The sequence below is a fragment of the Fundulus heteroclitus genome, unplaced genomic scaffold, assembly GCF_011125445.2.
Source record: "Fundulus heteroclitus isolate FHET01 unplaced genomic scaffold, MU-UCD_Fhet_4.1 scaffold_329, whole genome shotgun sequence".
Classification (NCBI taxonomy): domain Eukaryota; kingdom Metazoa; phylum Chordata; class Actinopteri; order Cyprinodontiformes; family Fundulidae; genus Fundulus; species Fundulus heteroclitus.
In genome coordinates, this window is record NW_023396739.1 from 1 (window position 1) to 69320 (window position 69320).

Genomic DNA, 69320 nt, shown 5'->3' on the forward strand with positions numbered 1-69320 from the left:
CAACTAAGATAAAAGTTGAAAATATCGCAAATGGGTTGCGATTAAATCTGGAAAACAGTCATTTTCATCACCGGTCAGTCTTATCACTGCTTCAATTTTAGGTATAATTCCTCATTGACAGCGTTATCAATATTGTTTATTGGATCTTTGAAAGAGGTCAAATACAGACACGTGGCAGCTGATTTTTCTAACAATTTGGCAAGTATTGCTCAAACATGGTTGTGTAGAGGTTTGGTGCTTTAACTCAATCTGTGTTTTAAAGCAAACAAACGTCCCTGGGTGGGCTCGAACCACCATTCCTTCGGTTAACAGCCAAAAGCGCTAACCAATTGCGCCACAGAGACTTGGCCGGCACAGTGGTATGGGAGGTCGTCGCACTCATGTACTGACCCTTAACATCTTTTCCTGACGGCACAAACGGAATTCCCTAGACCTGAACTAGTCAAATCTAAAGGTTTTGTGGATGGAGAATTTGTCAGTGTCAAATACTACTCATCCAAGTCAAACTTCTTTGACCAAACATAGAAAAGAAACAAAAATAACTTCTTGTTCCACAACGCCAAATTCCGACGTGACAAGTGCAAAAACGCAACAGGATACGCCCACAATTACACAGTAGATTTAGCAATATGAAATAAAAAGGCTCCATTGAAAGTTACATTATAAAGCAGAAGAGAAACATCCATGTGGCAAGCTGATTTTTTCTAACAATTTGGCAAGTATTGCTCAAACATGGTTGTGTAGAGGTTTGGTGCTTTAACTCAATCTGTGTTTTAAAGCAAACAAACGTCCCTGGGTGGGCTCGAACCACCATCCTTTCAGTTAACAGCCGAAGCGCTACCAATTGCGCCACAGAGACTTGGCCGGCACAGTGGTATGGGAGGTCGTCGCACTCATGTACTGAACCCTTAACATCTTTTCCTGACGGCACAAAACGGAATTCCATAGACCTTGAACTAGTCAAATCTAAAGGTTTTGTGTGATGGAGAATTTGTCAGTGTCAAATACTACTCATCCAAGTCAAACTTCTTTGACCAAACATAGAAAAGAAACAAAAAATAACTTCTTGTTCCACAACGGCCAAATTCCGACGTGACAAGTGCAAAAACGCAGACAGGATACGCCACAATTACACACTAGATTTAGCAATATGAATAAAAAGGCTCATTGAAAGTTACATATAAAGCAGAAGAGAAAACATCCATACCCAACCATCCTACTTTGTGTGTGACAATATTGGTCAATTACTACACAGTGGTGACTCTCCTGAACACATCCCTTGGAAAGTATGGCAACCTTGCTCACACAGCACTAAACTTTCAGCAGAAATGAAGTTCAAAGCTATGCAACAGCAGAAAGAAAAAATGTTAGAAATGCTGCGGAAACTTGAGTTTCCAAACGTAATGAAATCCAGGACCACTTCTTAGCCATCAACTAAGATAAAAGTTGAAAATATCGCAAATGGGTTGCGCTTAAATCTGGAAAACAGTCATTTTCATCACCGGTCAGTCTTATAACTGCCTTCAATTTAGGTATAATTCCTCATTGACAGCTGTTATCAATATTGTTATTTGTGATCTTTGAAAAGGTCCAATACAGGACACGTGGCAAGCTGATTTTTCTAACAATTGGCAAGTATGCTCAAACATGGTTGTGGTAGAGGTTTGGTGCTTTAACTCAATCTGTGTTTTAAAGCAAACAAACGTCCCTGGGTGGGCTCGAACCACCATCCTTTCGGTTTAACAGCCGAATGCGCTAACCAATTGCGCCACAGAGACTTGGCCGGCAAGCGGTATGGGAGGTCGTCGGCAGTCATGTACTGAACCCTTAACATCTTTTTCCTGACGGCACAAACGGAATTCCATAGACCTTGAACTAGTCAAATCTAAAGGTTTTGTGTGATGGAGAATTGTCAGTGTCAAATACTACTCATCCCAAGTCAAACTTCTTTGACCAAACATAGAAGAAAAGAAACAAAAATAACTTCTGTTCCCCAATGGCAATGGCCAAATTCCGACGTGACAAGTGCAAAACACCAGACAGGATTACGCCACAATACACAGTAGATTTAGCACTATGAATAAAAAGGCTCATTGAAAGTTACATTATAAAGCAGAAGAGAAAACATCCTGGCAAGCTGATTTTTTTCTAACAATTTTGGCAAGTATTGCTCAAACCATGGTGTGTAGAGGTTTGGTGCTTTAACTCAATCTGTGTTTTTAAAGCAAACAAACGTCCCCTGGGTGGGCTCGAACCACCATCCTATTCGGTTAACAGCCGAACGCGCTAACCAATTGCGCCACAGAGACTTGGCCGGCACAGTGGTATGGGAGGTCGTCGCACTCATGTACTGAACCCTTAACATCTTTTCCTGACGGCACAAACGGGAATTCCATAGACCTTGAACTTAGTTCAAATCTAAAGGTTTTGTGTGATGGAGAATTTGTCAGTGTCAAATACTACTCATCCAAGTCAAACTTCTTTGACCAAACATAGAAAAGAAACAAAAATAACTTCTTGTTCCCACAACGGCCAAATTCAGACGTGACAAGTGCAAAAACGCAGACAGGATACGCCACAATTTACACACTAGATTTAGCAATATGAATAAAAAGGCTCATTGAAAGTTACATTATAAAGCAGAAGAGAAACATCCATACCAACCATCCTACTTTGTGTGTGACAATATTGGTCAATTACTACACAGTGGTGACTCTCCTGAACACATCCCTTGGAAAGTATTGGCAACCTTGCTCACACAGCACTAAACTTTCAGCAGAAATGAAGTTCAAAGCTATGCAAACAGCAGAAAAATGTTAGAATGCTGCGGAAACTTTGAGTTTCCAAACGTAATGAAATCCAGGACCACTTCTTAGCCATCAACTAAGATAAAAGTTGAAAATATCGCAAATGGGTTGCGCTTAAATCTGGAAAACAGTCATTTTCATCACCGGTCAGTCTTATAACTGCCTTCAATTTTAGGTATAATTCCTCATTGACAGCTGTTATCAATATTGTTTATTTGGATCTTTGAAAGAGGTCAAATACAGGACACGTGGCAAGCTGATTTTTTCTAACAATTTGGCAAGTATTGCTCAAACATGGTTGTGTAGAGGTTTGGTGCTTTAACTCAATCTGTGTTTTAAAGCAAACAAACGTCCCTGGGTGGGCTCGAACCACCATCCTTTCGGTTAACAGCCGAACGCGCTAACCAATTGCGCCACAGAGACTTGGCCGGCACAGCGGTATGGGAGGTCGTCGCAGTCATGTACTGAACCCTTAACATCTTTTCCTGACGGCACAAACGGAATTCCATAGACCTTGAACTAGTCAAATCTAAAGGTTTTGTGTGATGGAGAATTTGTCAGTGTCAAATACTACTCATCCAAGTCAAACTTCTTTGACCAAACATAGAAAAGAAACAAAAATAACTTCTTGTTCCACAACGGCCAAATTCCGACGTGACAAGTGCAAAAACGCAGACAGGATACGCCACAATTACACAGTAGATTTAGCAATATGAATAAAAAGGCTCATTGAAAGTTACATTATAAAGCAGAAGAGAAACATCCATGTGGCAAGCTGATTTTTTCTAACAATTTGGCAAGTATTGCTCAAACATGGTTGTGTAGAGGTTTGGTGCTTTAACTCAATCTGTGTTTTAAAGCAAACAAACGTCCCTGGGTGGGCTCGAACCACCATCCTTTCGGTTAACAGCCGAACGCGCTAACCAATTGCGCCACAGAGACTTGGCCGGCACAGTGGTATGGGAGGTCGTCGCACTCATGTACTGAACCCTTAACATCTTTTCCTGACGGCACAAACGGAATTCCATAGACCTTGAACTAGTCAAATCTAAAGGTTTTTGTGTGATGGAGAATTTGTCAGTGTCAAATACTACTCATCCAAGTCAAACTTCTTTGACCAAACATAGAAAAGAAACAAAAATAACTTCTTGTTCCACAACGGCCAAATTCCGACGTGACAAGTGCAAAAACGCAGACAGGATACGCCACAATTACACACTAGATTTAGCAATATGAATAAAAAGGCTCATTGAAAGTTACATTATAAAGCAGAAGAGAAACATCCATACCAACCATCCTACTTTGTGTGTGACAATATTGGTCAATTACTACACAGTGGTGACTCTCCTGAACACATCCCTTGGAAAGTATTGGCAACCTTGCTCACACAGCACTAAACTTTCAGCAGAAATGAAGTTCAAAGCTATGCAAACAGCAGAAAAATGTTAGAATGCTGCGGAAACTTTGAGTTTCCAAACGTAATGAAATCCAGGACCACTTCTTAGCCATCAACTAAGATAAAAGTTGAAAATATCGCAAATGGGTTGCGCTTAAATCTGGAAAACAGTCATTTTCATCACCGGTCAGTCTTATAACTGCCTTCAATTTTAGGTATAATTCCTCATTGACAGCTGTTATCAATATTGTTTATTTGGATCTTTGAAAGAGGTCAAATACAGGACACGTGGCAAGCTGATTTTTTCTAACAATTTGGCAAGTATTGCTCAAACATGGTTGTGTAGAGGTTTGGTGCTTTAACTCAATCTGTGTTTTAAAGCAAACAAACGTCCCTGGGTGGGCTCGAACCACCATCCTTTCGGTTAACAGCCAAACGCGCTAACCAATTGCGCCACAGAGACTTGGCCGGCACAGTGGTATGGGAGGTCGTCGCACTCATGTACTGAACCCTTAACATCTTTTCCTGACGGCACAAACGGAATTCCATAGACCTTGAACTAGTCAAATCTAAAGGTTTGTGTGATGGAGAATTTGTCAGTGTCAAATACTACTCATCCAAGTCAAACTTCTTTGACCAAACATAGAAAAGAAACAAAAATAACTTCTTGTTCCACAACGGCCAAATTCCGACGTGACAAGTGCAAAAACGCAGACAGGATACGCCACAATTACACAGTAGATTTAGCAATATGAATAAAAAGGCTCATTGAAAGTTACATTATAAAGCAGAAGAGAAACATCCATGTGGCAAGCTGATTTTTTCTAACAATTTGGCAAGTATTGCTCAAACATGGTTGTGTAGAGGTTTGGTGCTTTAACTCAATCTGTGTTTTAAAGCAAACAAACGTCCCTGGGTGGGCTCGAACCACCATCCTTTCGGTTAACAGCCGAACGCGCTAACCAATTGCGCCACAGAGACTTGGCCGGCACAGTGGTATGGGAGGTCGTCGCACTCATGTACTGAACCCTTAACATCTTTTCCTGACGGCACAAACGGAATTCCATAGACCTTGAACTAGTCAAATCTAAAGGTTTTGTGTGATGGAGAATTTGTCAGTGTCAAATACTACTCATCCAAGTCAAACTTCTTTGACCAAACATAGAAAAGAAACAAAAATAACTTCTTGTTCCACAACGGCCAAATTCCGACGTGACAAGTGCAAAAACGCAGACAGGATACGCCACAATTACACACTAGATTTAGCAATATGAATAAAAAGGCTCATTGAAAGTTACATTATAAAGCAGAAGAGAAACATCCATACCAACCATCCTACTTTGTGTGTGACAATATTGGTCAATTACTACACAGTGGTGACTCTCCTGAACACATCCCTTGGAAAGTATGGCAACCTTGCTCACACAGCACTAAACTTTCAGCAGAAATGAAGTTCAAAGCTATGCAAACAGCAGAAAAATGTTAGAATGCTGCGGAAACTTTGAGTTTCCAAACGTAATGAAATCCAGGACCAATTCTTAGCCATCAACTAAGATAAAAGTTGAAAATATCGCAAATGGGTTGCGCTTAAATCTGGAAAACAGTCATTTTCATCACCGGTCAGTCTTATAACTGCCTTCAATTTTAGGTATAATTCCTCATTGACAGCTGTTATCAATATTGTTTATTTGGATCTTTGAAAGAGGTCAAATACAGGACACGTGGCAAGCTGATTTTTTCTAACAATTTGGCAAGTATTGCTCAAACATGGTTGTGTAGAGGTTTGGTGCTTTAACTCAATCTGTGTTTTAAAGCAAACAAACGTCCCTGGGTGGGCTCGAACCACCATCCTTTCGGTTAACAGCCGAACGCGCTAACCAATTGCGCCACAGAGACTTGGCCGGCACAGCGGTATGGGAGGTCGTCGCAGTCATGTACTGAACCCTTAACATCTTTTCCTGACGGCACAAACGGAATTCCATAGACCTTGAACTAGTCAAATCTAAAGGTTTTGTGTGATGGAGAATTTGTCAGTGTCAAATACTACTCATCCAAGTCAAACTTCTTTGACCAAACATAGAAAAGAAACAAAAATAACTTCTTGTTCCACAACGGCCAAATTCCGACGTGACAAGTGCAAAAACGCAGACAGGATACGCCACAATTACACACTAGATTTAGCAATATGAATAAAAAGGCTCATTGAAAGTTACATTATAAAGCAGAAGAGAAACATCCATACCAACCATCCTACTTTGTGTGTGACAATATTGGTCAATTACTACACAGTGGTGACTCTCCTGAACACATCCCTTGGAAAGTATTGGCAACCTTGCTCACACAGCACTAAACTTTCAGCAGAAATGAAGTTCAAAGCTATGCAAACAGCAGAAAAATGTTAGAATGCTGCGGAAACTTTGAGTTTCCAAACGTAATGAAATCCAGGACCACTTCTTAGCCATCAACTAAGATAAAAGTTGAAAATATCGCAAATGGGTTGCGCTTAAATCTGGAAAACAGTCATTTTCATCACCGGTCAGTCTTATAACTGCCTTCAATTTTAGGTATAATTCCTCATTGACAGCTGTTATCAATATTGTTTATTTGGATCTTTGAAAGAGGTCAAATACAGGACACGTGGCAAGCTGATTTTTTCTAACAATTTGGCAAGTATTGCTCAAACATGGTTGTGTAGAGGTTTGGTGCTTTAACTCAATCTGTGTTTTAAAGCAAACAAACGTCCCTGGGTGGGCTCGAACCACCATCCTTTCGGTTAACAGCCGAACGCGCTAACCAATTGCGCCACAGAGACTTGGCCAGCACAGTGGTATGGGAGGTCGTCGCACTCATGTACTGAACCCTTAACATCTTTTCCTGACGGCACAAACGGAATTCCATAGACCTTGAACTAGTCAAATCTAAAGGTTTTGTGTGATGGAGAATTTGTCAGTGTCAAATACTACTCATCCAAGTCAAACTTCTTTGACCAAACATAGAAAAGAAACAAAAATAACTTCTTGTTCCACAACGGCCAAATTCCGACGTGACAAGTGCAAAAACGCAGACAGGATACGCCACAATTACACACTAGATTTAGCAATATGAATAAAAAGGCTCATTGAAAGTTACATTATAAAGCAGAAGAGAAACATCCATACCAACCATCCTACTTTGTGTGTGACAATATTTGGTCAATTACTACACAGTGGTGACTCTCCTGAACACATCCCTTGGAAAGTATTGGCAACCTTGCTCACACAGCACTAAACTTTCAGCAGAAATGAAGTTCAAAGCCTATGCAAACAGCAGAAAAATGTTAGAATGCTGCGGAAACTTTGAGTTTCCAAACGTAATGAAATCCAGGACCACTTCTTAGCCATCAACTAAGATAAAAGTTGAAAATATCGCAAATGGGTTGCGCTTAAATCTGGAAAACAGTCATTTTCATCACCGGTCAGTCTTATAACTGCCTTCAATTTTAGGTATAATTCCTCATTGACAGCTGTTATCAATATTGTTTATTTGGATCTTTGAAAGAGGTCAAATACAGGACACGTGGCAAGCTGATTTTTTCTAACAATTTGGCAAGTATTGCTCAAACATGGTTGTGTAGAGGTTTGGTGCTTTAACTCAATCTGTGTTTTAAAGCAAACAAACGTCCCTGGGTGGGCTCGAACCACCATCCTTTCGGTTAACAGCCGAACGCGCTAACCAATTGCGCCACAGAGACTTGGCCGGCACAGTGGTATGGGAGGTCGTCGCACTCATGTACTGAACCCTTAACATCTTTTCCTGACGGCACAAACAGAATTCCATAGACCTTGAACTAGTCAAATCTAAAGGTTTTGTGTGATGGAGAATTTGTCAGTGTCAAATACTACTCATCCAAGTCAAACTTCTTTGACCAAACATAGAAAAGAAACAAAAATAACTTCTTGTTCCACAACGGCCAAATTCCGACGTGACAAGTGCAAAAACGCAGACAGGATACGCCACAATTACACACTAGATTTAGCAATATGAATAAAAAGGCTCATTGAAAGTTACATTATAAAGCAGAAGAGAAACATCCATACCAACCATCCTACTTTGTGTGTGACAATATTGGTCAATTACTACACAGTGGTGACTCTCCTGAACACATCCCTTGGAAAGTATACGCAACCTTGCTCACACAGCACTAAACTTTCAGCAGAAATGAAGTTCAAAGCTATGCAAACAGCAGAAAAATGTTAGAATGCTGCGGAAACTTTGAGTTTCCAAACGTAATGAAATCCAGGACCAATTCTTAGCCATCAACTAAGATGAAAGTTGAAAATATCGCAAATGGGTTGCGCTTAAATCTGGAAAACAGTCATTTTCATCACCGGTCAGTCTTATAACTGCCTTCAATTTTAGGTATAACTCCTCATTGACAGCTGTTATCAATATTGTTTATTTGGATCTTTGAAAGAGGTCAAATACAGGACACGTGGCAAGCTGATTTTTTTCTACCAATTTGGCAAGTATTGCTCAAACTTGGTTGTGTAGAGGTTTGGTGCTTTAACTCAATCTGTGTTTTAAAGCAAACAAACGTCCCTGGGTGGGCTCAAACCACCATCCTTTCGGTTAACATCCGAACGCGGTAACCAATTGCGCCACAGAGACTTGGCCGGCACAGCGGTATGGGAGGTCGTCGCAGTCATGTACTGAACCCTTAACATCTTTTCCTGACGGCACAAACGGAATTCCATAGACCTTGAACTAGTCAAATCTAAAGGTTTTGTGTGATGGAGAATTTGTCAGTGTCAAATACTACTCATCCAAGTCAAACTTCTTTGACCAAACATAGAAAAGAAACAAAAATAACTTCTTGTTCCACAACGGCCAAATTCCGACGTGACAAGTGCAAAAACGCAGACAGGATACGCCACAATTACACAGTAGATTTAGCAATATGAATAAAAAGGCTCATTGAAAGTTACATTATAAAGCAGAAGAGAAACATCCATACCAACCATCCTACTTTGTGTGTGACAATATTGGTCAATTACTACACAGTGGTGACTCTCCTGAACACATCCCTTGGAAAGTATACGCAACCTTGCTCACACAGCACTAAACTTTCAGCAGAAATGAAGTTCAAAGCTATGCAAACAGCAGAAAAAATGTTAGAATGCTGCGGAAACTTTGAGTTTCCAAACGTAATGAAATCCAGGACCAATTCTTAGCCATCAACTAAGATAAAAGTTGAAAATATCGCAAATGGGTTGCGCTTAAATCTGGAAAACAGTCATTTTCATCACCGGTCAGTCTTATAACTGCCTTCAATTTTAGGTATAATTCCTCATTGACAGCTGTTATCAATATTGTTTATTTGGATCTTTGAAAGAGGTCAAATACAGGACACGTGGCAAGCTGATTTTTTCTAACAATTTGGCAAGTATTGCTCAAACATGGTTGTGTAGAGGTTTGGTGCTTTAACTCAATCTGTGTTTTAAAGCAAACAAACGTCCCTGGGTGGGCTCGAACCACCATCCTTTCGGTTAACAGCCGAACGCGCTAACCAATTGCGCCACAGAGACTTGGCCGGCACAGCGGTATGGGAGGTCGTCGCAGTCATGTACTGAACCCTTAACATCTTTTCCTGACGGCACAAACGGAATTCCATAGACCTTGAACTAGTCAAATCTAAAGGTTTTGTGTGATGGAGAATTTGTCAGTGTCAAATACTACTCATCCAAGTCAAACTTCTTTGACCAAACATAGAAAAGAAACAAAAATAACTTCTTGTTCCACAATGGCCAAATTCCGACGTGACAAGTGCAAAAACGCAGACAGGATACGCCACAATTACACAGTAGATTTAGCAATATGAATAAAAAGGCTCATTGAAAGTTACATTATAAAGCAGAAGAGAAACATCCACGTGGCAAGCTGATTTTTTCTAACAATTTGGCAAGTATTGCTCAAACATGGTTGTGTAGAGGTTTGGTGCTTTAACTCAATCTGTGTTTTAAAGCAAACAAACGTCCCTGGGTGGGCTCGAACCACCATCCTTTCGGTTAACAGCCGAACGCGCTAACCAATTGCGCCACAGAGACTTGGCCAGCACAGTGGTATGGGAGGTCGTCGCACTCATGTACTGAACCCTTAACATCTTTTCCTGACGGCACAAACGGAATTCCATAGACCTTGAACTAGTCAAATCTAAAGGTTTTGTGTGATGGAGAATTTGTCAGTGTCAAATACTACTCATCCAAGTCAAACTTCTTTGACCAAACATAGAAAAGAAACAAAAATAACTTCTTGTTCCACAACGGCCAAATTCCGACGTGACAAGTGCAAAAACGCAGACAGGATACGCCACAATTACACACTAGATTTAGCAATATGAATAAAAAGGCTCATTGAAAGTTACATTATAAAGCAGAAGAGAAACATCCATACCAACCATCCTACTTTGTGTGTGACAATTTTGGTCAATTACTACACAGTGGTGACTCTCCTGAACACATCCCTTGGAAAGTATTGGCAACCTTGCTCACACAGCACTAAACTTTCAGCAGAAATGAAGTTCAAAGCCATGCAAACAGCAGAAAAATGTTAGAATGCTGCGGAAACTTTGAGTTTCCAAACGTAATGAAATCCAGGACCACTTCTTAGCCATCAACTAAGATAAAAGTTGAAAATATCGCAAATGGGTTGCGCTTAAATCTGGAAAACAGTCATTTTCATCACCGGTCAGTCTTATAACTGCCTTCAATTTTAGGTATAATTCCTCATTGACAGCTGTTATCAATATTGTTTATTTGGATCTTTGAAAGAGGTCAAATACAGGACACGTGGCAAGCTGATTTTTTCTAACAATTTGGCAAGTATTGCTCAAACATGGTTGTGTAGAGGTTTGGTGCTTTAACTCAATCTGTGTTTTAAAGCAAACAAACGTCCCTGGGTGGGCTCGAACCACCATCCTTTCGGTTAACAGCCGAACGCGCTAACCAATTGCGCCACAGAGACTTGGCCGGCACAGTGGTATGGGAGGTCGTCGCACTCATGTACTGAACCCTTAACATCTTTTCCTGACGGCACAAACGGAATTCCATAGACCTTGAACTAGTCAAATCTAAAGGTTTTGTGTGATGGAGAATTTGTCAGTGTCAAATACTACTCATCCAAGTCAAACTTCTTTGACCAAACATAGAAAAGAAACAAAAATAACTTCTTGTTCCACAACGGCCAAATTCCGACGTGACAAGTGCAAAAACGCAGACAGGATACGCACAATTACACACTAGATTTAGCAATATGAATAAAAAGGCTCATTGAAAGTTACATTATAAAGCAGAAGAGAAACATCCATACCAACCATCCTACTTTGTGTGTGACAATATTGGTCAATTACTACACAGTGGTGACTCTCCTGAACACATCCCTTGGAAAGTATTGGCAACCTTGCTCACACAGCACTAAACTTTCAGCAGAAATGAAGTTCAAAGCTATGCAAACAGCAGAAAAATGTTAGAATGCTGCGGAAACTTTGAGTTTCCAAACGTAATGAAATCCAGGACCACTTCTTAGCCATCAACTAAGATAAAAGTTGAAAATATCGCAAATGGGTTGCGCTTAAATCTGGAAAACAGTCATTTTCATCACCGGTCAGTCTTATAACTGCCTTCAATTTTAGGTATAATTCCTCATTGACAGCTGTTATCAATATTGTTTATTTGGATCTTTGAAAGAGGTCAAATACAGGACACGTGGCAAGCTGATTTTTTCTAACAATTTGGCAAGTATTGCTCAAACATGGTTGTGTAGAGGTTTGGTGCTTTAACTCAATCTGTGTTTTAAAGCAAACAAACGTCCCTGGGTGGGCTCGAACCACCATCCTTTCGGTTAACAGCCGAACGCGCTAACCAATTGCGCCACAGAGACTTGGCCGGCACAGTGGTATGGGAGGTCGTCGCACTCATGTACTGAACCCTTAACATCTTTTCCTGACGGCACAAACGGAATTCCATAGACCTTGAATTAGTCAAATCTAAAGGTTTTGTGTGATGGAGAATTTGTCAGTGTCAAATACTACTCATCCAAGTCAAACTTCTTTGACCAAACATAGAAAAGAAACAAAAATAACTTCTTGTTCCACAACGGCCAAATTCCGACGTGACAAGTGCAAAAACGCAGACAGGATACGCCACAATTACACACTAGATTTAGCAATATGAATAAAAAGGCTCATTGAAAGTTACATTATAAAGCAGAAGAGAAACATCCATACCAACCATCCTACTTTGTGTGTGACAATATTGGTCAATTACTACACAGTGGTGACTCTCCTGAACACATCCCTTGGAAAGTATTGGCAACCTTGCTCACACAGCACTAAACTTTCAGCAGAAATGAAGTTCAAAGCTATGCAAACAGCAGAAAAATGTTAGAATGCTGCGGAAACTTTGAGTTTCCAAACGTAATGAAATCCAGGACCACTTCTTAGCCATCAACTAAGATAAAAGTTGAAAATATCGCAAATGGGTTGCGCTTAAATCTGGAAAACAGTCATTTTCATCACCGGTCAGTCTTATAACTGCCTTCAATTTTAGGTATAATTCCTCATTGACAGCTGTTACCAATATTGTTTATTTGGATCTTTGAAAGAGGTCAAATACAGGACACGTGGCAAGCTGATTTTTTCTAACAATTTGGCAAGTATTGCTCAAACATGGTTGTGTAGAGGTTTGGTGCTTTAACTCAATCTGTGTTTTAAAGCAAACAAACGTCCCTGGGTGGGCTCGAACCACCATCCTTTCGGTTAACAGCCGAACGCGCTAACCAATTGCGCCACAGAGACTTGGCCGGCACAGCGGTATGGGAGGTCGTCGCAGTCATGTACTGAACCCTTAACATCTTTTCCTGACGGCACAAACGGAATTCCATAGACCTTGAACTAGTCAAATCTAAAGGTTTTGTGTGATGGAGAATTTGTCAGTGTCAAATACTACTCATCCAAGTCAAACTTCTTTGACCAAACATAGAAAAGAAACAAAAATAACTTCTTGTTCCACAACGGCCAAATACCGACGTGACAAGTGCAAAAACGCAGACAGGATACGCCACAATTACACAGTAGATTTAGCAATATGAATAAAAAGGCTCATTGAAAGTTACATTATAAAGCAGAAGAGAAACATCCATGTGGCAAGCTGATTTTTTCTAACAATTTGGCAAGTATTGCTCAAACATGGTTGTGTAGAGGTTTGGTGCTTTAACTCAATCTGTGTTTTAAAGCAAACAAACGTCCCTGGGTGGGCTCGAACCACCATCCTTTCGGTTAACAGCCGAACGCGCTAACCAATTGCGCCACAGAGACTTGGCCGGCACAGTGGTATGGGAGGTCGTCGCACTCATGTACTGAACCCTTAACATCTTTTCCTGACGGCACAAACGGAATTCCATAGACCTTGAATTAGTCAAATCTAAAGGTTTTGTGTGATGGAGAATTTGTCAGTGTCAAATACTACTCATCCAAGTCAAACTTCTTTGACCAAACATAGAAAAGAAACAAAAATAACTTCTTGTTCCACAACGGCCAAATTCCGACGTGACAAGTGCAAAAACGCAGACAGGATACGCCACAATTACACAGTAGATTTAGCAATATGAATAAAAAGGCTCATTGAAAGTTACATTATAAAGCAGAAGAGAAACATCCATACCAACCATCCTACTTTGTGTGTGACAATATTGGTCAATTACTACACAGTGGTGACTCTCCTGAACACATCCCTTGGAAAGTATACGCAACCTTGCTCACACAGCACTAAACTTTCAGCAGAAATGAAGTTCAAAGCTATGCAAACAGCAGAAAAATGTTAGAATGCTGCGGAAACTTTGAGTTTCCAAACGTAATGAAATCCAGGACCAATTCTTAGCCATCAACTAAGATAAAAGTTGAAAATATCGCAAATGGGTTGCGCTTAAATCTGGAAAACAGTCATTTTCATCACCGGTCAGTCTTATAACTGCCTTCAATTTTAGGTATAATTCCTCATTGACAGCTGTTATCAATATTGTTTATTTGGATCTTTGAAAGAGGTCAAATACAGGACACGTGGCAAGCTGATTTTTTCTAACAATTTGGCAAGTATTGCTCAAACATGGTTGTGTAGAGGTTTGGTGCTTTAACTCAATCTGTGTTTTAAAGCAAACAAACGTCCCTGGGTGGGCTCGAACCACCATCCTTTCGGTTAACAGCCGAACGCGCTAACCAATTGCGCCACAGAGACTTGGCCGGCACAGCGGTATGGGAGGTCGTCGCAGTCATGTACTGAACCCTTAACATCTTTTCCTGACGGCACAAACGGAATTCCATAGACCTTGAACTAGTCAAATCTAAAGGTTTTGTGTGATGGAGAATTTGTCAGTGTCAAATACTACTCATCCAAGTCAAACTTCTTTGACCAAACATAGAAAAGAAACAAAAATAACTTCTTGTTCCACAACGGCCAAATTCCGACGTGACAAGTGCAAAAACGCAGACAGGATACGCCACAATTACACAGTAGATTTAGCAATATGAATAAAAAGGCTCATTGAAAGTTACATTATAAAGCAGAAGAGAAACATCCATACCAACCATCCTACTTTGTGTGTGACAATATTGGTCAATTACTACACAGTGGTGACTCTCCTGAACACATCCCTTGGAAAGTATACGCAACCTTGCTCACACAGCACTAAACTTTCAGCAGAAATGAAGTTCAAAGCTATGCAAACAGCAGAAAAATGTTAGAATGCTGCGGAAACTTTGAGTTTCCAAACGTAATGAAATCCAGGACCAATTCTTAGCCATCAACTAAGATAAAAGTTGAAAATATCGCAAATGGGTTGCGCTTAAATCTGGAAAACAGTCATTTTCATCACCGGTCAGTCTTATAACTGCCTTCAATTTTAGGTATAATTCCTCATTGACAGCTGTTATCAATATTGTTTATTTGGATCTTTGAAAGAGGTCAAATACAGGACACGTGGCAAGCTGATTTTTTCTAACAATTTGGCAAGTATTGCTCAAACATGGTTGTGTAGAGGTTTGGTGCTTTAACTCAATCTGTGTTTTAAAGCAAACAAACGTCCCTGGGTGGGCTCGAACCACCATCCTTTCGGTTAACAGCCGAACGCGCTAACCAATTGCGCCACAGAGACTTGGCCGGCACAGCGGTATGGGAGGTCGTCGCAGTCATGTACTGAACCCTTAACATCTTTTCCTGACGGCACAAACGGAATTCCATAGACCTTGAACTAGTCAAATCTAAAGGTTTTGTGTGATGGAGAATTTGTCAGTGTCAAATACTACTCATCCAAGTCAAACTTCTTTGACCAAACATAGAAAAGAAACAAAAATAACTTCTTGTTCCACAATGGCCAAATTCCGACGTGACAAGTGCAAAAACGCAGACAGGATACGCCACAATTACACAGTAGATTTAGCAATATGAATAAAAAGGCTCATTGAAAGTTACATTATAAAGCAGAAGAGAAACATCCACGTGGCAAGCTGATTTTTTCTAACAATTTGGCAAGTATTGCTCAAACATGGTTGTGTAGAGGTTTGGTGCTTTAACTCAATCTGTGTTTTAAAGCAAACAAACGTCCCTGGGTGGGCTCGAACCACCATCCTTTCGGTTAACAGCCGAACGCGCTAACCAATTGCGCCACAGAGACTTGGCCGGCACAGTGGTATGGGAGGTCGTCGCACTCATGTACTGAACCCTTAACATCTTTTCCTGACGGCACAAACGGAATTCCATAGACCTTGAACTAGTCAAATCTAAAGGTTTTGTGTGATGGAGAATTTGTCAGTGTCAAATACTACTCATCCAAGTCAAACTTCTTTGACCAAACATAGAAAAGAAACAAAAATAACTTCTTGTTCCACAACGGCCAAATTCCGACGTGACAAGTGCAAAAACGCAGACAGGATACGCCACAATTACACACTAGATTTAGCAATATGAATAAAAAGGCTCATTGAAAGTTACATTATAAAGCAGAAGAGAAACATCCATACCAACCATCCTACTTTGTGTGTGACAATTTTGGTCAATTACTACACAGTGGTGACTCTCCTGAACACATCCCTTGGAAAGTATTGGCAACCTTGCTCACACAGCACTAAACTTTCAGCAGAAATGAAGTTCAAAGCCATGCAAACAGCAGAAAAATGTTAGAATGCTGCGGAAACTTTGAGTTTCCAAACGTAATGAAATCCAGGACCACTTCTTAGCCATCAACTAAGATAAAAGTTGAAAATATCGCAAATGGGTTGCGCTTAAATCTGGAAAACAGTCATTTTCATCACCGGTCAGTCTTATAACTGCCTTCAATTTTAGGTATAATTCCTCATTGACAGCTGTTATCAATATTGTTTATTTGGATCTTTGAAAGAGGTCAAATACAGGACACGTGGCAAGCTGATTTTTTCTAACAATTTGGCAAGTATTGCTCAAACATGGTTGTGTAGAGGTTTGGTGCTTTAACTCAATCTGTGTTTTAAAGCAAACAAACGTCCCTGGGTGGGCTCGAACCACCATCCTTTCGGTTAACAGCCGAACGCGCTAACCAATTGCGCCACAGAGACTTGGCCGGCACAGTGGTATGGGAGGTCGTCGCACTCATGTACTGAACCCTTAACATCTTTTCCTGACGGCACAAACGGAATTCCATAGACCTTGAACTAGTCAAATCTAAAGGTTTTGTGTGATGGAGAATTTGTCAGTGTCAAATACTACTCATCCAAGTCAAACTTCTTTGACCAAACATAGAAAAGAAACAAAAATAACTTCTTGTTCCACAACGGCCAAATTCCGACGTGACAAGTGCAAAAACGCAGACAGGATACGCACAATTACACACTAGATTTAGCAATATGAATAAAAAGGCTCATTGAAAGTTACATTATAAAGCAGAAGAGAAACATCCATACCAACCATCCTACTTTGTGTGTGACAATATTGGTCAATTACTACACAGTGGTGACTCTCCTGAACACATCCCTTGGAAAGTATTGGCAACCTTGCTCACACAGCACTAAACTTTCAGCAGAAATGAAGTTCAAAGCTATGCAAACAGCAGAAAAATGTTAGAATGCTGCGGAAACTTTGAGTTTCCAAACGTAATGAAATCCAGGACCACTTCTTAGCCATCAACTAAGATAAAAGTTGAAAATATCGCAAATGGGTTGCGCTTAAATCTGGAAAACAGTCATTTTCATCACCGGTCAGTCTTATAACTGCCTTCAATTTTAGGTATAATTCCTCATTGACAGCTGTTATCAATATTGTTTATTTGGATCTTTGAAAGAGGTCAAATACAGGACACGTGGCAAGCTGATTTTTTCTAACAATTTGGCAAGTATTGCTCAAACATGGTTGTGTAGAGGTTTGGTGCTTTAACTCAATCTGTGTTTTAAAGCAAACAAACGTCCCTGGGTGGGCTCGAACCACCATCCTTTCGGTTAACAGCCGAACGCGCTAACCAATTGCGCCACAGAGACTTGGCCAGCACAGTGGTATGGGAGGTCGTCGCACTCATGTACTGAACCCTTAACATCTTTTCCTGACGGCACAAACGGAATTCCATAGACCTTGAACTAGTCAAATCTAAAGGTTTTGTGTGATGGAGAATTTGTCAGTGTCAAATACTACTCATCCAAGTCAAACTTCTTTGACCAAACATAGAAAAGAAACAAAAATAACTTCTTGTTCCACAACGGCCAAATTCCGACGTGACAAGTGCAAAAACGCAGACAGGATACGCCACAATTACACACTAGATTTAGCAATATGAATAAAAAGGCTCATTGAAAGTTACATTATAAAGCAGAAGAGAAACATCCATACCAACCATCCTACTTTGTGTGTGACAATTTTGGTCAATTACTACACAGTGGTGACTCTCCTGAACACATCCCTTGGAAAGTATTGGCAACCTTGCTCACACAGCACTAAACTTTCAGCAGAAATGAAGTTCAAAGCCATGCAAACAGCAGAAAAATGTTAGAATGCTGCGGAAACTTTGAGTTTCCAAACGTAATGAAATCCAGGACCACTTTTTAGCCATCAACTAAGATAAAAGTTGAAAATATCGCAAATGGGTTGCGCTTAAATCTGGAAAACAGTCATTTTCATCACCGGTCAGTCTTATAACTGCCTTCAATTTTAGGTATAATTCCTCATTGACAGCTGTTATCAATATTGTTTATTTGGATCTTTGAAAGAGGTCAAATACAGGACACGTGGCAAGCTGATTTTTTCTAACAATTTGGCAAGTATTGCTCAAACATGGTTGTGTAGAGGTTTGGTGCTTTAACTCAATCTGTGTTTTAAAGCAAACAAACGTCCCTGGGTGGGCTCGAACCACCATCCTTTCGGTTAACAGCCGAACGCGCTAACCAATTGCGCCACAGAGACTTGGCCGGCACAGTGGTATGGGAGGTCGTCGCACTCATGTACTGAACCCTTAACATCTTTTCCTGACGGCACAAACAGAATTCCATAGACCTTGAACTAGTCAAATCTAAAGGTTTTGTGTGATGGAGAATTTGTCAGTGTCAAATACTACTCATCCAAGTCAAACTTCTTTGACCAAACATAGAAAAGAAACAAAAATAACTTCTTGTTCCACAACGGCCAAATTCCGACGTGACAAGTGCAAAAACGCAGACAGGATACGCCACAATTACACACTAGATTTAGCAATATGAATAAAAAGGCTCATTGAAAGTTACATTATAAAGCAGAAGAGAAACATCCATACCAACCATCCTACTTTGTGTGTGACAATATTGGTCAATTACTACACAGTGGTGACTCTCCTGAACACATCCCTTGGAAAGTATACGCAACCTTGCTCACACAGCACTAAACTTTCAGCAGAAATGAAGTTCAAAGCTATGCAAACAGCAGAAAAATGTTAGAATGCTGCGGAAACTTTGAGTTTCCAAACGTAATGAAATCCAGGACCAATTCTTAGCCATCAACTAAGATAAAAGTTGAAAATATCGCAAATGGGTTGCGCTTAAATCTGGAAAACAGTCATTTTCATCACCGGTCAGTCTTATAACTGCCTTCAATTTTAGGTATAATTCCTCATTGACAGCTGTTATCAATATTGTTTATTTGGATCTTTGAAAGAGGTCAAATACAGGACACGTGGCAAGCTGATTTTTTCTAACAATTTGGCAAGTATTGCTCAAACATGGTTGTGTAGAGGTTTGGTGCTTTAACTCAATCTGTGTTTTAAAGCAAACAAACGTCCCTGGGTGGGCTCGAACCACCATCCTTTCGGTTAACAGCCGAACGCGCTAACCAATTGCGCCACAGAGACTTGGCCGGCACAGCGGTATGGGAGGTCGTCGCAGTCATGTACTGAACCCTTAACATCTTTTCCTGACGGCACAAACGGAATTCCATAGACCTTGAACTAGTCAAATCTAAAGGTTTTGTGTGATGGAGAATTTGTCAGTGTCAAATACTACTCATCCAAGTCAAACTTCTTTGACCAAACATAGAAAAGAAACAAAAATAACTTCTTGTTCCACAACGGCCAAATTCCGACGTGACAAGTGCAAAAACGCAGACAGGATACGCCACAATTACACAGTAGATTTAGCAATATGAATAAAAAGGCTCATTGAAAGTTACATTATAAAGCAGAAGAGAAACATCCATACCAACCATCCTACTTTGTGTGTGACAATATTGGTCAATTACTACACAGTGGTGACTCTCCTGAACACATCCCTTGGAAAGTATACGCAACCTTGCTCACACAGCACTAAACTTTCAGCAGAAATGAAGTTCAAAGCTATGCAAACAGCAGAAAAATGTTAGAATGCTGCGGAAACTTTGAGTTTCCAAACGTAATGAAATCCAGGACCAATTCTTAGCCATCAACTAAGATAAAAGTTGAAAATATCGCAAATGGGTTGCGCTTAAATCTGGAAAACAGTCATTTTCATCACCGGTCAGTCTTATAACTGCCTTCAATTTTAGGTATAATTCCTCATTGACAGCTGTTATCAATATTGTTTATTTGGATCTTTGAAAGAGGTCAAATACAGGACACGTGGCAAGCTGATTTTTTCTAACAATTTGGCAAGTATTGCTCAAACATGGTTGTGTAGAGGTTTGGTGCTTTAACTCAATCTGTGTTTTAAAGCAAACAAACGTCCCTGGGTGGGCTCGAACCACCATCCTTTCGGTTAACAGCCGAACGCGCTAACCAATTGCGCCACAGAGACTTGGCCGGCACAGCGGTATGGGAGGTCGTCGCAGTCATGTACTGAACCCTTAACATCTTTTCCTGACGGCACAAACGGAATTCCATAGACCTTGAACTAGTCAAATCTAAAGGTTTTGTGTGATGGAGAATTTGTCAGTGTCAAATACTACTCATCCAAGTCAAACTTCTTTGACCAAACATAGAAAAGAAACAAAAATAACTTCTTGTTCCACAATGGCCAAATTCCGACGTGACAAGTGCAAAAACGCAGACAGGATACGCCACAATTACACAGTAGATTTAGCAATATGAATAAAAAGGCTCATTGAAAGTTACATTATAAAGCAGAAGAGAAACATCCACGTGGCAAGCTGATTTTTTCTAACAATTTGGCAAGTATTGCTCAAACATGGTTGTGTAGAGGTTTGGTGCTTTAACTCAATCTGTGTTTTAAAGCAAACAAACGTCCCTGGGTGGGCTCGAACCACCATCCTTTCGGTTAACAGCCGAACGCGCTAACCAATTGCGCCACAGAGACTTGGCCAGCACAGTGGTATGGGAGGTCGTCGCACTCATGTACTGAACCCTTAACATCTTTTCCTGACGGCACAAACGGAATTCCATAGACCTTGAACTAGTCAAATCTAAAGGTTTTGTGTGATGGAGAATTTGTCAGTGTCAAATACTACTCATCCAAGTCAAACTTCTTTGACCAAACATAGAAAAGAAACAAAAATAACTTCTTGTTCCACAACGGCCAAATTCCGACGTGACAAGTGCAAAAACGCAGACAGGATACGCCACAATTACACACTAGATTTAGCAATATGAATAAAAAGGCTCATTGAAAGTTACATTATAAAGCAGAAGAGAAACATCCATACCAACCATCCTACTTTGTGTGTGACAATTTTGGTCAATTACTACACAGTGGTGACTCTCCTGAACACATCCCTTGGAAAGTATTGGCAACCTTGCTCACACAGCACTAAACTTTCAGCAGAAATGAAGTTCAAAGCCATGCAAACAGCAGAAAAATGTTAGAATGCTGCGGAAACTTTGAGTTTCCAAACGTAATGAAATCCAGGACCACTTCTTAGCCATCAACTAAGATAAAAGTTGAAAATATCGCAAATGGGTTGCGCTTAAATCTGGAAAACAGTCATTTTCATCACCGGTCAGTCTTATAACTGCCTTCAATTTTAGGTATAATTCCTCATTGACAGCTGTTATCAATATTGTTTATTTGGATCTTTGAAAGAGGTCAAATACAGGACACGTGGCAAGCTGATTTTTTCTAACAATTTGGCAAGTATTGCTCAAACATGGTTGTGTAGAGGTTTGGTGCTTTAACTCAATCTGTGTTTTAAAGCAAACAAACGTCCCTGGGTGGGCTCGAACCACCATCCTTTCGGTTAACAGCCGAACGCGCTAACCAATTGCGCCACAGAGACTTGGCCGGCACAGTGGTATGGGAGGTCGTCGCACTCATGTACTGAACCCTTAACATCTTTTCCTGACGGCACAAACGGAATTCCATAGACCTTGAACTAGTCAAATCTAAAGGTTTTGTGTGATGGAGAATTTGTCAGTGTCAAATACTACTCATCCAAGTCAAACTTCTTTGACCAAACATAGAAAAGAAACAAAAATAACTTCTTGTTCCACAACGGCCAAATTCCGACGTGACAAGTGCAAAAACGCAGACAGGATACGCCACAATTACACACTAGATTTAGCAATATGAATAAAAAGGCTCATTGAAAGTTACATTATAAAGCAGAAGAGAAACATCCATACCAACCATCCTACTTTGTGTGTGACAATTTTGGTCAATTACTACACAGTGGTGACTCTCCTGAACACATCCCTTGGAAAGTATTGGCAACCTTGCTCACACAGCACTAAACTTTCAGCAGAAATGAAGTTCAAAGCCATGCAAACAGCAGAAAAATGTTAGAATGCTGCGGAAACTTTGAGTTTCCAAACGTAATGAAATCCAGGACCACTTTTTAGCCATCAACTAAGATAAAAGTTGAAAATATCGCAAATGGGTTGCGCTTAAATCTGGAAAACAGTCATTTTCATCACCGGTCAGTCTTATAACTGCCTTCAATTTTAGGTATAATTCCTCATTGACAGCTGTTATCAATATTGTTTATTTGGATCTTTGAAAGAGGTCAAATACAGGACACGTGGCAAGCTGATTTTTTCTAACAATTTGGCAAGTATTGCTCAAACATGGTTGTGTAGAGGTTTGGTGCTTTAACTCAATCTGTGTTTTAAAGCAAACAAACGTCCCTGGGTGGGCTCGAACCACCATCCTTTCGGTTAACAGCCGAACGCGCTAACCAATTGCGCCACAGAGACTTGGCCGGCACAGTGGTATGGGAGGTCGTCGCACTCATGTACTGAACCCTTAACATCTTTTCCTGACGGCACAAACAGAATTCCATAGACCTTGAACTAGTCAAATCTAAAGGTTTTGTGTGATGGAGAATTTGTCAGTGTCAAATACTACTCATCCAAGTCAAACTTCTTTGACCAAACATAGAAAAGAAACAAAAATAACTTCTTGTTCCACAACGGCCAAATTCCGACGTGACAAGTGCAAAAACGCAGACAGGATACGCCACAATTACACACTAGATTTAGCAATATGAATAAAAAGGCTCATTGAAAGTTACATTATAAAGCAGAAGAGAAACATCCATACCAACCATCCTACTTTGTGTGTGACAATATTGGTCAATTACTACACAGTGGTGACTCTCCTGAACACATCCCTTGGAAAGTATTGGCAACCTTGCTCACACAGCACTAAACTTTCAGCAGAAATGAAGTTCAAAGCCATGCAAACAGCAGAAAAATGTTAGAATGCTGCGGAAACTTTGAGTTTCCAAACGTAATGAAATCCAGGACCACTTTTTAGCCATCAACTAAGATAAAAGTTGAAAATATCGCAAATGGGTTGCGCTTAAATCTGGAAAACAGTCATTTTCATCACCGGTCAGTCTTATAACTGCCTTCAATTTTAGGTATAATTCCTCATTGACAGCTGTTATCAATATTGTTTATTTGGATCTTTGAAAGAGGTCAAATACAGGACACGTGGCAAGCTGATTTTTTCTAACAATTTGGCAAGTATTGCTCAAACATGGTTGTGTAGAGGTTTGGTGCTTTAACTCAATCTGTGTTTTAAAGCAAACAAACGTCCCTGGGTGGGCTCGAACCACCATCCTTTCGGTTAACAGCCGAACGCGCTAACCAATTGCGCCACAGAGACTTGGCCGGCACAGTGGTATGGGAGGTCGTCGCACTCATGTACTGAACCCTTAACATCTTTTCCTGACGGCACAAACGGAATTCCATAGACCTTGAACTAGTCAAATCTAAAGGTTTTGTGTGATGGAGAATTTGTCAGTGTCAAATACTACTCATCCAAGTCAAACTTCTTTGACCAAACATAGAAAAGAAACAAAAATAACTTCTTGTTCCACAACGGCCAAATTCCGACGTGACAAGTGCAAAAACGCAGACAGGATACGCACAATTACACACTAGATTTAGCAATATGAATAAAAAGGCTCATTGAAAGTTACATTATAAAGCAGAAGAGAAACATCCATACCAACCATCCTACTTTGTGTGTGACAATATTGGTCAATTACTACACAGTGGTGACTCTCCTGAACACATCCCTTGGAAAGTATTGGCAACCTTGCTCACACAGCACTAAACTTTCAGCAGAAATGAAGTTCAAAGCTATGCAAACAGCAGAAAAATGTTAGAATGCTGCGGAAACTTTGAGTTTCCAAACGTAATGAAATCCAGGACCACTTCTTAGCCATCAACTAAGATAAAAGTTGAAAATATCGCAAATGGGTTGCGCTTAAATCTGGAAAACAGTCATTTTCATCACCGGTCAGTCTTATAACTGCCTTCAATTTTAGGTATAATTGTTCATTGACAGCTGTTATCAATATTGTTTATTTGGATCTTTGAAAGAGGTCAAATACAGGACACGTGGCAAGCTGATTTTTTCTAACAATTTGGCAAGTATTGCTCAAACATGGTTGTGTAGAGGTTTGGTGCTTTAACTCAATCTGTGTTTTAAAGCAAACAAACGTCCCTGGGTGGGCTCGAACCACCATCCTTTCGGTTAACAGCCGAACGCGCTAACCAATTGCGCCACAGAGACTTGGCCGGCACAGTGGTATGGGAGGTCGTCGCACTCATGTACTGAACCCTTAACATCTTTTCCTGACGGCACAAACGGAATTCCATAGACCTTGAACTAGTCAAATCTAAAGGTTTTGTGTGATGGAGAATTTGTCAGTGTCAAATACTACTCATCCAAGTCAAACTTCTTTGACCAAACATAGAAAAGAAACAAAAATAACTTCTTGTTCCACAATGGCCAAATTCCGACGTGACAAGTGCAAAAACGCAGACAGGATACGCCACAATTACACACTAGATTTAGCAATATGAATAAAAAGGCTCATTGAAAGTTACATTATAAAGCAGAAGAGAAACATCCACGTAGCAAGCTGATTTTCTCTAACAATTTGGCAAGTATTGCTCAAACATGGTTGTGTAGAGGTTTGGTGCTTTAACTCAATCTGTGTTTTAAAGCAAACAAACGTCCCTGGGTGGGCTCGAACCACCATCCTTTCGGTTAACAGCCGAACGCGCTAACCAATTGCGCCACAGAGACTTGGCCGGCACAGTGGTATGGGAGGTCGTCGCACTCATGTACTGAACCCTTAACATCTTTTCCTGACGGCACAAACGGAATTCCATAGACCTTGAACTAGTCAAATCTAAAGGTTTTGTGTGATGGAGAATTTGTCAGTGTCAAATACTACTCATCCAAGTCAAACTTCTTTGACCAAACATAGAAAAGAAACAAAAATAACTTCTTGTTCCACAACGGCCAAATTCCGACGTGACAAGTGCAAAAACGCAGACAGGATACGCCACAATTACACAGTAGATTTAGCAATATGAATAAAAAGGCTCATTGAAAGTTACATTATAAAGCAGAAGAGAAATATCCACGTGGCAAGCTGATTTTTTCTAACAATTTGGCAAGTATTGCTCAAACATGGTTGTGTAGAGGTTTGGTGCTTTAACTCAATCTGTGTTTTAAAGCAAACAAACGTCCCTGGGTGGGCTCGAACCACCATCCTTTCGGTTAACAGCTGAACGCGCTAAACAATTGCGCCACAGAGACTTGGCCAGCACAGTGGTATGGGAGGTCGTCGCACTCATGTACTGAACCCTTAACATCTTTTCCTGACGGCACAAACGGAATTCCATAGACCTTGAACTAGTCAAATCTAAAGGTTTTGTGTGATGGAGAATTTGTCAGTGTCAAATACTACTCATCCAAGTCAAACTTCTTTGACCAAACATAGAAAAGAAACAAAAATAACTTCTTGTTCCACAACGGCCAAATTCCGACGTGACAAGTGCAAAAACGCAGAAAGGATACGCCACAATTACACAGTAGATTTAGCAATATGAATAAAAAGGCTCATTGAAAGTTACATTATAAAGCAGAAGAGAAACATCCACGTGGCAAGCTGATTTTTTCTAACAATTTGGCAAGTATTGCTCAAACATGGTTGTGTAGAGGTTTGGTGCTTTAACTCAATCTGTGTTTTAAAGCAAACAAACGTCCCTGGGTGGGCTCGAACCACCATCCTTTCGGTTAACAGCCGAACGCGCTAACCAATTGCGCCACAGAGACTTGGCCAGCACAGTGGTATGGGAGGTCGTCGCACTCATGTACTGAACCCTTAACATCTTTTCCTGACGGCACAAACGGAATTCCATAGACCTTGAACTAGTCAAATCTAAAGGTTTTGTGTGATGGAGAATTTGTCAGTGTCAAATACTACTCATCCAAGTCAAACTTCTTTGACCAAACATAGAAAAGAAACAAAAATAACTTCTTGTTCCACAACGGCCAAATTCCGACGTGACAAGTGCAAAAACGCAGACAGGATACGCCACAATTACACACTAGATTTAGCAATATGAATAAAAAGGCTCATTGAAAGTTACATTATAAAGCAGAAGAGAAACATCCACGTGGCAAGCTGATTTTTTCTAACAATTTGGCAAGTATTGCTCAAACATGGTTGTGTAGAGGTTTGGTGCTTTAACTCAATCTGTGTTTTAAAGCAAACAAACGTCCCTGGGTGGGCTCGAACCACCATCCTTTCGGTTAACAGCCGAACGCGCTAACCAATTGCGCCACAGAGACTTGGCCGGCACAGTGGTATGGGAGGTCGTCGCACTCATGTACTGAACCCTTAACATCTTTTCCTGACGGACCCCACAAACGGAATTCCATAGACCTTGAACTAGTCAAATCTAAAGGTTTTGTGTGCAAAAACGCAGACAGGATACGCCACAATTACACAGTAGATTTAGCAATATGAATAAAAAGGCTCATTGAAAGTTACATTATAAAGCAGAAGAGAAACATCCATACCAACCATCCTACTTTGTGTGTGACAATATTGGTCAATTACTACACAGTGGTGACTCTCCTGAACACATCCCTTGGAAAGTATTGGCAACCTTGCTCACACAGCACTAAACTTTCAGCAGAAATGAAGTTCAAAGCTATGCAAACAGCAGAAAAATGTTAGAATGCTGCGGAAACTTTGAGTTTCCAAACGTAATGAAATCCAGGACCACTTCTTAGCCATCAACTAAGATAAAAGTTGAAAATATCGCAAATGGGTTGCGCTTAAATCTGGAAAACAGTCATTTTCATCACCGGTCAGTCTTATAACTGCCTTCAATTTTAGGTATAATTGTTCATTGACAGCTGTTATCAATATTGTTTATTTGGATCTTTGAAAGAGGTCAAATACAGCACACGTGGCAAGTTGATTTTTTCTAACAATTTGGCAAGTATTGCTCAAACATGGTTGTGTAGAGGTTTGGTGCTTTAACTCAATCTGTGTTTCCTGACGGCACAAACGGAATTCCATAGACCTTGAACTAGTCAAATCTAAAGGTTTTGTGTGATGGAGAATTTGTCAGTGTCAAATACTACTCATCCAAGTCAAACTTCTTTGACCAAACATAGAAAAGAAACAAAAATAACTTCTTGTTCCACAATGGCCAAATTCCGACGTGACAAGTGCAAAAACGCAGACAGGATACGCCACAATTACACAGTAGATTTAGCAATATGAATAAAAAGGCTCATTGAAAGTTACATTTTAAAGCAAGCAGAAGAGAAACATCCACGTGGCAAGCTGATTTTTTCTAACAACTTGGCAAGTATTGCTCAAACATGGTTGTGTAGAGGTTTGGTGCTTTAACTCAATCTGTGTTTTAAAGCAAACAAACGTCCCTGGGTGGGCTCGAACCACCATCCTTTCGGTTAACAGCCGAACGCGCTAACCAATTGTGCCACAGAGACTTGGCCGGCACAGTGGTATGGGAGGTCGTCGCACTCATGTACTGAACCCTTAACATCTTTTCCTGACGGCACAAACGGAATTCCATAGACCTTGAACTAGTCAAATCTAAAGGTTTTGTGTGCAAAAACGCAGACAGGATACGCCACAATTACACAGTAGATTTAGCAATATGAATAAAAAGGCTCATTGAAAGTTACATTATAAAGCAGAAGAGAAACATCCATACCAACCATCCTACTTTGTGTGTGACAATATTGGTCAATTACTACACAGTGGTGACACTCCTGAACACATCCCTTGGAAAGTATTGGCAACCTTGCTCACACAGCACTAAACTTTCAGCAGAAATGAAGTTCAAAGCTATGCAAACAGCAGAAAAATGTTAGAATGCTGCGGAAACTTTGAGTTTCCAAACGTAATGAAATCCAGGACCACTTCTTAGCCATCAACTAAGATAAAAGTTGAAAATATCGCAAATGGGTTGCGCTTAAATCTGGAAAACAGTCATTTTCATCACCGGTCAGTCTTATAACTGCCTTCAATTTTAGGTATAATTGTTCATTGACAGCTGTTATCAATATTGTTTATTTGGATCTTTGAAAGAGGTCAAATACAGGACACGTGGCAAGCTGATTTTTTCTAACAATTTGGCAAGTATTGCTCAAACATGGTTGTGTAGAGGTTTGGTGCTTTAACTCAATCTGTGTTTTAAAGCAAACAAACGTCCCTGGGTGGGCTCGAACCACCATCCTTTCGGTTAACAGCCGAACGCGCTAACCAATTGCGCCACAGAGACTTGGCCGGCACAGTGGTATGGGAGGTCGTCGCACTCATGTACTGAACCCTTAACATCTTTTCCTGACGGCACAAACGGAATTCCATAGACCTTGAACTAGTCAAATCTAAAGGTTTTGTGTGATGGAGAATTTGTCAGTGTCAAATACTACTCATCCAAGTCAAACTTCTTTGACCAAACATAGAAAAGAAACAAAAATAACTTCTTGTTCCACAACGGCCAAATTCCGACGTGACAAGTGCAAAAACGCAGACAGGATACGCCACAATTACACAGTAGATTTAGCAATATGAATAAAAAGGCTCATTGAAAGTTACATTATAAAGCAGAAGAGAAACATCCACGTGGCAAGCTGATTTTTTCTAACAATTTGGCAAGTATTGCTCAAACATGGTTGTGTAGAGGTTTGGTGCTTTAACTCAATCTGTGTTTTAAAGCAAACAAACGTCCCTGGGTGGGCTCGAACCACCATCCTTTCGGTTAACAGCCGAACGCGCTAACCAATTGCGCCACAGAGACTTGGCCGGCACAGTGGTATGGGAGGTCGTCGCACTCATGTACTGAACCCTTAACATCTTTTCCTGACGGACCACAAACGGAATTCCATAGACCTTGAACTAGTCAAATCTAAAGGTTTTGTGTGCAAAAACGCAGACAGGATACGCCACAATTACACAGTAGATTTAGCAATATGAATAAAAAGGCTCATTGAAAGTTACATTATAAAGCAGAAGAGAAACATCCATACCAACCATCCTACTTTGTGTGTGACAATATTGGTCAATTACTACACAGTGGTGACTCTCCTGAACACATCCCTTGGAAAGTATTGGCAACCTTGCTCACACAGCACTAAACTTTCAGCAGAAATGAAGTTCAAAGCTATGCAAACAGCAGAAAAATGTTAGAATGCTGCGGAAACTTTGAGTTTCCAAACGTAATGAAATCCAGGACCACTTCTTAGCCATCAACTAAGATAAAAGTTGAAAATATCGCAAATGGGTTGCGCTTAAATCTGGAAAACAGTCATTTTCATCACCGGTCAGTCTTATAACTGCCTTCAATTTTAGGTATAATTGTTCATTGACAGCTGTTATCAATATTGTTTATTTGGATCTTTGAAAGAGGTCAAATACAGGACATGTGGCAAGCTGATTTTTTCTAACAATTTGGCAAGTATTGCTCAAACATGGTTGTGTAGAGGTTTGGTGCTTTAACTCAATCTGTGTTTTAAAGAAAACAAACGTCCCTGGGTGGGCTCGAACCACCATCCTTTCGGTTAACAGCCGAACGCGCTAACCAATTGCGCCACAGAGACTTGGCCAGCACAGTGGTATGGGAGGTCGTCGCACTCATGTACTTAACCCTTAACATCTTTTCCTGACGGCACAAACGGAATTCCATAGACCTTGAACTAGTCAAATCTAAAGGTTTTGTGTGATGGAGAATTTGTCAGTGTCAAATACTACTCATCCAAGTCAAACTTCTTTGACCAAACATAGAGAAGAAACAAAAATAACTTCTTGTTCCACAATGGCCAAATTCCGACGTGACAAGTGCAAAAACGCAGACAGGATACGCCACAATTACACAGTAGATTTAGCAATATGAATAAAAAGGCTCATTGAAAGTTACATTATAAAGCAGAAGAGAAACATCCACGTGGCAAGCTGATTTTTTCTAACAATTTGGCAAGTATTGCTCAAACATGGTTGTGTAGAGGTTTGGTGCTTTAACTCAATCTGTGTTTTAAAGCAAACAAACGTCCCTGGGTGGGCTCGAACCACCATCCTTTCGGTTAACAGCCGAACGCGCTAACCAATTGCGCCACAGAGACTTGGCCGGCACAGTGGTATGGGAGGTCGTCGCACTCATGTACTGAACCCTTAACATCTTTTCCTGACGGCACAAACGGAATTCCATAGACCTTGAACTAGTCAAATCTAAAGGTTTTGTGTGATGGAGAATTTGTCAGTGTCAAATACTACTCATCCAAGTCAAACTTCTTTGACCAAACATAGAAAAGAAACAAAAATAACTTCTTGTTCCACAACGGCCAAATTCCGACGTGACAAGTGCAAAAACGCAGACAGGATACGCCACAATTACACAGTAGATTTAGCAATATGAATAAAAAGGCTCATTGAAAGTTACATTATAAAGCAGAAGAGAAACATCCACGTGGCAAGCTGATTTTTTCTAACAATTTGGCAAGTATTGCTCAAACATGGTTGTGTAGAGGTTTGGTGCTTTAACTCAATCTGTGTTTTAAAGCAAACAAACGTCCCTGGGTGGGCTCGAACCACCATCCTTTCGGTTAACAGCCGAACTCGCTAACCAATTGCGCCACAGAGACTTGGCCGGCACAGTGGTATGGGAGGTCGTCGCACTCATGTACTGAACCCTTAACATCTTTTCCTGACGGCACAAACGGAATTCCATAGACCTTGAACTAGTCAAATCTAAAGGTTTTGTGTGCAAAAACGCAGACAGGATACGCCACAATTACACAGTAGATTTAGCAATATGAATAAAAAGGCTCATTGAAAGTTACATTATAAAGCAGAAGAGAAACATCCATACCAACCATCCTACTTTGTGTGTGACAATATTGGTCAATTACTACACAGTGGTGACTCTCCTGAACACATCCCTTGGAAAGTATTGGCAACCTTGCTCACACAGCACTAAACTTTCAGCAGAAATGAAGTTCAAAGCTATGCAAACAGCAGAAAAATGTTAGAATGCTGCGGAAACTTTGAGTTTCCAAACGTAATGAAATCCAGGACCACTTCTTAGCCATCAACTAAGATAAAAGTTGAAAATATCGCAAATGGGTTGCGCTTAAATCTGGAAAACAGTCATTTTCATCACCGGTCAGTCTTATAACTGCCTTCAATTTTAGGTATAATTGTTCATTGACAGCTGTTATCAATATTGTTTATTTGGATCTTTGAAAGAGGTCAAATACAGGACACGTGGCAAGCTGATTTTTTCTAACAATTTGGCAAGTATTGCTCAAACATGGTTGTGTAGAGGTTTGGTGCTTTAACTCAATCTGTGTTTTAAAGCAAACAAACGTCCCTGGGTGGGCTCGAACCACCATCCTTTCGGTTAACAGCCGAACGCGCTAACCAATTGCGCCACAGAGACTTGGCCAGCACAGTGGTATGGGAGGTCGTCGCACTCATGTACTGAACCCTTAACATCTTTTCCTGACGGCACAAACGGAATTCCATAGACCTTGAACTAGTCAAATCTAAAGGTTTTGTGTGATGGAGAATTTGTCAGTGTCAAATACTACTCATCCAAGTCAAACTTCTTTGACCAAACATAGAAAAGAAACAAAAATAACTTCTTGTTCCACAATGGCCAAATTCCGACGTGACAAGTGCAAAAACGCAGACAGGATACGCCACAATTACACAGTAGATTTAGCAATATGAATAAAAAGGCTCATTGAAAGTTACATTATAAAGCAGAAGAGAAACATCCACGTGGCAAGCTGATTTTTTCTAACAATTTGGCAAGTATTGCTCAAACATGGTTGTGTAGAGGTTTGGTGCTTTAACTCAATCTGTGTTTTAAAGCAAACAAACGTCCCTGGGTGGGCTCGAACCACCATCCTTTCGGTTAACAGCCGAACGCGCTAACCAATTGCGCCACAGAGACTTGGCCGGCACAGTGGTATGGGAGGTCGTCGCACTCATGTACTGAACCCTTAACATCTTTTCCTGACGGCACAAACGGAATTCCATAGACCTTGAACTAGTCAAATCTAAAGGTTTTGTGTGCAAAAACGCAGACAGGATACGCCACAATTACACAGTAGATTTAGCAATATGAATAAAAAGGCTCATTGAAAGTTACATTATAAAGCAGAAGAGAAACATCCATACCAACCATCCTACTTTGTGTGTGACAATATTGGTCAATTACTACACAGTGGTGACTCTCCTGAACACATCCCTTGGAAAGTATTGGCAACCTTGCTCACACAGTACTAAACTTTCAGCAGAAATGAAGTTCAAAGCTATGCAAACAGCAGAAAAATGTTAGAATGCTGCGGAAACTTTGAGTTTCCAAACGTAATGAAATCCAGGACCACTTCTTAGCCATCAACTAAGATAAAAGTTGAAAATATCGCAAATGGGTTGCGCTTAAATCTGGAAAACAGTCATTTTCATCACCGGTCAGTCTTATAACTGCCTTCAATTTTAGGTATAATTGTTCATTGACAGCTGTTATCAATATTGTTTATTTGGATCTTTGAAAGAGGTCAAATACAGGACACGTGGCAAGCTGATTTTTTCTAACAATTTGGCAAGTATTGCTCAAACATGGTTGTGTAGAGGTTTGGTGCTTTAACTCAATCTGTGTTTTAAAGCAAACAAACGTCCCTGGGTGGGCTTGAACCACCATCCTTTCGGTTAACAGCCGAACGCGCTAACCAATTGCGCCACAGAGACTTGGCCGGCACAGGGGTATGGGAGGTCGTCGCACTCATGTACTGAACCCTTAACATCTTTTCCTGACGGCACAAACGGAATTCCATAGACCTTGAACTAGTCAAATCTAAAGGTTTTGTGTGATGGAGAATTTGTCAGTGTCAAATACTACTCATCCAAGTCAAACTTCTTTGACCAAACATAGAAAAGAAACAAAAATAACTTCTTGTTCCACAACGGCCAAATTCCGACGTGACAAGTGCAAAAACGCAGACAGGATACGCCACAATTACACAGTAGATTTAGCAATATGAATAAAAAGGCTCATTGAAAGTTACATTATAAAGCAGAAGAGAAACATCCATACCAACCATCCTACTTTGTGTGTGACAATATTGGTCAATTACTACACAGTGGTGACTCTCCTGAACACATCCCTTGGAAAGTATTGGCAACCTTGCTCACACAGCACTAAACTTTCAGCAGAAATGAAGTTCAAAGCTATGCAAACAGCAGAAAAATGTTAGAATGCTGCGGAAACTTTGAGTTTCCAAACGTAATGAAATCCAGGACCACTTCTTAGCCATCAACTAAGATAAAAGTTGAAAATATCGCAAATGGGTTGCGCTTAAATCTGGAAAACAGTCATTTTCATCACCGGTCAGTCTTATAACTGCCTTCAATTTTAGGTATAATTGTTCATTGACAGCTGTTATCAATATTGTTTATTTGGATCTTTGAAAGAGGTCAAATACAGGACACTGTGGCAAGCTGATTTTTTCTAACAATTTGGCAAGTATTGCTCAAACATGGTTGTGTAGAGGTTTGGTGCTTTAACTCAATCTGTGTTTTAAAGCAAACAAACGTCCCTGGGTGGGCTCGAACCACCATCCTTTCGGTTAACAGCCGAACGCGCTAACCAATTGCGCCACAGAGACTTGGCCAGCACAGTGGTATGGGAGGTCGTCGCACTCATGTACTGAACCCTTAACATCTTTTCCTGACGGCACAAACGGAATTCCATAGACCTTGAACTAGTCAAATCTAAAGGTTTTGTGTGATGGAGAATTTGTCAGTGTCAAATACTACTCATCCAAGTCAAACTTCTTTGACCAAACATAGAAAAGAAACAAAAATAACTTCTTGTTCCACAATGGCCAAATTCCGACGTGACAAGTGCAAAAACGCAGACAGGATACGCCACAATTACACAGTAGATTTAGCAATATGAATAAAAAGGCTCATTGAAAGTTACATTATAAAGCAGAAGAGAAACATCCACGTGGCAAGCTGATTTTTTCTAACAATTTGGCAAGTATTGCTCAAACATGGTTGTGTAGAGGTTTGGTGCTTTAACTCAATCTGTGTTTTAAAGCAAACAAACGTCCCTGGGTGGGCTCGAACCACCATCCTTTCGGTTAACAGCCGAACGCGCTAACCAATTGCGCCACAGAGACTTGGCCAGGCACAGTGGTATGGGAGGTCGTCGCACTCATGTACTGAACCCTTAACATCTTTTCCTGACGGCACAAACGGAATTCCATAGACCTTGAACTAGTCAAATCTAAAGGTTTTGTGTGCAAAAACGCAGACAGGATACGCCACAATTACACAGTAGATTTAGCAATATGAATAAAAAGGCTCATTGAAAGTTACATTATAAAGCAGAAGAGAAACATCCATACCAACCATCCTACTTTGTGTGTGACAATATTGGTCAATTACTACACAGTGGTGACTCTCCTGAACACATCCCTTGGAAAGTATTGGCAACCTTGCTCACACAGCACTAAACTTTCAGCAGAAATGAAGTTCAAAGCTATGCAAACAGCAGAAAAATGTTAGAATGCTGCGGAAACTTTGAGTTTCCAAACGTAATGAAATCCAGGACCACTTCTTAGCCATCAACTAAGATAAAAGTTGAAAATATCGCAAATGGGTTGCGCTTAAATCTGGAAAACAGTCATTTTCATCACCGGTCAGTCTTATAACTGCCTTCAATTTTAGGTATAATTGTTCATTGACAGCTGTTATCAATATTGTTTATTTGGATCTTTGAAAGAGGTCAAATACAGGACACGTGGCAAGCTGATTTTTTCTAACAATTTGGCAAGTATTGCTCAAACATGGTTGTGTAGAGGTTTGGTGCTTTAACTCAATCTGTGTTTTAAAGCAAACAAACGTCCCTGGGTGGGCTCGAACCACCATCCTTTCGGTTAACAGCCGAACGCGCTAACCAATTGCGCCACAGAGACTTGGCCGGCACAGTGGTATGGGAGGTCGTCGCACTCATGTACTGAACCCTTAACATCTTTTCCTGACGGCACAAACGGAATTCCATAGACCTTGAACTAGTCAAATCTAAAGGTTTTGTGTGATGGAGAATTTGTCAGTGTCAAATACTACTCATCCAAGTCAAACTTCTTTGACCAAACATAGAAAAGAAACAAAAATAACTTCTTGTTCCACAATGGCCAAATTCCGACGTGACAAGTGCAAAAACGCAGACAGGATACGCCACAATTACACAGTAGATTTAGCAATATGAATAAAAAGGCTCATTGAAAGTTACATTTTAAAGCAAGCAGAAGAGAAACATCCACGTGGCAAGCTGATTTTTTCTAACAATTTGGCAAGTATTGTTCAAACATGGTTGTGTAGAGGTTTGGTGCTTTAACTCAATCTGTGTTTTAAAGCAAACAAACGTCCCTGGGTGGGCTCGAACCACCATCCTTTCGGTTAACAGCCGAACGCGCTAACCAATTGCGCCACAGAGACTTGGCCAGCACAGTGGTATGGGAGGTCGTCGCACTCATGTACTGAACCCTTAACATCTTTTCCTGACGGCACAAACGGAATTCCATAGACCTTGAACTAGTCAAATCTAAAGGTTTCCAAACATAGAAAAGAAACAAAAATAACTTCTTGTTCCACAATGGCCAAATTCCGACGTGACAAGTGCAAAAACGCAGACAGGATACGCCACAATTACACAGTAGATTTAGCAATATAAATAAAAAGGCTGATTGAAAGTTACATTTTAAAGCAAGCAGAAGAGAAACATCCACGTGGCAAGCTGATTTTTTCTAACAATTTGGCAAGTATTGTTCAAACATGGTTGTGTAGAGGTTTGGTGCTTTAACTCAATCTGTGTTTTAAAGCAAACAAACGTCCCTGGGTGGGCTCGAACCACCATCCTTTCGGTTAACAGCCGAACGCGCTAACCAATTGCGCCACAGAGACTTGGCCAGCACAGTGGTATGGGAGGTCGTCGCACTCATGTACTGAACCCTTAACATCTTTTCCTGACGGCACAAACGGAATTCCATAGACCTTGAACTAGTCAAATCTAAAGGTTTTGTGTGCAAAAACGCAGACAGGATACGCCACAATTACACAGTAGATTTAGCAATATGAATAAAAAGGCTCATTGAAAGTTACATTATAAAGCAGAAGAGAAACATCCATACCAACCATCCTACTTTGTGTGTGACAATATTGGTCAATTACTACACAGTGGTGACTCTCCTGAACACATCCCTTGGAAAGTATTGGCAACCTTTTGTCAGTGTCAAATACTACTCATCCAAGTCAAACTTCTTTGACCAAACATAGAAAAGAAACAAAAATAACTTCTTGTTCCACAACGGCCAAATTCCGACGTGACAAGTGCAAAAACGCAGACAGGATACGCCACAATTACACAGTAGATTTAGCAATATGAATAAAAAGGCTCATTGAAAGTTACATTATAAAGCAGAAGAGAAACATCCATACCAACCATCCTACTTTGTGTGTGACAATATTGGTCAATTACTACACAGTGGTGACTCTCCTGAACACATCCCTTGGAAAGTATTGGCAACCTTGCTAACACAGCACTAAACTTTCAGCAGAAATGCAGTTCAAAGCTATGCAAACAGCAGAAAAATGTTAGAATGCTGCGGAAACTTTGAGTTTCCAAACGTAATGAAATCCAGGACCACTTCTTAGCCATCAACTAAGATAAAAGTTGAAAATATCGCAAATGGGTTGCGCTTAAATCTGGAAAACAGTCATTTTCATCACCGGTCAGTCTTATAACTGCCTTCAATTTTAGGTATAATTGTTCATTGACAGCTGTTATCAATATTGTTTATTTGGATCTTTGAAAGAGGTCAAATACAGGACACGTGGCAAGCTGATTTTTTCTAACAATTTGGCAAGTATTGCTCAAACATGGTTGTGTAGAGGTTTGGTGCTTTAACTCAATCTGTGTTTTAAAGCAAACAAACGTCCCTGGGTGGGCTCGAACCACCATCCTTTCGGTTAACAGCCGAACGCGCTAACCAATTGCGCCACAGAGACTTGGCCGGCACAGTGGTATGGGAGGTCGTCGCACTCATGTACTGAACCCTTAACATCTTTTCCTGACGGCACAAACGGAATTCCATAGACCTTTAACTAGTCAAATCTAAAGGTTTTGTGTGCAAAAACGCAGACAGGATACGCCACAATTACACAGTAGATTTAGCAATATGAATAAAAAGGCTCATTGAAAGTTACATTATAAAGCAGAAGAGAAACATCCATACCAACCATCCTACTTTGTGTGTGACAATATTGGTCAATTACTACACAGTGGTGACTCTCCTGAACACATCCCTTGGAAAGTATTGGCAACCTTTTGTCAGTGTCAAATACTACTCATCCAAGTCAAACTTCTTTGACCAAACATAGAAAAGAAACAAAAATAACTTCTTGTTCCACAACGGCCAAATTCCGACGTGACAAGTGCAAAAACGCAGACAGGATACGCCACAATTACACAGTAGATTTAGCAATATGAATAAAAAGGCTCATTGAAAGTTACATTATAAAGCAGAAGAGAAACATCCATACCAACCATCCTACTTTGTGTGTGACAATATTGGTCAATTACTACACAGTGGTGACTCTCCTGAACACATCCCTTGGAAAGTATTGGCAACCTTGCTCACACAGCACTAAACTTTCAGCAGAAATGAAGTTCAAAGCTATGCAAACAGCAGAAAAATGTTAGAATGCTGCGGAAACTTTGAGTTTCCAAACGTAATGAAATCCAGGACCACTTCTTAGCCATCAACTAAGATAAAAGTTGAAAATATCGCAAATGGGTTGCGCTTAAATCTGGAAAACAGTCATTTTCATCACCGGTCAGTCTTATAACTGCCTTCAATTTTAGGTATAATTGTTCATTGACAGCTGTTATCAATATTGTTTATTTGGATCTTTGAAAGAGGTCAAATACAGGACACGTGGCAAGCTGATTTTTTCTAACAATTTGGCAAGTATTGCTCAAACATGGTTGTGTAGAGGTTTGGTGCTTTAACTCAATCTGTGTTTTAAAGCAAACAAACGTCCCTGGGTGGGCTCGAACCACCATCCTTTCGGTTAACAGCCGAACGCGCTAACCAATTGCGCCACAGAGACTTGGCCGGCACAGTGGTATGGGAGGTCGTCGCACTCATGTACTGAACCCTTAACATCTTTTCCTGACGGCACAAACGGAATTCCATAGACCTTGAACTAGTCAAATCTAAAGGTTTTGTGTGATGGAGAATTTGTCAGTGTCAAATACTACTCATCCAAGTCAAACTTCTTTGACCAAACATAGAAAAGAAACAAAAATAACTTCTTGTTCCACAATGGCCAAATTCCGACGTGACAAGTGCAAAAACGCAGACAGGATACGCCACAATTACACAGTAGATTTAGCAATATGAATAAAAAGGCTCATTGAAAGTTACATTTTAAAGCAAGCAGAAGAGAAATATCCACGTGGCAAGCTGATTTTTTCTAACAATTTGGCAAGTATTGCTCAAACATGGTTGTGTAGAGGTTTGGTGCTTTAACTCAATCTGTGTTTTAAAGCAAACAAATGTCCCTGGGTGGGCTCGAACCACCATCCTTTCGGTTAACAGCCGAACGCGCTAACCAATTGCGCCACAGAGACTTGGCCAGCACAGTGGTATGGGAGGTCGTCGCACTCATGTACTGAACCCTTAACATCTTTTCCTGACGGCACAAACGGAATTCCATAGACCTTGAACTAGTCAAATCTAAAGGTTTCCAAACATAGAAAAGAAACAAAAATAACTTCTTGTTCCACAATGGCCAAATTCCGACGTGACAAGTGCAAAAACGCAGACAGGATACGCCACAATTACACAGTAGATTTAGCAATATAAATAAAAAGGCTGATTGAAAGTTACATTTTAAAGCAAGCAGAAGAGAAACATCCACGTGGCAAGCTGATTTTTTCTAACAATTTGGCAAGTATTGTTCAAACATGGTTGTGTAGAGGTTTGGTGCTTTAACTCAATCTGTGTTTTAAAGCAAACAAACGTCCCTGGGTGGGCTCGAACCACCATCCTTTCGGTTAACAGCCGAACGCGCTAACCAATTGCGCCACAGAGACTTGGCCAGCACAGTGGTATGGGAGGTCGTCGCACTCATGTACTGAACCCTTAACATCTTTTCCTGACGGCACAAACGGAATTCCATAGACCTTGAACTAGTCAAATCTAAAGGTTTTGTGTGCAAAAACGCAGACAGGATACGCCACAATTACACAGTAGATTTAGCAATATGAATAAAAAGGCTCATTGAAAGTTACATTATAAAGCAGAAGAGAAACATCCATACCAACCATCCTACTTTGTGTGTGACAATATTGGTCAATTACTACACAGTGGTGACTCTCCTGAACACATCCCTTGGAAAGTATTGGCAACCTTTTGTCAGTGTCAAATACTACTCATCCAAGTCAAACTTCTTTGACCAAACATAGAAAAGAAACAAAAATAACTTCTTGTTCCACAACGGCCAAATTCCGACGTGACAAGTGCAAAAACGCAGACAGGATACGCCACAATTACACAGTAGATTTAGCAATATGAATAAAAAGGCTCATTGAAAGTTACATTATAAAGCAGAAGAGAAACATCCATACCAACCATCCTACTTTGTGTGTGACAATATTGGTCAATTACTACACAGTGGTGACTCTCCTGAACACATCCCTTGGAAAGTATTGGCAACCTTGCTAACACAGCACTAAACTTTCAGCAGAAATGCAGTTCAAAGCTATGCAAACAGCAGAAAAATGTTAGAATGCTGCGGAAACTTTGAGTTTCCAAACGTAATGAAATCCAGGACCACTTCTTAGCCATCAACTAAGATAAAAGTTGAAAATATCGCAAATGGGTTGCGCTTAAATCTGGAAAACAGTCATTTTCATCACCGGTCAGTCTTATAACTGCCTTCAATTTTAGGTATAATTGTTCATTGACAGCTGTTATCAATATTGTTTATTTGGATCTTTGAAAGAGGTCAAATACAGGACACGTGGCAAGCTGATTTTTTCTAACAATTTGGCAAGTATTGCTCAAACATGGTTGTGTAGAGGTTTGGTGCTTTAACTCAATCTGTGTTTTAAAGCAAACAAACGTCCCTGGGTGGGCTCGAACCACCATCCTTTCGGTTAACAGCCGAACGCGCTAACCAATTGCGCCACAGAGACTTGGCCGGCACAGTGGTATGGGAGGTCGTCGCACTCATGTACTGAACCCTTAACATCTTTTCCTGACGGCACAAATGGAATTCCATAGACCTTGAACTAGTCAAATCTAAAGGTTTTGTGTGCAAAAACGCAGACAGGATACGCCACAATTACACAGTAGATTTAGCAATATGAATAAAAAGGCTCATTGAAAGTTACATTATAAAGCAGAAGAGAAACATCCATACCAACCATCCTACTTTGTGTGTGACAATATTGGTCAATTACTACACAGTGGTGACTCTCCTGAACACATCCCTTGGAAAGTATTGGCAACCTTTTGTCAGTGTCAAATACTACTCATCCAAGTCAAACTTCTTTGACCAAACATAGAAAAGAAACAAAAATAACTTCTTGTTCCACAACGGCCAAATTCCCGACGTGACAAGTGCAAAAACGCAGACAGGATACGCCACAATTACACAGTAGATTTAGCAATATGAATAAAAAGGCTCATTGAAAGTTACATTATAAAGCAGAAGAGAAACATCCATACCAACCATCCTACTTTGTGTGTGACAATATTGGTCAATTACTACACAGTGGTGACTCTCCTGAACACATCCCTTGGAAAGTATTGGCAACCTTGCTCACACAGCACTAAACTTTCAGCAGAAATGCAGTTCAAAGCTATGCAAACAGCAGAAAAAATGTTAGAATGCTGCGGAAACTTTGAGTTTCCAAACGTAATGAAATCCAGGACCACTTCTTAGCCATCAACTAAGATAAAAGTTGAAAATATCGCAAATGGGTTGCGCTTAAATCTGGAAAACAGTCATTTTCATCACCGGTCAGTCTTATAACTGCCTTCAATTTTAGGTATAATTGTTCATTGACAGCTGTTATCAATATTGTTTATTTGGATCTTTGAAAGAGGTCAAATACAGGACACGTGGCAAGCTGATTTTTTCTAACAATTTGGCAAGTATTGCTCAAACATGGTTGTGTAGAGGTTTGGTGCTTTAACTCAATCTGTGTTTTAAAGCAAACAAACGTCCCTGGGTGGGCTCGAACCACCATCCTTTCGGTTAACAGCCGAACGCGCTAACCAATTGCGCCACAGAGACTTGGCCGGCACAGTGGTATGGGAGGTCGTCGCACTCATGTACTGAACCCTTAACATCTTTTCCTGATGGCACAAACGGAATTCCATAGACCTTGAACTAGTCAAATCTAAAGGTTTTGTGTGATGGAGAATTTGTCAGTGTCAAATACTACTCATCCAAGTCAAACTTCTTTGACCAAACATAGAAAAGAAACAAAAATAACTTCTTGTTCCACAATGGCCAAATTCCGACGTGACAAGTGCAAAAACGCAGACAGGATACGCCACAATTACACAGTAGATTTAGCAATATGAATAAAAAGGCTCATTGAAAGTTACATTTTAAAGCAAGCAGAAGAGAAATATCCACGTGGCAAGCTGATTTTTTCTAACAATTTGGCAAGTATTGCTCAAACATGGTTGTGTAGAGGTTTGGTGCTTTAACTCAATCTGTGTTTTAAAGCAAACAAACGTCCCTGGGTGGGCTCGAACCACCATCCTTTCGGTTAACAGCCGAACGCGCTAACCAATTGCGCCACAGAGACTTGGCCGGCACAGTGGTATGGGAGGTCGTCGCACTCATGTACTGAACCCTTAACATCTTTTCCTGACGGCACAAACGGAATTCCATAGACCTTGAACTAGTCAAATCTAAAGGTTTTGTGTGCAAAAACGCAGACAGGATACGCCACAATTACACAGTAGATTTAGCAATATGAATAAAAAGGCTCATTGAAAGTTACATTATAAAGCAGAAGAGAAACATCCATACCAACCATCCTACTTTGTGTGTGACAATATTGGTCAATTACTACACAGTGGTGACTCTCCTGAACACATCCCTTGGAAAGTATTGGCAACCTTGCTCACACAGCACTAAACTTTCAGCAGAAATGCAGTTCAAAGCTATGCAAACAGCAGAAAAATGTTAGAATGCTGCGGAAACTTTGAGTTTCCAAACGTAATGAAATCCAGGACCACTTCTTAGCCATCAACTAAGATAAAAGTTGAAAATATCGCAAATGGGTTGCGCTTAAATCTGGAAAACAGTCATTTTCATCACCGGTCAGTCTTATAACTGCCTTCAATTTTAGGTATAATTGTTCATTGACAGCTGTTATCAATATTGTTTATTTGGATCTTTGAAAGAGGTCAAATACAGGACACGTGGCAAGCTGATTTTTTCTAACAATTTGGCAAGTATTGCTCAAACATGGTTGTGTAGAGGTTTGGTGCTTTAACTCAATCTGTGTTTTAAAGCAAACAAACGTCCCTGGGTGGGCTCGAACCACCATCCTTTCGGTTAACAGCCGAACGCGCTAACCAATTGCGCCACAGAGACTTGGCCGGCACAGTGGTATGGGAGGTCGTCGCACTCATGTACTGAACCCTTAACATCTTTTCCTGACGGCACAAACGGAATTCCATAGACCTTGAACTAGTCAAATCTAAAGGTTTTGTGTGATGGAGAATTTGTCAGTGTCAAATACTACTCATCCAAGTCAAACTTCTTTGACCAAACATAGAAAAGAAACAAAAATAACTTCTTGTTCCACAATGGCCAAATTCCGACGTGACAAGTGCAAAAACGCAGACAGGATACGCCACAATTACACAGTAGATTTAGCAATATGAATAAAAAGGCTCATTGAAAGTTACATTTTAAAGCAAGCAGAAGAGAAACATCCACGTGGCAAGCTGATTTTTTCTAACAATTTGGCAAGTATTGTTCAAACATGGTTGTGTAGAGGTTTGGTGCTTTAACTCAATCTGTGTTTTAAAGCAAACAAACGTCCCTGGGTGGGCTCGAACCACCATCCTTTCGGTTAACAGCCGAACGCGCTAACCAATTGCGCCACAGAGACTTGGCCAGCACAGTGGTATGGGAGGTCGTCGCACTCATGTACTGAACCCTTAACATCTTTTCCTGACGGCACAAACGGAATTCCATAGACCTTGAACTAGTCAAATCTAAAGGTTTTGTGTGCAAAAACGCAGACAGGATACGCCACAATTACACAGTAGATTTAGCAATATGAATAAAAAGGCTCATTGAAAGTTACATTATAAAGCAGAAGAGAAACATCCATACCAACCATCCTACTTTGTGTGTGACAATATTGGTCAATTACTACACAGTGGTGACTCTCCTGAACACATCCCTTGGAAAGTATTGGCAACCTTTTGTCAGTGTCAAATACTACTCATCCAAGTCAAACTTCTTTGACCAAACATAGAAAAGAAACAAAAATAACTTCTTGTTCCACAACGGCCAAATTCCGACGTGACAAGTGCAAAAACGCAGACAGGATACGCCACAATTACACAGTAGATTTAGCAATATGAATAAAAAGGCTCATTGAAAGTTACATTATAAAGCAGAAGAGAAACATCCATACCAACCATCCTACTTTGTGTGTGACAATATTGGTCAATTACTACACAGTGGTGACTCTCCTGAACACATCCCTTGGAAAGTATTGGCAACCTTGCTCACACAGCACTAAACTTTCAGCAGAAATGCAGTTCAAAGCTATGCAAACAGCAGAAAAATGTTAGAATGCTGCGGAAACTTTGAGTTTCCAAACGTAATGAAATCCAGGACCACTTCTTAGCCATCAACTAAGATAAAAGTTGAAAATATCGCAAATGGGTTGCGCTTAAATCTGGAAAACAGTCATTTTCATCACCGGTCAGTCTTATAACTGCCTTCAATTTTAGGTATAATTGTTCATTGACAGCTGTTATCAATATTGTTTATTTGGATCTTTGAAAGAGGTCAAATACAGGACACGTGGCAAGCTGATTTTTTCTAACAATTTGGCAAGTATTGCTCAAACATGGTTGTGTAGAGGTTTGGTGCTTTAACTCAATCTGTGTTTTAAAGCAAACAAACGTCCCTGGGTGGGCTCGAACCACCATCCTTTCGGTTAACAGCCGAACGCGCTAACCAATTGCGCCACAGAGACTTGGCCGGCACAGTGGTATGGGAGGTCGTCGCACTCATGTACTGAACCCTTAACATCTTTTCCTGACGGCACAAACGGAATTCCATAGACCTTTAACTAGTCAAATCTAAAGGTTTTGTGTGCAAAAACGCAGACAGGATACGCCACAATTACACAGTAGATTTAGCAATATGAATAAAAAGGCTCATTGAAAGTTACATTATAAAGCAGAAGAGAAACATCCATACCAACCATCCTACTTTGTGTGTGACAATATTGGTCAATTACTACACAGTGGTGACTCTCCTGAACACATCCCTTGGAAAGTATTGGCAACCTTTTGTCAGTGTCAAATACTACTCATCCAAGTCAAACTTCTTTGACCAAACATAGAAAAGAAACAAAAATAACTTCTTGTTCCACAACGGCCAAATTCCGACGTGACAAGTGCAAAAACGCAGACAGGATACGCCACAATTACACAGTAGATTTAGCAATATGAATAAAAAGGCTCATTGAAAGTTACATTATAAAGCAGAAGAGAAACATCCATACCAACCATCCTACTTTGTGTGTGACAATATTGGTCAATTACTACACAGTGGTGACTCTCCTGAACACATCCCTTGGAAAGTATTGGCAACCTTGCTAACACAGCACTAAACTTTCAGCAGAAATGCAGTTCAAAGCTATGCAAACAGCAGAAAAATGTTAGAATGCTGCGGAAACTTTGAGTTTCCAAACGTAATGAAATCCAGGACCACTTCTTAGCCATCAACTAAGATAAAAGTTGAAAATATCGCAAATGGGTTGCGCTTAAATCTGGAAAACAGTCATTTTCATCACCGGTCAGTCTTATAACTGCCTTCAATTTTAGGTATAATTGTTCATTGACAGCTGTTATCAATATTGTTTATTTGGATCTTTGAAAGAGGTCAAATACAGGACACGTGGCAAGCTGATTTTTTCTAACAATTTGGCAAGTATTGCTCAAACATGGTTGTGTAGAGGTTTGGTGCTTTAACTCAATCTGTGTTTTAAAGCAAACAAACGTCCCTGGGTGGGCTCGAACCACCATCCTTTCGGTTAACAGCCGAACGCGCTAACCAATTGCGCCACAGAGACTTGGCCGGCACAGTGGTATGGGAGGTCGTCGCACTCATGTACTGAACCCTTAACATCTTTTCCTGACGGCACAAACGGAATTCCATAGACCTTGAACTAGTCAAATCTAAAGGTTTTGTGTGATGGAGAATTTGTCAGTGTCAAATACTACTCATCCAAGTCAAACTTCTTTGACCAAACATAGAAAAGAAACAAAAATAACTTCTTGTTCCACAATGGCCAAATTCCGACGTGACAAGTGCAAAAACGCAGACAGGATACGCCACAATTACACAGTAGATTTAGCAATATGAATAAAAAGGCTCATTGAAAGTTACATTTTAAAGCAAGCAGAAGAGAAATATCCACGTGGCAAGCTGATTTTTTCTAACAATTTGGCAAGTATTGCTCAAACATGGTTGTGTAGAGGTTTGGTGCTTTAACTCAATCTGTGTTTTAAAGCAAACAAACGTCCCTGGGTGGGCTCGAACCACCATCCTTTCGGTTAACAGCCGAACGCGCTAACCAATTGCGCCACAGAGACTTGGCCGGCACAGTGGTATGGGAGGTCGTCGCACTCATGTACTGAACCCTTAACATCTTTTCCTGACGGCACAAACGGAATTCCATAGACCTTGAACTAGTCAAATCTAAAGGTTTTGTGTGATGGAGAATTTGTCAGTGTCAAATACTACTCATCCAAGTCAAACTTCTTTGACCAAACATAGAAAAGAAACAAAAATAACTTCTTGTTCCACAATGGCCAAATTCCGACGTGACAAGTGCAAAAACGCAGACAGGATACGCCACAATTACACAGTAGATTTAGCAATATGAATAAAAAGGCTCATTGAAAGTTACATTATAAAGCAGAAGAGAAACATCCACGTGGCAAGCAGATTTTTTCTAACAATTTGGCAAGTATTGCTCAAACATGGTTGTGTAGAGGTTTGGTGCTTTAACTCAATCTGTGTTTTAAAGCAAACAAACGTCCCTGGGTGGGCTCGAACCACCATCCTTTCGGTTAACAGCCGAACGCGCTAACCAATTGCGCCACAGAGACTTGGCCAGCACAGTGGTATGGGAGGTCGTCGCACTCATGTACTGAACCCTTAACATCTTTTCCTGACGGCACAAACGGAATTCCATAGACCTTGAACTAGTCAAATCTAAAGGTTTTGTGTGCAAAAACGCAGACAGGATACGCCACAATTACACAGTAGATTTAGCAATATGAATAAAAAGGCTCATTGAAAGTTACATTATAAAGCAGAAGAGAAACATCCATACCAACCATCCTACTTTGTGTGTGACAATATTGGTCAATTACTACACAGTGGTGACTCTCCTGAACACATCCCTTGGAAAGTATTGGCAACCTTGCTCACACAGCACTAAACTTTCAGCAGAAATGAAGTTCAAAGCTATGCAAACAGCAGAAAAATGTTAGAATGCTGCGGAAACTTTGAGTTTCCAAACGTAATGAAATCTAGGACCACTTCTTAGCCATCAACTAAGATAAAAGTTGAAAATATCGCAAATGGGTTGCGCTTAAATCTGGAAAACAGTCATTTTCATCACCGGTCAGTCTTATAACTGCCTTCAATTTTAGGTATAATTGTTCATTGACAGCTGTTATCAATATTGTTTATTTGGATCTTTGAAAGAGGTCAAATACAGGACACGTGGCAAGCTGATTTTTTCTAACAATTTGGCAAGTATTGCTCAAACATGGTTGTGTAGAGGTTTGGTGCTTTAACTCAATCTGTGTTTTAAAGCAAACAAACGTCCCTGGGTGGGCTCGAACCACCATCCTTTCGGTTAACAGCCGAACGCGCTAACCAATTGCGCCACAGAGACTTGGCCGGCACAGTGGTATGGGAGGTCGTCGCACTCATGTACTGAACCCTTAACATCTTTTCCTGACGGCACAAACGGAATTCCATAGACCTTGAACCAGTCAAATCTAAAGGTTTTGTGTGCAAAAACGCAGACAGGATACGCCACAATTACACAGTAGATTTAGCAATATGAATAAAAAGGCTCATTGAAAGTTACATTATAAAGCAGAAGAGAAACATCCATACCAACCATCCTACTTTGTGTGTGACAATATTGGTCAATTACTACACAGTGGTGACTCTCCTGAACACATCCCTTGGAAAGTATTGGCAACCTTTTGTCAGTGTCAAATACTACTCATCCAAGTCAAACTTCTTTGACCAAACATAGAAAAGAAACAAAAATAACTTCTTGTTCCACAACGGCCAAATTCCGACGTGACAAGTGCAAAAACGCAGACAGGATACGCCACAATTACACAGTAGATTTAGCAATATGAATAAAAAGGCTCATTGAAAGTTACATTATAAAGCAGAAGAGAAACATCCATACCAACCATCCTACTTTGTGTGTGACAATATTGGTCAATTACTACACAGTGGTGACTCTCCTGAACACATCCCTTGGAAAGTATTGGCAACCTTGCTAACACAGCACTAAACTTTCAGCAGAAATGCAGTTCAAAGCTATGCAAACAGCAGAAAAATGTTAGAATGCTGCGGAAACTTTGAGTTTCCAAACGTAATGAAATCCAGGACCACTTCTTAGCCATCAACTAAGATAAAAGTTGAAAATATCGCAAATGGGTTGCGCTTAAATCTGGAAAACAGTCATTTTCATCACCGGTCAGTCTTATAACTGCCTTCAATTTTAGGTATAATTGTTCATTGACAGCTGTTATCAATATTGTTTATTTGGATCTTTGAAAGAGGTCAAATACAGGACACGTGGCAAGCTGATTTTTTCTAACAATTTGGCAAGTATTGCTCAAACATGGTTGTGTAGAGGTTTGGTGCTTTAACTCAATCTGTGTTTTAAAGCAAACAAACGTCCCTGGGTGGGCTCGAACCACCATCCTTTCGGTTAACAGCCGAACGCGCTAACCAATTGCGCCACAGAGACTTGGCCGGCACAGTGGTATGGGAGGTCGTCGCACTCATGTACTGAACCCTTAACATCTTTTCCTGACGGCACAAACGGAATTCCATAGACCTTGAACTAGTCAAATCTAAAGGTTTTGTGTGCAAAAACGCAGACAGGATACGCCACAATTACACAGTAGATTTAGCAATATGAATAAAAAGGCTCATTGAAAGTTACATTATAAAGCAGAAGAGAAACATCCATACCAACCATCCTACTTTGTGTGTGACAATATTGGTCAATTACTACACAGTGGTGACTCTCCTGAACACATCCCTTGGAAAGTATTGGCAACCTTTTGTCAGTGTCAAATACTACTCATCCAAGTCAAACTTCTTTGACCAAACATAGAAAAGAAACAAAAATAACTTCTTGTTCCACAACGGCCAAATTCCGACGTGACAAGTGCAAAAACGCAGACAGGATACGCCACAATTACACAGTAGATTTAGCAATATGAATAAAAAGGCTCATTGAAAGTTACATTATAAAGCAGAAGAGAAACATCCATACCAACCATCCTACTTTGTGTGTGACAATATTGGTCAATTACTACACAGTGGTGACTCTCCTGAACACATCCCTTGGAAAGTATTGGCAACCTTGCTCACACAGCACTAAACTTTCAGCAGAAATGCAGTTCAAAGCTATGCAAACAGCAGAAAAATGTTAGAATGCTGCGGAAACTTTGAGTTTCCAAACGTAATGAAATCCAGGACCACTTCTTAGCCATCAACTAAGATAAAAGTTGAAAATATCGCAAATGGGTTGCGCTTAAATCTGGAAAACAGTCATTTTCATCACCGGTCAGTCTTATAACTGCCTTCAATTTTAGGTATAATTGTTCATTGACAGCTGTTATCAATATTGTTTATTTGGATCTTTGAAAGAGGTCAAATACAGGACACGTGGCAAGCTGATTTTTTCTAACAATTTGGCAAGTATTGCTCAAACATGGTTGTGTAGAGGTTTGGTGCTTTAACTCAATCTGTGTTTTAAAGCAAACAAACGTCCCTGGGTGGGCTCGAACCACCATCCTTTCGGTTAACAGCCGAACGCGCTAACCAATTGCGCCACAGAGACTTGGCCGGCACAGTGGTATGGGAGGTCGTCGCACTCATGTACTGAACCCTTAACATCTTTTCCTGACGGCACAAACGGAATTCCATAGACCTTTAACTAGTCAAATCTAAAGGTTTTGTGTGCAAAAACGCAGACAGGATACGCCACAATTACACAGTAGATTTAGCAATATGAATAAAAAGGCTCATTGAAAGTTACATTATAAAGCAGAAGAGAAACATCCATACCAACCATCCTACTTTGTGTGTGACAATATTGGTCAATTACTACACAGTGGTGACTCTCCTGAACACATCCCTTGGAAAGTATTGGCAACCTTTTGTCAGTGTCAAATACTACTCATCCAAGTCAAACTTCTTTGACCAAACATAGAAAAGAAACAAAAATAACTTCTTGTTCCACAACGGCCAAATTCCGACGTGACAAGTGCAAAAACGCAGACAGGATACGCCACAATTACACAGTAGATTTAGCAATATGAATAAAAAGGCTCATTGAAAGTTACATTATAAAGCAGAAGAGAAACATCCATACCAACCATCCTACTTTGTGTGTGACAATATTGGTCAATTACTACACAGTGGTGACTCTCCTGAACACATCCCTTGGAAAGTATTGGCAACCTTGCTCACACAGCACTAAACTTTCAGCAGAAATGCAGTTCAAAGCTATGCAAACAGCAGAAAAATGTTAGAATGCTGCGGAAACTTTGAGTTTCCAAACGTAATGAAATCCAGGACCACTTCTTAGCCATCAACTAAGATAAAAGTTGAAAATATCGCAAATGGGTTGCGCTTAAATCTGGAAAACAGTCATTTTCATCACCGGTCAGTCTTATAACTGCCTTCAATTTTAGGTATAATTGTTCATTGACAGCTGTTATCAATATTGTTTATTTGGATCTTTGAAAGAGGTCAAATACAGGACACGTGGCAAGCTGATTTTTTCTAACAATTTGGCAAGTATTGCTCAAACATGGTTGTGTAGAGGTTTGGTGCTTTAACTCAATCTGTGTTTTAAAGGCATACTATGCAACATTTTTCAGTTAATTAATGTGTTCCATACCGTTTTGGATGATTAAATGAGTCATTTCAGGTCAAACAAAGGTTTTCTCGGCCGCACTGGGGGTCTGTGGGGGAAATACCGCACTTGCAATTGCAAGAGCTCACGGCCCGCACACAGAGAAGTCTCGCTTTACGGCGAGAACTCCATGTATTTTTGCCCTGCCATTCACTATATGCACGCGCGAAAGCAACAACAAAGAACCGCGTGTTAACGTCAAATAAACATGCAAGCATATCGAGTTTTATTATTATTATTATTATTATTATTATTATTATTATTATATATTTTTTTTTTATGTTGGCGAGAAGCTACCGCGGCGGCCGCGGCGAGGCAGCTGCGCCTTGGCGAGGCGGCGGCGGTAGCGTCTCGCCAACATAAAAAAAAAAATAAAATAATAATAATAATAATAATAATAATAATAATAAAACTGGCGAGGCGGCGACGGCGGCTGCCTCGCCAAGATAGCGCTGCGGGAAGCTTGATGTTCATACCTTCACTGTGTTAGTCATTGTTTGTACTGCCATTTTTTCCACTTTTCGTTGCGTTCGCCTGTCTGCTAAGCTCAACAACCACGTCTGGCTTCACGGAGAAACCAGAACAGCTGAGCATCTTTACGACAGTTCACTTTTACTTTCGCCCTCTGGGGGGAGCCTCGCTGGAAAATCAACCCCAGTTGCATAGTATACCTTTAAAGCAAACAAACGTCCCTGGGTGGGCTCGAACCACCATCCTTTCGGTTAACAGCCGAACGCGCTAACCAATTGCGCCACAGAGACCTGGCCGGCACAGTGGTATGGGAGGTCGTCGCACTCATGTACTGAACCCTTAACATCTTTTCCTGACGGCACAAACGGAATTCCATAGACCTTGAACTAGTCAAATCTAAAGGTTTTGTGTGATGGAGAATTTGTCAGTGTCAAATACTACTCATCCAAGTCAAACTTCTTTGACCAAACATAGAAAAGAAACAAAAATAACTTCTTGTTCCACAATGGCCAAATTCCGACGTGACAAGTGCAAAAACGCAGACAGGATACGCCACAATTACACAGTAGATTTAGCAATATGAATAAAAAGGCTCATTGAAAGTTACATTTTAAAGCAAGCAGAAGAGAAATATCCACGTGGCAAGCTGATTTTTTCTAACAATTTGGCAAGTATTGCTCAAACATGGTTGTGTAGAGGTTTGGTGCTTTAACTCAATCTGTGTTTTAAAGCAAACAAACGTCCCTGGGTGGGCTCGAACCACCATCCTTTCGGTTAACAGCCGAACGCGCTAACCAATTGCGCCACAGAGACTTGGCCGGCACAGTGGTATGGGAGGTCGTCGCACTCATGTACTGAACCCTTAACATCTTTTCCTGACGGCACAAACGGAATTCCATAGACCTTGAACTAGTCAAATCTAAAGGTTTTGTGTGATGGAGAATTTGTCAGTGTCAAATACTACTCATCCAAGTCAAACTTCTTTGACCAAACATAGAAAAGAAACAAAAATAACTTCTTGTTCCACAATGGCCAAATTCCGACGTGACAAGTGCAAAAACGCAGACAGGATACGCCACAATTACACAGTAGATTTAGCAATATGAATAAAAAGGCTCATTGAAAGTTACATTATAAAGCAGAAGAGAAACATCCACGTGGCAAGCAGATTTTTTCTAACAATTTGGCAAGTATTGCTCAAACATGGTTGTGTAGAGGTTTGGTGCTTTAACTCAATCTGTGTTTTAAAGCAAACAAACGTCCCTGGGTGGGCTCGAACCACCATCCTTTCGGTTAACAGCCGAACGCGCTAACCAATTGCGCCACAGAGACTTGGCCAGCACAGTGGTTAGGGAGGTCGTCGCACTCATGTACTGAACCCTTAACATCTTTTCCTGACGGCACAAACGGAATTCCATAGACCTTGAACTAGTCAAATCTAAAGGTTTTGTGTGCAAAAACGCAGACAGGATACGCCACAATTACACAGTAGATTTAGCAATATGAATAAAAAGGCTCATTGAAAGTTACATTATAAAGCAGAAGAGAAACATCCATACCAACCATCCTACTTTGTGTGTGACAATATTGGTCAATTACTACACAGTGGTGACTCTCCTGAACACATCCCTTGGAAAGTATTGGCAACCTTGCTCACACAGCACTAAACTTTCAGCAGAAATGAAGTTCAAAGCTATGCAAACAGCAGAAAAATGTTAGAATGCTGCGGAAACTTTGAGTTTCCAAACGTAATGAAATCCAGGACCACTTCTTAGCCATCAACTAAGATAAAAGTTGAAAATATCGCAAATGGGTTGCGCTTAAATCTGGAAAACAGTCATTTTCATCACCGGTCAGTCTTATAACTGCCTTCAATTTTAGGTATAATTGTTCATTGACAGCTGTTATCAATATTGTTTATTTGGATCTTTGAAAGAGGTCAAATACAGGACACGTGGCAAGCTGATTTATTCTAACAATTTGGCAAGTATTGCTCAAACATGGTTGTGTAGAGGTTTGGTGCTTTAACTCAATCTGTGTTTTAAAGCAAACAAACGTCCCTGGGTGGGCTCGAACCACCATCCTTTCGGTTAACAGCCGAACGCGCTAACCAATTGCGCCACAGAGACTTGGCCAGCACTGTGGTTTGGGAGGTCGTCGCACTCATGTACTGAACCCTTAACATCTTTTCCTGACGGCACAAACGGAATTCCATAGACCTTGAACTAGTCAAATCTAAAGGTTTTGTGTGATGGAGAATTTGTCAGTGTCAAATACTACTCATCCAAGTCAAACTTCTTTGACCAAACATAGAAAAGAAACAAAAATAACTTCTTGTTCCACAATGGCCAAATTCCGACGTGACAAGTGCAAAAACGCAGACAGGATACGCCACAATTACACAGTAGATTTAGCAATATGAATAAAAAGGCTCATTGAAAGTTACATTATAAAGCAGAAGAGAAACATCCACGTGGCAAGCTGATTTTTTCTAACAATTTGGCAAGTATTGCTCAAACATGGTTGTGTAGAGGTTTGGTGCTTTAACTCAATCTGTGTTTTAAAGCAAACAAACGTCCCTGGGTGGGCTCGAACCACCATCCTTTCGGTTAACAGCCGAACGCGCTAACCAATTGCGCCACAGAGACCTGGCCGGCACAGTGGTATGGGAGGTCGTCGCACTCATGTACTGAACCCTTAACATCTTTTCCTGACGGCACAAACGGAATTCCATAGACCTTGAACTAGTCAAATCTAAAGGTTTTGTGTGATGGAGAATTTGTCAGTGTCAAATACTACTCATCCAAGTCAAACTTCTTTGACCAAACATAGAAAAGAAACAAAAATAACTTCTTGTTCCACAATGGCCAAATTCCGACGTGACAAGTGCAAAAACGCAGACAGGATACGCCACAATTACACAGTAGATTTAGCAATATGAATAAAAAGGCTCATTGAAAGTTACATTTTAAAGCAAGCAGAAGAGAAACATCCACGTGGCAAGCTGATTTTTTCTAACAATTTGGCAAGTATTGTTCAAACATGGTTGTGTAGAGGTTTGGTGCTTTAACTCAATCTGTGTTTTAAAGCAAACAAACGTCCCTGGGTGGGCTCGAACCACCATCCTTTCGGTTAACAGCCGAACGCGCTAACCAATTGCGCCACAGAGACTTGGCCAGCACAGTGGTATGGGAGGTCGTCGCACTCATGTACTGAACCCTTAACATCTTTTCCTGACGGCACAAACGGAATTCCATAGACCTTGAACTAGTCAAATCTAAAGGTTTTGTGTGCAAAAACGCAGACAGGATACGCCACAATTACACAGTAGATTTAGCAATATGAATAAAAAGGCTCATTGAAAGTTACATTATAAAGCAGAAGAGAAACATCCATACCAACCATCCTACTTTGTGTGTGACAATATTGGTCAATTACTACACAGTGGTGACTCTCCTGAACACATCCCTTGGAAAGTATTGGCAACCTTGCTCACACAGCACTAAACTTTCAGCAGAAATGAAGTTCAAAGCTATGCAAACAGCAGAAAAATGTTAGAATGCTGCGGAAACTTTGAGTTTCCAAACGTAATGAAATCCAGGACCACTTCTTAGCCATCAACTAAGATAAAAGTTGAAAATATCGCAAATGGGTTGCGCTTAAATCTGGAAAACAGTCATTTTCATCACCGGTCAGTCTTATAACTGCCTTCAATTTTAGGTATAATTGTTCATTGACAGCTGTTATCAGTATTGTTTATTTGGATCTTTGAAAGAGGTCAAATACAGGACACGTGGCAAGCTGATTTTTTCTAACAATTTGGCAAGTATTGCTCAAACATGGTTGTGTAGAGGTTTGGTGCTTTAACTCAATCTGTGTTTTAAAGCAAACAAACGTCCCTGGGTGGGCTCGAACCACCATCCTTTCGGTTAACAGCCGAACGCGCTAACCAATTGCGCCACAGAGACTTGGCCAGCACAGTGGTATGGGAGGTCGTCGCAGTCATGTACTGAACCCTTAACATCTTTTCCTGACGGCACAAACGGAATTCCATAGACCTTGAACTAGTCAAATCTAAAGGTTTTGTGTGATGGAGAATTTGTCAGTGTCAAATACTACTCAGCCAAGTCAAACTTCTTTGACCAAACATAGAAAAGAAACAAAAATAACTTCTTGTTCCACAATGGCCAAATTCCGACGTGACAAGTGCAAAAACGCAGACAGGATACGCCACAATTACACAGTAGATTTAGCAATATGAATAAAAAGGCTCATTGAAAGTTACATTATAAAGCAGAAGAGAAACATCCACGTGGCAAGCTGATTTTTTCTAACAATTTGGCAAGTATTGCTCAAACATGGTTGTGTAGAGGTTTGGTGCTTTAACTCAATCTGTGTTTTAAAGCAAACAAACGTCCCTGGGTGGGCTCGAACCACCATCCTTTCGGTTAACAGCCGAACGCGCTAACCAATTGCGCCACAGAGACCTGGCCGGCACAGTGGTATGGGAGGTCGTCGCACTCATGTACTGAACCCTTAACATCTTTTCCTGACGGCACAAACGGAATTCCATAGACCTTGAACTAGTCAAATCTAAAGGTTTTGTGTGATGGAGAATTTGTCAGTGTCAAATACTACTCATCCAAGTCAAACTTCTTTGACCAAACATAGAAAAGAAACAAAAATAACTTCTTGTTCCACAATGGCCAAATTCCGACGTGACAAGTGCAAAAAACGCAGACAGGATACGCCACAATTACACAGTAGATTTAGCAATATGAATAAACAGGCTCATTGAAAGTTACATTATAAAGCAGAAGAGAAACATCCACGTGGCAAGCTGATTTTTTCTAACAATTTGGCAAGTATTGCTCAAACATGGTTGTGTAGAGGTTTGGTGCTTTAACTCAATCTGTGTTTTAAAGCAAACAAACGTCCCTGGGTGGGCTCGAACCACCATCCTTTCGGTTAACAGCCGAACGCGCTAACCAATTGCGCCACAGAGACCTGGCCGGCACAGTGGTATGGGAGGTCGTCGCACTCATGTACTGAACCCTTAACATCTTTTCCTGACGGCACAAACGGAATTCCATAGACCTTGAACTAGTCAAATCTAAAGGTTTTGTGTGATGGAGAATTTGTCAGTGTCAAATACTACTCATCCAAGTCAAACTTCTTTGACCAAACATAGAAAAGAAACAAAAATAACTTCTTGTTCCACAATGGCCAAATTCCGACGTGACAAGTGCAAAAACGCAGACAGGATACGCCACAATTACACAGTAGATTTAGCAATATGAATAAACAGGCTCATTGAAAGTTACATTATAAAGCAGAAGAGAAACATCCACGTGGCAAGCTGATTTTTTCTAACAATTTGGCAAGTATTGCTCAAACATGGTTGTGTAGAGGTTTGGTGCTTTAACTCAATCTGTGTTTTAAAGCAAACAAACGTCCCTGGGTGGGCTCGAACCACCATCCTTTCGGTTAACAGCCGAACGCGCTAACCAATTGCGCCACAGAGACCTGGCCGGCACAGTGGTATGGGAGGTCGTCGCACTCATGTACTGAACCCTTAACATCTTTTCCTGACGGCACAAACGGAATTCCATAGACCTTGAACTAGTCAAATCTAAAGGTTTTGTGTGATGGAGAATTTGTCAGTGTCAAATACTACTCATCCAAGTCAAACTTCTTTGACCAAACATAGAAAAGAAACAAAAATAACTTCTTGTTCCACAATGGCCAAATTCCGACGTGACAAGTGCAAAAACGCAGACAGGATACGCCACAATTACACAGTAGATTTAGCAATATGAATAAAAAGGCTCATTGAAAGTTACATTTTAAAGCAAGCAGAAGAGAAACATCCACGTGGCAAGCTGATTTTTTCTAACAATTTGGCAAGTATTGTTCAAACATGGTTGTGTAGAGGTTTGGTGCTTTAACTCAATCTGTGTTTTAAAGCAAACAAACGTCCCTGGGTGGGCTCGAACCACCATCCTTTCGGTTAACAGCCGAACGCGCTAACCAATTGCACCACAGAGACTTGGCCAGCACAGTGGTATGGGAGGTCGTCGCACTCATGTACTGAACCCTTAACATCTTTTCCTGACGGCACAAACGGAATTCCATAGACCTTGAACTAGTCAAATCTAAAGGTTTTGTGTGCAAAAACGCAGACAGGATACGCCACAATTACACAGTAGATTTAGCAATATGAATAAAAAGGCTCATTGAAAGTTACATTATAAAGCAGAAGAGAAACATCCATACCAACCATCCTACTTTGTGTGTGACAATATTGGTCAATTACTACACAGTGGTGACTCTCCTGAACACATCCCTTGGAAAGTATTGGCAACCTTGCTCACACAGCACTAAACTTTCAGCAGAAATGAAGTTCAAAGCTATGCAAACAGCAGAAAAATGTTAGAATGCTGCGGAAACTTTGAGTTTCCAAACGTAATGAAATCCAGGACCACTTCTTAGCCATCAACTAAGATAAAAGTTGAAAATATCGCAAATGGGTTGCGCTTAAATCTGGAAAACAGTCATTTTCATCACCGGTCAGTCTTATAACTGCCTTCAATTTTAGGTATAATTGTTCATTGACAGCTGTTATCAATATTGTTTATTTGGATCTTTGAAAGAGGTCAAATACAGGACACGTGGCAAGCTGATTTTTTCTAACAATTTGGCAAGTATTGCTCAAACATGGTTGTGTAGAGGTTTGGTGCTTTAACTCAATCTGTGTTTTAAAGCAAACAAACGTCCCTGGGTGGGCTCGAACCACCATCCTTTCGGTTAACAGCCGAACGCGAGACTTGGCCGGCACAGTGGTATGGGAGGTCGTCGCACTCATGTACTGAACCCTTAACATCTTTTCCTGACGGCACAAACGGAATTCCATAGACCTTGAACTAGTCAAATCTAAAGGTTTTGTGTGCAAAAACGCAGACAGGATACGCCACAATTACACAGTAGATTTAGCAATATGAATAAAAAGGCTCATTGAAAGTTACATTATAAAGCAGAAGAGAAACATCTATACCAACCATCCTACTTTGTGTGTGACAATATTGGTCAATTACTACACAGTGGTGACTCTCCTGAACACATCCCTTGGAAAGTATTGGCAACCTTGCTCACACAGCACTAAACTTTCAGCAGAAATGAAGTTCAAAGCTATGCAAACAGCAGAAAAATGTTAGAATGCTGCGGAAACTTTGAGTTTCCAAACGTAATGAAATCCAGGACCACTTCTTAGCCATCAACTAAGATAAAAGTTGAAAATATCGCAAATGGGTTGCGCTTAAATCTGGAAAACAGTCATTTTCATCACCGGTCAGTCTTATAACTGCCTTCAATTTTAGGTATAATTGTTCATTGACAGCTGTTATCAATATTGTTTATTTGGATCTTTGAAAGAGGTCAAATACAGGACACGTGGCAAGCTGATTTTTTCTAACAATTTGGCAAGTATTGCTCAAACATGGTTGTGTAGAGGTTTGGTGCTTTAACTCAATCTGTGTTTTAAAGCAAACAAACGTCCCTGGGTGGGCTCGAACCACCATCCTTTCGGTTAACAGCCGAACGCGAGACTTGGCCGGCACAGTGGTATGGGAGGTCGTCGCACTCATGTACTGAACCCTTAACATCTTTTCCTGACGGCACAAACGGAATTCCATAGACCTTGAACTAGTCAAATCTAAAGGTTTTGTGTGCAAAAACGCAGACAGGATACGCCACAATTACACAGTAGATTTAGCAATATGAATAAAAAGGCTCATTGAAAGTTACATTATAAAGCAGAAGAGAAACATCTATACCAACCATCCTACTTTGTGTGTGACAATATTGGTCAATTACTACACAGTGGTGACTCTCCTGAACACATCCCTTGGAAAGTATTGGCAACCTTGCTCACACAGCACTAAACTTTCAGCAGAAATGAAGTTCAAAGCTATGCAAACAGCAGAAAAATGTTAGAATGCTGCGGAAACTTTGAGTTTCCAAACGTAATGAAATCCAGGACCACTTCTTAGCCATCAACTAAGATAAAAGTTGAAAATATCGCAAATGGGTTGCGCTTAAATCTGGAAAACAGTCATTTTCATCACCGGTCAGTCTTATAACTGCCTTCAATTTTAGGTATAATTGTTCATTGACAGCTGTTATCAATATTGTTTATTTGGATCTTTGAAAGAGGTCAAATACAGGACACGTGGCAAGCTGATTTTTTCTAACAATTTGGCAAGTATTGCTCAAACATGGTTGTGTAGAGGTTTGGTGCTTTAACTCAATCTGTGTTTTAAAGCAAACAAACGTCCCTGGGTGGGCTCGAACCACCATCCTTTCGGTTAACAGCCGAACGCGCTAACCAATTGCGCCACAGAGACTTGGCCCGCACAGTGGTATGGGAGGTCGTCGCAGTCATGTACTGAACCCTTAACATCTTTTCCTGACGGCACAAACGGAATTCCATAGACCTTGAACTAGTCAAATCTAAAGGTTTTGTGTGATGGAGAATTTGTCAGTGTCAAATACTACTCAGCCAAGTCAAACTTCTTTGACCAAACATAGAAAAGAAACAAAAATAACTTCTTGTTCCACAATGGCCAAATTCCGACGTGACAAGTGCAAAAACGCAGACAGGATACGCCACAATTACACAGTAGATTTAGCAATATGAATAAAAAGGCTCATTGAAAGTTACATTATAAAGCAGAAGAGAAACATCCACGTGGCAAGCTGATTTTTTCTAACAATTTGGCAAGTATTGCTCAAACATGGTTGTGTAGAGGTTTGGTGCTTTAACTCAATCTGTGTTTTAAAGCAAACAAACGTCCCTGGGTGGGCTCGAACCACCATCCTTTCGGTTAACAGCCGAACGCGCTAACCAATTGCGCCACAGAGACCTGGCCGGCACAGTGGTATGGGAGGTCGTCGCACTCATGTACTGAACCCTTAACATCTTTTCCTGACGGCACAAACGGAATTCCATAGACCTTGAACTAGTCAAATCTAAAGGTTTTGTGTGATGGAGAATTTGTCAGTGTCAAATACTACTCATCCAAGTCAAACTTCTTTGACCAAACATAGAAAAGAAACAAAAATAACTTCTTGTTCCACAATGGCCAAATTCCGACGTGACAAGTGCAAAAACGCAGACAGGATACGCCACAATTACACAGTAGATTTAGCAATATGAATAAAAAGGCTCATTGAAAGTTACATTTTAAAGCAAGCAGAAGAGAAACATCCACGTGGCAAGCTGATTTTTTCTAACAATTTGGCAAGTATTGTTCAAACATGGTTGTGTAGAGGTTTGGTGCTTTAACTCAATCTGTGTTTTAAAGCAAACAAACGTCCCTGGGTGGGCTCGAACCCCCATCCTTTCGGTTAACAGCCGAACGCGCTAACCAATTGCACCACAGAGACTTGGCCAGCACAGTGGTATGGGAGGTCGTCGCACTCATGTACTGAACCCTTAACATCTTTTCCTGACGGCACAAACGGAATTCCATAGACCTTGAACTAGTCAAATCTAAAGGTTTTGTGTGCAAAAACGCAGACAGGATACGCCACAATTACACAGTAGATTTAGCAATATGAATAAAAAGGCTCATTGAAAGTTACATTATAAAGCAGAAGAGAAACATCCATACCAACCATCCTACTTTGTGTGTGACAATATTGGTCAATTACTACGCAGTGGTGACTCTCCTGAACACATCCCTTGGAAAGTATTGGCAACCTTGCTCACACAGCACTAAACTTTTAGCAGAAATGAAGTTCAAAGCTATGCAAACAGCAGAAAAATGTTAGAATGCTGCGGAAACTTTGAGTTTCCAAACGTAATGAAATCCAGGACCACTTCTTAGCCATCAACTAAGATAAAAGTTGAAAATATCGCAAATGGGTTGCGCTTAAATCTGGAAAACAGTCATTTTCATCACCGGTCAGTCTTATAACTGCCTTCAATTTTAGGTATAATTGTTCATTGACAGCTGTTATCAATATTGTTTATTTGGATCTTTGAAAGAGGTCAAATACAGGACACGTGGCAAGCTGATTTTTTCTAACAATTTGGCAAGTATTGCTCAAACATGGTTGTGTAGAGGTTTGGTGCTTTAACTCAATCTGTGTTTTCAAGCAAACAAACGTCCCTGGGTGGGCTCGAACCACCATCCTTTCGGTTAACAGCCGAACACGCTAACCAATTGCGCCACAGAGACTTGGCCGGCACAGCGGTATGGGAGGTCGTCGCAGTCATGTACTGAACACTTAACATCTTTTCCTGACGGCACAAACGGAATTCCATAGACCTTGAACTAGTCAAATCTAAAGGTTTTGTGTGATGGAGAATTTGTCAGTGTCAAATTCTACTCATCCAAGTCAAACTTCTTTGACCAAACATAGAAAAGAAACAAAAATAACTTCTTGTTCCACAACGGCCAAATTCCGACGTGACAAGTGCAAAAACGCAGACAGGATACGCCACAATTACACAGTAGATTTAGCAATATGAATAAAAAGGCTCATTGAAAGTTACATTATAAAGCAGAAGAGAAACATCCACGTGGCAAGCAGATTTTTTCTAACAATTTGGCAAGTATTGCTCAAACATGGTTGTGTAGAGGTTTGGTGCTTTAACTCAATCTGTGTTTTAAAGCAAACAAACGTCCCTGGGTGGGCTCGAACCACCATCCTTTCGGTTAACAGCCGAACGCGCTAACCAATTGCGCCACAGAGACTTGGCCAGCACAGTGGTATGGGAGGTCGTCGCACTCATGTACTGAACCCTTAACATCTTTTCCTGACGGCACAAACGGAATTCCATAGACCTTGAACTAGTCAAATCTAAAGGTTTTGTGTGCAAAAACGCAGACAGGATACGCCACAATTACACAGTAGATTTAGCAATATGAATAAAAAGGCTCATTGACAGTTACATTATAAAGCAGAAGAGAAACATCCATACCAACCATCCTACTTTGTGTGTGACAATATTGGTCAATTACTACACAGTGGTGACTCTCCTGAACACATCCCTTGGAAAGTATTGGCAACCTTGCTCACACAGCACTAAACTTTCAGCAGAAATGAAGTTCAAAGCTATGCAAACAGCAGAAAAATGTTAGAATGCTGCGGAAACTTTGAGTTTCCAAACGTAATGAAATCCAGGACCACTTCTTAGCCATCAACTAAGATAAAAGTTGAAAATATCGCAAATGGGTTGCGCTTAAATCTGGAAAACAGTCATTTTCATCACCGGTCAGTCTTATAACTGCCTTCAATTTTAGGTATAATTGTTCATTGACAGCTGTTATCAATATTGTTTATTTGGATCTTTGAAAGAGGTCAAATACAGGACACGTGGCAAGCTGATTTTTTCTAACAATTTGGCAAGTATTGCTCAAACATGGTTGTGTAGAGGTTTGGTGCTTTAACTCAATCTGTGTTTTAAAGCAAACAAACGTCCCTGGGTGGGCTCGAACCACCATCCTTTCGGTTAACAGCCGAACGCGCTAACCAATTGCGCCACAGAGACTTGGCCGGCACAGCGGTATGGGAGGTCGTCGCAGTCATGTACTGAACCCTTAACATCTTTTCCTGACGGCACAAACGGAATTCCATAGACCTTGAACTAGTCAAATCTAAAGGTTTTGTGTGATGGAGAATTTGTCAGTGTCAAATTCTACTCATCCAAGTCAAACTTCTTTGACCAAACATAGAAAAGAAACAAAAATAACTTCTTGTTCCACAACGGCCAAATTCCGACGTGACAAGTGCAAAAACGCAGACAGGATACGCCACAATTACACAGTAGATTTAGCAATATGAATAAAAAGGCTTATTGAAAGTTACATTATAAAGCAGAAGAGAAACATCCACGTGGCAAGCTGATTTTTTCTAACAATTTGGCAAGTATTGCTCAAACATGGTTGTGTAGAGGTTTGGTGCTTTAACTCAATCTGTGTTTTAAAGCAAACAAACGTCCCTGGGTGGGCTCGAACCACCATCCTTTCGGTTAACAGCCGAACGCGCTAACCAATTGCGCCACAGAGACTTGGCCGGCACAGTGGTATGGGAGGTCGTCGCACTCATGTACTGAACCCTTAACATCTTTTCCTGACGGCACAAACGGAATTCCATAGACCTTGAACTAGTCAAATCTAAAGGTTTTGTGTGCAAAAACGCAGACAGGATACGCCACAATTACACACTAGATTTAGCAATATGAATAAAAAGGCTCATTGAAAGTTACATTATAAAGCAGAAGAGAAACATCCATACCAACCATCCTACTTTGTGTGTGACAATATTGGTCAATTACTACACCGGTCAGTCTTATAACTGCCTTCAATTTTAGGTATAATTGTTCATTGACAGCTGTTATCAATATTGTTTATTTGGATCTTTGAAAGAGGTCAAATAAAAGAGAAACATCCACGTGGCAAGCCGATTTTTTCTAACAATTTGGCAAGTATTGCTCAAACATGGTTGTGTAGAGGTTTGGTGCTTTAACTCAATCTGTGTTTTAAAGCAAACAAACGTCCCTGGGTGGGCTCGAACCACCATCCTTTCGGTTAACAGCCGAACGCGCTAACCAATTGCGCCACAGAGACTTGGCCGGCACAGTGGTATGGGAGGTCGTCGCACTCATGTACTGAACCCTTAACATCTTTTCCTGACGGCACAAACGGAATTCCATAGACCTTGAATTAGTCAAATCTAAAGGTTTTGTGTGATGGAGAATTTGTCAGTGTCAAATACTACTCATCCAAGTCAAACTTCTTTGACCAAACATAGAAAAGAAACAAAAATAACTTCTTGTTCCACAACGGCCAAATTCCGACGTGACAAGTGCAAAAACGCAGACAGGATACGCCACAATTACACACTAGATTTAGCAATATGAATAAAAAGGCTCATTGAAAGTTACATTATAAAGCAGAAGAGAAACATCCATACCAACCATCCTACTTTGTGTGTGACAATATTGGTCAATTACTACACAGTGGTGACTCTCCTGAACACATCCCTTGGAAAGTATTGGCAACCTTGCTCACACAGCACTAAACTTTCAGCAGAAATGAAGTTCAAAGCTATGCAAACAGCAGAAAAATGTTAGAATGCTGCGGAAACTTTGAGTTTCCAAACGTAATGAAATCCAGGACCACTTCTTAGCCATCAACTAAGATAAAAGTTGAAAATATCGCAAATGGGTTGCGCTTAAATCTGGAAAACAGTCATTTTCATCACCGGTCAGTCTTATAACTGCCTTCAATTTTAGGTATAATTCCTCATTGACAGCTGTTACCAATATTGTTTATTTGGATCTTTGAAAGAGGTCAAATACAGGACACGTGGCAAGCTGATTTTTTCTAACAATTTGGCAAGTATTGCTCAAACATGGTTGTGTAGAGGTTTGGTGCTTTAACTCAATCTGTGTTTTAAAGCAAACAAACGTCCCTGGGTGGGCTCGAACCACCATCCTTTCGGTTAACAGCCGAACGCGCTAACCAATTGCGCCACAGAGACTTGGCCGGCACAGCGGTATGGGAGGTCGTCGCAGTCATGTACTGAACCCTTAACATCTTTTCCTGACGGCACAAACGGAATTCCATAGACCTTGAACTAGTCAAATCTAAAGGTTTTGTGTGATGGAGAATTTGTCAGTGTCAAATACTACTCATCCAAGTCAAACTTCTTTGACCAAACATAGAAAAGAAACAAAAATAACTTCTTGTTCCACAACGGCCAAATTCCGACGTGACAAGTGCAAAAACGCAGACAGGATACGCCACAATTACACAGTAGATTTAGCAATATGAATAAAAAGGCTCATTGAAAGTTACATTATAAAGCAGAAGAGAAACATCCATGTGGCAAGCTGATTTTTTCTAACAATTTGGCAAGTATTGCTCAAACATGGTTGTGTAGAGGTTTGGTGCTTTAACTCAATCTGTGTTTTAAAGCAAACAAACGTCCCTGGGTGGGCTCGAACCACCATCCTTTCGGTTAACAGCCGAACGCGCTAACCAATTGCGCCACAGAGACTTGGCCGGCACAGTGGTATGGGAGGTCGTCGCACTCATGTACTGAACCCTTAACATCTTTTCCTGACGGCACAAACGGAATTCCATAGACCTTGAATTAGTCAAATCTAAAGGTTTTGTGTGATGGAGAATTTGTCAGTGTCAAATACTACTCATCCAAGTCAAACTTCTTTGACCAAACATAGAAAAGAAACAAAAATAACTTCTTGTTCCACAACGGCCAAATTCCGACGTGACAAGTGCAAAAACGCAGACAGGATACGCCACAATTACACAGTAGATTTAGCAATATGAATAAAAAGGCTCATTGAAAGTTACATTATAAAGCAGAAGAGAAACATCCACGTGGCAAGCCGATTTTTTCTAACAATTTGGCAAGTATTGCTCAAACATGGTTGTGTAGAGGTTTGGTGCTTTAACTCAATCTGTGTTTTAAAGCAAACAAACGTCCCTGGGTGGGCTCGAACCACCATCCTTTCGGTTAACAGCCGAACGCGCTAACCAATTGCGCCACAGAGACTTGGCCGGCACAGTGGTATGGGAGGTCGTCGCACTCATGTACTGAACCCTTAACATCTTTTCCTGACGGCACAAACGGAATTCCATAGACCTTGAACTAGTCAAATCTAAAGGTTTTGTGTGCAAAAACGCAGACAGGATACGCCACAATTACACAGTAGATTTAGCAATATGAATAAAAAGGCTCATTGAAAGTTACATTATAAAGCAGAAGAGAAACATCCATACCAACCATCCTACTTTGTGTGTGACAATATTGGTCAATTACTACACAGTGGTGACTCTCCTGAACACATCCCTTGGAAAGTATTGGCAACCTTGCTCACACAGCACTAAACTTTCAGCAGAAATGAAGTTCAAAGCTATGCAAACAGCAGAAAAATGTTAGAATGCTGTGGAAACTTTGAGTTTCCAAACGTAATGAAATCCAGGACCACTTCTTAGCCATCAACTAAGATAAAAGTTGAAAATATCGCAAATGGGTTGCGCAGAAATCTGGAAAACAGTCATTTTCATCACCGGTCAGTCTTATAGCTGCCTTCAATTTTAGGTATAATTGTTCATTGACAGCTGTTATCAATATTGTTTATTTGGATCTTTGAAAGAGGTCAAATACAGGACACGTGGCAAGCTGATTTTTTCTAACAATTTGGCAAGCATTGCTCAAACATGGTTGTGTAGAGTAGTGATGGGTCGATGAGGCGTCATGAAACGTTTCGACACATTGCAACTCTGTGCCGATCCTGTGCCGATCCTGTGTCACTGAATACTGACACCTGCTGGACCTTAAAAATCACTACAGGCAACCTGGTTGACAGAGTTAACTGACACTGATTTGATGACCAAGTATACACAATACAATTTAAATCATTGTATGTTGCATTGTATTATTTTATATTTTCATTTGAATTAAACATATATTTGATTTTTTTTAGATACAGTCAATAAATAATGTGAAGGAGTTTGCTTGTGGACTGGCTTTTTTATTTTTTTTACAAATGGTTGATCGGGCGCTGTGTTTAGTTACCTGACTGATATCATCTGTTCTGAAATCGGACATGCTGAGTGTGACAAAGGGAGGAAAAACTACTCAGAGTAGCAACTTTCTACTCAGTGTAGATCAGTCGTTTTTTTCAGAAACGACGCTCAGAACAAAGACGCACAGCGCAACCCGCCCAACCAAAAAAGCGTTGCAGAACCCATCCATCAGTGATGCGCTCCGATCAGCACCTGGCGCTCACAGAGTGAGACTGTGGTACACCATCACACCAGAGTTGCAAAATGGTTAAAAATTAACCATTATTAAGTTTACAGTTCAGCTTGGATTTTCTTTACTAAGCAACATAGCTTTGCTGTGCGCGCTGCTGTGCGCGAATGCACACGCGTGCAGCTTAGAGGGAACAGAAACAGTTTGGCGCGTCAGTCAGTTCGAAACAGGTGCTGTATTGGTCACGTGACCGAAACAGTTCCTGTATCGGTCACGTGACTTTTCCGTAGCAATACACACATCGACACGGGTTTCGCTCTATGAGACCGACACATGCGCCGACACATCGGTGTTGCCGGACCCATCACTAGTGTAGAGGTTTGGTGCTTTAACTCAATCTGTGTTTTAAAGCAAACAAACGTCCCTGGGTGGGCTCGAACCACCATCCTTTCGGTTAACAGCCGAACGCGCTAACCAATTGCGCCACAGAGACTTGGCCGGCACAGCGGTATGGGAGGTCGTCGCAGTCATGTACTGAACCCTTAACATCTTTTCCTGACGGCACAAACGGAATTCCATAGACCTTGAACTAGTCAAATCTAAAGGTTTTGTGTGATGGAGAATTTGTCAGTGTCAAATACTACTCATCCAAGTCAAACTTCTTTGACCAAACATAGAAAAGAAACAAAAATAACTTCTTGTTCCACAATGGCCAAATTCCGACGTGACAAGTGCAAAAACGCAGACAGGATACGCCACAATTACACAGTAGATTTAGCAATATGAATAAAAAGGCTCATTGAAAGTTACATTATAAAGCAGAAGAGAAACATCCACGTGGCAAGCTGATTTTTTCTAACAATTTGGCAAGTATTGCTCAAACATGGTTGTGTAGAGGTTTGGTGCTTTAACTCAATCTGTGTTTTAAAGCAAACAAACGTCTCTGGGTGGGCTCGAACCACCATCCTTTCGGTTAACAGCCGAACGCGCTAACCAATTGCGCCACAGAGACTTGGCCAGCACAGTGGTATGGGAGGTCGTCGCACTCATGTACTGAACCCTTAACATCTTTTCCTGACGGCACAAACGGAATTCCATAGACCTTGAACTAGTCAAATCTAAAGGTTTTGTGTGATGGAGAATTTGTCAGTGTCAAATACTACTCATCCAAGTCAAACTTCTTTGACCAAACATAGAAAAGAAACAAAAATAACTTCTTGTTCCACAACGGCCAAATTCCGACGTGACAAGTGCAAAAACGCAGACAGGATACGCCACAATTACACAGTAGATTTAGCAATATGAATAAAAAGGCTCATTGAAAGTTACATTATAAAGCAGAAGAGAAACATCCACGTGGCAAGCTGATTTTTTCTAACAATTTGGCAAGTATTGCTCAAACATGGTTGTGTAGAGGTTTGGTGCTTTAACTCAATCTGTGTTTTAAAGCAAACAAACGTCCCTGGGTGGGCTCGAACCACCATCCTTTCGGTTAACAGCCGAACGCGCTAACCAATTGCGCCACAGAGACTTGGCCGGCACAGTGGTATGGGAGGTCGTCGCACTCATGTACTGAACCCTTAACATCTTTTCCTGACGGCACAAACGGAATTCCATAGACCTTGAACTAGTCAAATCTAAAGGTTTTGTGTGCAAAAACGCAGACAGGATACGCCACAATTACACAGTAGATTTAGCAATATGAATAAAAAGGCTCATTGAAAGTTACATTATAAAGCAGAAGAGAAACATCCATACCAACCATCCTACTTTGTGTGTGACAATATTGGTCAATTACTACACAGTGGTGACTCTCCTGAACACATCCCTTGGAAAGTATTGGCAACCTTGCTCATACAGCACTAAACTTTCAGCAGAAATGAAGTTCAAAGCTATGCAAACAGCAGAAAAATGTTAGAATGCTGCGGAAACTTTGAGTTTCCAAACGTAATGAAATCCAGGACCACTTCTTAGCCATCAACTAAGATAAAAGTTGAAAATATCGCAAATGGGTTGCGCTTAAATCTGGAAAACAGTCATTTTCATCACCGGTCAGTCTTATAACT

General features: G+C 40.6%; 46 non-coding genes across 46 annotated transcripts; all 46 read right to left on the bottom strand.

Moving 5' to 3' along the window:
- Positions 1–3156: 3156 nt before the first annotated feature.
- On the bottom strand, positions 3157–3230 carry trnan-guu. The gene has a single exon. It is a non-coding gene; the product is annotated as a tRNA-Asn (tRNA).
- A 445-nt stretch (positions 3231–3675) lies between these two features.
- Positions 3676–3749, bottom strand: trnan-guu. Its single transcript has one exon. It is a non-coding gene; the product is annotated as a tRNA-Asn (tRNA).
- A 1361-nt stretch (positions 3750–5110) lies between these two features.
- trnan-guu lies at positions 5111–5184 on the bottom strand. Its single transcript has one exon. It is a non-coding gene; the product is annotated as a tRNA-Asn (tRNA).
- Positions 5185–6025: 841 nt separating this feature from the next.
- Positions 6026–6099, bottom strand: trnan-guu. Its single transcript has one exon. It is a non-coding gene; the product is annotated as a tRNA-Asn (tRNA).
- Positions 6100–6941: 842 nt separating this feature from the next.
- Positions 6942–7015, bottom strand: trnan-guu. The gene has a single exon. It is a non-coding gene; the product is annotated as a tRNA-Asn (tRNA).
- An 844-nt stretch (positions 7016–7859) lies between these two features.
- On the bottom strand, positions 7860–7933 carry trnan-guu. The gene has a single exon. It is a non-coding gene; the product is annotated as a tRNA-Asn (tRNA).
- A 1760-nt stretch (positions 7934–9693) lies between these two features.
- Positions 9694–9767, bottom strand: trnan-guu. The gene has a single exon. It is a non-coding gene; the product is annotated as a tRNA-Asn (tRNA).
- A 445-nt stretch (positions 9768–10212) lies between these two features.
- trnan-guu lies at positions 10213–10286 on the bottom strand. Its single transcript has one exon. It is a non-coding gene; the product is annotated as a tRNA-Asn (tRNA).
- Positions 10287–11128: 842 nt separating this feature from the next.
- On the bottom strand, positions 11129–11202 carry trnan-guu. The gene has a single exon. It is a non-coding gene; the product is annotated as a tRNA-Asn (tRNA).
- An 841-nt stretch (positions 11203–12043) lies between these two features.
- On the bottom strand, positions 12044–12117 carry trnan-guu. The gene has a single exon. It is a non-coding gene; the product is annotated as a tRNA-Asn (tRNA).
- Positions 12118–12959: 842 nt separating this feature from the next.
- trnan-guu lies at positions 12960–13033 on the bottom strand. The gene has a single exon. It is a non-coding gene; the product is annotated as a tRNA-Asn (tRNA).
- Positions 13034–13478: 445 nt separating this feature from the next.
- Positions 13479–13552, bottom strand: trnan-guu. Its single transcript has one exon. It is a non-coding gene; the product is annotated as a tRNA-Asn (tRNA).
- Positions 13553–14394: 842 nt separating this feature from the next.
- On the bottom strand, positions 14395–14468 carry trnan-guu. The gene has a single exon. It is a non-coding gene; the product is annotated as a tRNA-Asn (tRNA).
- Positions 14469–15310: 842 nt separating this feature from the next.
- Positions 15311–15384, bottom strand: trnan-guu. Its single transcript has one exon. It is a non-coding gene; the product is annotated as a tRNA-Asn (tRNA).
- A 445-nt stretch (positions 15385–15829) lies between these two features.
- Positions 15830–15903, bottom strand: trnan-guu. Its single transcript has one exon. It is a non-coding gene; the product is annotated as a tRNA-Asn (tRNA).
- An 842-nt stretch (positions 15904–16745) lies between these two features.
- trnan-guu lies at positions 16746–16819 on the bottom strand. The gene has a single exon. It is a non-coding gene; the product is annotated as a tRNA-Asn (tRNA).
- Positions 16820–17660: 841 nt separating this feature from the next.
- trnan-guu lies at positions 17661–17734 on the bottom strand. The gene has a single exon. It is a non-coding gene; the product is annotated as a tRNA-Asn (tRNA).
- Positions 17735–18576: 842 nt separating this feature from the next.
- trnan-guu lies at positions 18577–18650 on the bottom strand. The gene has a single exon. It is a non-coding gene; the product is annotated as a tRNA-Asn (tRNA).
- An 842-nt stretch (positions 18651–19492) lies between these two features.
- trnan-guu lies at positions 19493–19566 on the bottom strand. Its single transcript has one exon. It is a non-coding gene; the product is annotated as a tRNA-Asn (tRNA).
- Positions 19567–20408: 842 nt separating this feature from the next.
- Positions 20409–20482, bottom strand: trnan-guu. Its single transcript has one exon. It is a non-coding gene; the product is annotated as a tRNA-Asn (tRNA).
- A 445-nt stretch (positions 20483–20927) lies between these two features.
- trnan-guu lies at positions 20928–21001 on the bottom strand. Its single transcript has one exon. It is a non-coding gene; the product is annotated as a tRNA-Asn (tRNA).
- Positions 21002–21843: 842 nt separating this feature from the next.
- Positions 21844–21917, bottom strand: trnan-guu. Its single transcript has one exon. It is a non-coding gene; the product is annotated as a tRNA-Asn (tRNA).
- Positions 21918–22759: 842 nt separating this feature from the next.
- Positions 22760–22833, bottom strand: trnan-guu. Its single transcript has one exon. It is a non-coding gene; the product is annotated as a tRNA-Asn (tRNA).
- An 842-nt stretch (positions 22834–23675) lies between these two features.
- On the bottom strand, positions 23676–23749 carry trnan-guu. The gene has a single exon. It is a non-coding gene; the product is annotated as a tRNA-Asn (tRNA).
- Positions 23750–24590: 841 nt separating this feature from the next.
- On the bottom strand, positions 24591–24664 carry trnan-guu. The gene has a single exon. It is a non-coding gene; the product is annotated as a tRNA-Asn (tRNA).
- A 445-nt stretch (positions 24665–25109) lies between these two features.
- On the bottom strand, positions 25110–25183 carry trnan-guu. The gene has a single exon. It is a non-coding gene; the product is annotated as a tRNA-Asn (tRNA).
- A 964-nt stretch (positions 25184–26147) lies between these two features.
- trnan-guu lies at positions 26148–26221 on the bottom strand. Its single transcript has one exon. It is a non-coding gene; the product is annotated as a tRNA-Asn (tRNA).
- Positions 26222–26666: 445 nt separating this feature from the next.
- trnan-guu lies at positions 26667–26740 on the bottom strand. The gene has a single exon. It is a non-coding gene; the product is annotated as a tRNA-Asn (tRNA).
- A 1899-nt stretch (positions 26741–28639) lies between these two features.
- On the bottom strand, positions 28640–28713 carry trnan-guu. Its single transcript has one exon. It is a non-coding gene; the product is annotated as a tRNA-Asn (tRNA).
- Positions 28714–29158: 445 nt separating this feature from the next.
- trnan-guu lies at positions 29159–29232 on the bottom strand. Its single transcript has one exon. It is a non-coding gene; the product is annotated as a tRNA-Asn (tRNA).
- A 725-nt stretch (positions 29233–29957) lies between these two features.
- On the bottom strand, positions 29958–30031 carry trnan-guu. Its single transcript has one exon. It is a non-coding gene; the product is annotated as a tRNA-Asn (tRNA).
- Positions 30032–30476: 445 nt separating this feature from the next.
- trnan-guu lies at positions 30477–30550 on the bottom strand. The gene has a single exon. It is a non-coding gene; the product is annotated as a tRNA-Asn (tRNA).
- A 1242-nt stretch (positions 30551–31792) lies between these two features.
- trnan-guu lies at positions 31793–31866 on the bottom strand. The gene has a single exon. It is a non-coding gene; the product is annotated as a tRNA-Asn (tRNA).
- A 445-nt stretch (positions 31867–32311) lies between these two features.
- trnan-guu lies at positions 32312–32385 on the bottom strand. Its single transcript has one exon. It is a non-coding gene; the product is annotated as a tRNA-Asn (tRNA).
- A 1640-nt stretch (positions 32386–34025) lies between these two features.
- trnan-guu lies at positions 34026–34099 on the bottom strand. The gene has a single exon. It is a non-coding gene; the product is annotated as a tRNA-Asn (tRNA).
- A 445-nt stretch (positions 34100–34544) lies between these two features.
- Positions 34545–34618, bottom strand: trnan-guu. The gene has a single exon. It is a non-coding gene; the product is annotated as a tRNA-Asn (tRNA).
- Positions 34619–35342: 724 nt separating this feature from the next.
- trnan-guu lies at positions 35343–35416 on the bottom strand. The gene has a single exon. It is a non-coding gene; the product is annotated as a tRNA-Asn (tRNA).
- A 449-nt stretch (positions 35417–35865) lies between these two features.
- On the bottom strand, positions 35866–35939 carry trnan-guu. The gene has a single exon. It is a non-coding gene; the product is annotated as a tRNA-Asn (tRNA).
- A 391-nt stretch (positions 35940–36330) lies between these two features.
- trnan-guu lies at positions 36331–36404 on the bottom strand. Its single transcript has one exon. It is a non-coding gene; the product is annotated as a tRNA-Asn (tRNA).
- Positions 36405–37434: 1030 nt separating this feature from the next.
- trnan-guu lies at positions 37435–37508 on the bottom strand. Its single transcript has one exon. It is a non-coding gene; the product is annotated as a tRNA-Asn (tRNA).
- A 1030-nt stretch (positions 37509–38538) lies between these two features.
- On the bottom strand, positions 38539–38612 carry trnan-guu. The gene has a single exon. It is a non-coding gene; the product is annotated as a tRNA-Asn (tRNA).
- A 449-nt stretch (positions 38613–39061) lies between these two features.
- On the bottom strand, positions 39062–39135 carry trnan-guu. Its single transcript has one exon. It is a non-coding gene; the product is annotated as a tRNA-Asn (tRNA).
- A 391-nt stretch (positions 39136–39526) lies between these two features.
- On the bottom strand, positions 39527–39600 carry trnan-guu. Its single transcript has one exon. It is a non-coding gene; the product is annotated as a tRNA-Asn (tRNA).
- Positions 39601–40630: 1030 nt separating this feature from the next.
- Positions 40631–40704, bottom strand: trnan-guu. The gene has a single exon. It is a non-coding gene; the product is annotated as a tRNA-Asn (tRNA).
- Positions 40705–41736: 1032 nt separating this feature from the next.
- On the bottom strand, positions 41737–41810 carry trnan-guu. The gene has a single exon. It is a non-coding gene; the product is annotated as a tRNA-Asn (tRNA).
- A 26382-nt stretch (positions 41811–68192) lies between these two features.
- trnan-guu lies at positions 68193–68266 on the bottom strand. The gene has a single exon. It is a non-coding gene; the product is annotated as a tRNA-Asn (tRNA).
- Between the last annotated feature and the right edge of the window lie 1054 nt (positions 68267–69320).